The sequence below is a fragment of the Azolla caroliniana genome, unplaced genomic scaffold (assembly GCF_043228905.1).
Source record: "Azolla caroliniana isolate FFs.n. ecotype wild unplaced genomic scaffold, voAzoCaro1.0.p SCAF_17, whole genome shotgun sequence".
Lineage (NCBI taxonomy): Eukaryota > Viridiplantae > Streptophyta > Polypodiopsida > Salviniales > Salviniaceae > Azolla > Azolla caroliniana.
In genome coordinates, this window is record NW_028230452.1 from 7,773,800 (window position 1) to 7,845,888 (window position 72,089).

General features: G+C 39.0%; 4 protein-coding genes, 1 long non-coding RNA gene and 1 pseudogene across 6 annotated transcripts; 3 read left to right on the forward strand and 3 right to left on the reverse strand.

Annotated features, from left to right (window-relative positions):
• The first annotated feature begins 16,833 nt into the window (after positions 1-16,833).
• Positions 16,834-17,629, forward strand: LOC147853048 (calcium-binding protein KIC-like). The gene has a single exon (XM_087332774.1). The coding sequence runs from the start codon at positions 16,942-16,944 to the stop codon at positions 17,401-17,403; it is 462 nt and encodes a 153-aa protein (XP_087188900.1). The 5' UTR covers positions 16,834-16,941; the 3' UTR covers positions 17,404-17,629.
• A 4,137-nt stretch (positions 17,630-21,766) lies between these two features.
• On the reverse strand, positions 21,767-27,223 carry LOC147853049 (AP-2 complex subunit sigma-like). 2 transcript variants are annotated; one of them, XM_087333448.1, is made up of 7 exons: positions 27,089-27,223; positions 26,873-26,971; positions 26,084-26,134; positions 22,894-23,067; positions 22,752-22,811; positions 22,339-22,400; positions 21,767-22,018 (listed from the first exon to the last, which is right to left on the reverse strand). In XM_087333448.1, exons 1-6 carry the CDS (start codon positions 27,089-27,091, stop codon positions 22,359-22,361), a joined length of 429 nt encoding a protein of 142 aa, XP_087189574.1. In that variant the 5' UTR covers positions 27,092-27,223; the 3' UTR covers positions 21,767-22,018; positions 22,339-22,358. The 2 variants fall into 2 exon arrangements, with proteins under 2 accessions (XP_087189574.1, XP_087189573.1); XM_087333447.1 differs by having other exon boundaries at positions 22,003-22,400.
• Positions 27,224-29,968: 2,745 nt separating this feature from the next.
• Positions 29,969-39,092, reverse strand: LOC147853050 (Metallo-hydrolase/oxidoreductase superfamily protein). The gene is made up of 12 exons (XM_087333046.1): positions 38,928-39,092; positions 36,806-36,979; positions 34,736-34,848; positions 34,618-34,659; positions 34,411-34,466; positions 33,844-33,920; positions 32,973-33,092; positions 32,033-32,109; positions 31,882-31,945; positions 30,480-30,530; positions 30,347-30,395; positions 29,969-30,185 (listed from the first exon to the last, which is right to left on the reverse strand). The coding sequence occupies exons 1-12, from the start codon at positions 39,036-39,038 to the stop codon at positions 30,067-30,069; spliced, it is 1,053 nt and encodes a 350-aa protein (XP_087189172.1). The 5' UTR covers positions 39,039-39,092; the 3' UTR covers positions 29,969-30,066.
• Positions 36,506-36,979, forward strand: LOC147853051 (uncharacterized). The gene is made up of 2 exons (XR_015531274.1): positions 36,506-36,639; positions 36,779-36,979. It is a non-coding gene; the product is annotated as an uncharacterized LOC147853051 (long non-coding RNA).
• A 13,897-nt stretch (positions 39,093-52,989) lies between the features above and the next one.
• On the forward strand, positions 52,990-58,889 carry LOC147853052 (nudix hydrolase 15, mitochondrial-like). Its single transcript, XM_087332763.1, has 4 exons — positions 52,990-53,192; positions 58,060-58,202; positions 58,357-58,476; positions 58,623-58,889. The coding sequence occupies exons 1-4, from the start codon at positions 53,066-53,068 to the stop codon at positions 58,827-58,829; spliced, it is 597 nt and encodes a 198-aa protein (XP_087188889.1). The 5' UTR covers positions 52,990-53,065; the 3' UTR covers positions 58,830-58,889.
• A 6,735-nt stretch (positions 58,890-65,624) lies between these two features.
• Positions 65,625-66,443, reverse strand: LOC147853053 (flowering-promoting factor 1 pseudogene; annotated as a pseudogene).
• Positions 66,444-72,089: the final 5,646 nt, after the last annotated feature.

Consider the following 72,089-nt stretch of genomic DNA (forward strand, 5'->3'; position numbering starts at 1 on the left):
CAATTCTGTTCTGCTCCGAACTATAGGGTTCCTGACAAAATTTGACGAATGCTGTTTGATTCATGTGTTCAGCAATTCTGTTCTGCTCCGAACTATAGGGTGTCTTATATTCACGTCGAATGCCGCGTTCCTGACAAAATTTGACGAATTCTTCAGACTTCAATTCTCCTCCGTTGTCGGTTCGGAGACATTTTAGTTTCCGACCAGTCTTATTTTCGACCATTGCAAGCCATTCGAAGAAGATCGAGAACACCCGATCTTTGGTTCTGATGGGGTAAGCCCACACCTTCCGAGTCGAGTCGTCAATAAAACTGACTGATGTGGCATCGGGCCACAGACGTCCGAGTGGACCAAATCGAGGGGACTCGATTCTCTTGGTGCTGATATCGGGTGTGATGCGGGTACTTGTTTGCCGTACTGGCAATGTTCACAAAATTGGTGATCCGAGAAGGAGAGTTTGGGGATGTAACCGGCTCTAGATAGGTGCGTTATGTCGGCCTTGTTGAGGGTCCAAGTCGTCCGTGTCATAACGATGACACAGGGATATCAACCAGAAATAAGTCACCCTCTTTGAGTGTGACATATAAAGGGTACAAGGAATGTACCTTTGGTCCTCGGGCAAGTAGGAGGTTCCCTTTGTGGAGTGTCCACGCTCCTGATGAGAATCTGGCATGGATGCCGGTTTCGTCAAGCTGTCCAACTGATATCAAGGGTCTTGAGAGCTCAGGAACGTGTAGGACGTTGTGTAGTACAAGTGAAGAGCCACCCAGAAGGTTGAGCTCTACGGTGCCGATTCCGATTATAGCACAGTGCTGCGAGTTTCCGACTCGAACTGAGTCGGAGTGCCGGTCCAAGTATTGCCAAAACTGAGATCGGTGAGGTGTCACATGATACGATGCGCCCGAGTCCAAGAGCCATGTGCTCAATTCCTCAGTCATAAGCAAAACTTCTGATTCAACTAGGTTCTCTATGGACAATATGTTTGGGTTAGTCGTCAAAATTTCGGCTGAAGAGCCAATGTGGTTGACCTCCTCATGCCGGCTACTCTTGTGATCCACTCTCTGAGCTTTGTCTGTTTTTGCTTTGAGTGCCCGGCAGTCGGCTTTGATGTGTCTCGGTTTCTTGCAATAGTTGCAGATTCGGTTGTCCTAGGACTTGCTCCGGCTTCGTTGATTGTTTGGCGGTCGGGAAGAACTTCTTCCCCGGTTGTTCGATCGGTCGGTCGAACCTTGTACTACGTAAGCTTCATCTCTCGAGTCTTTGGCGAAAGACTTTCTCCGAGTTGCTTCAGTCAGGATTGTGCTCGTGACTTCGGAGTACTCAACGACAACTGTTGAAGCATTGCACACGGTTGTAACGAAAGTTTCCCATGAAGAGGGCAGACTACCCATGAGTATCATTGCTTTGAGTTCATCCTCGATTGCCGTCCCCTGAGACGAGATTTGGGAGCTTATGCTTTCGTACTCGTTGAGGTGTGCCTGAACCGAATCGGATTCCTTCATCCGCAAGTTGTAGAGGCGCCGGATCAGATACATCTTCATTGCATCGACCTTCTTTTCATAAGTTTCCGACAGTGTTTTCCATAGTTCAAAAGTTGTCAAGCACAATTGCACTGTGAAGTACACTCACTCCAATAAGTGCATTCGAATTGTGGCGCGGACGATTCTGTCCAGCTTTAGCCATTCGTTTGCCTTGTATGCTTCTGGAGGATTTTCATTCTCAATCGGGTCTATCTGACCCTTGACTATGAGATAGTCATGCATTTGTTCCTTCCTGAAGTTGAAGTTCGAACCGTCGAACCTCCTTAGACTCATCTCCGATGAGCCGGATGTTGATGCCATCTACTTCGGTTTTGGTTGGTAAGACTCGGTTCAGAGTTGACTATGAACCTTAGTGGGGTGTAGCTGGTCGGTCGGCTCACCGATATCGTTCTAGTCGGTTTTGAACCCGAGTCGGTTTGGTTTCGGATACTTGTTGCTGAACTTGCTCGGCGTGACTCCGGTAACTTGAGGGACAGAACCGGCTGGTCTTCTCGAATGTTGCCAAATCGGAGTGATCCCGGTTAGCTTCCGATTGTATGTCGAATACCGATTACAAGAAACCGATTATTTGGGCCGATTCTGCTTCGGGTGACTGCAACGATGAGAGGGGCAGATCCAACTGATCCTCCCGAATGTCGATCAGCCGAATGAAGCACGAATTTGGTTGTTGCCAGGAGACCAATCTGTAGCAGGTGGTTACAACAAGCGAGTGAATAGCGTCCGGTGACCTATTCGAATGTTGTTTAACCGAATGAAGCATGACTGGGTCGGGTGTTGCACAAGGAGTTCGCCTCAAGCAGTTACAATCACAGGAATAGAGTACCGCCAGCTAGCTTACTCCAATTAGTGATTTAACATAGTGAGATGCAAACTTCTTGTTTCTCTTCTCTCTCCTCTATTCTTCAAGGAGTTACCAAAAACATAATGTTGTGGTGTACCATGACGACCGACTGTGGGTTGAAGAACCTCCAACGCTCTGATACCAAATGTTGGGGACAAGGTCATCAGTGCGAAAGAACAAACAACATTTGTGATGTTGAAGGACCTGTGTATGAGAATGAAATAAGATACACAGAGAGAGAGAGAGAGATAGGCACAAACAACAGTTACAGGGAGTGGGGTGGGGGTAGTACACGTTGCATTTAATGGGGGGAGACAATTGTTGCGTATTCAGGAGTCACGACTGATTTGGGGGCTATTTCCCCCTCACTTTTAATTTAGCATGCCACATTAATTGAATTTGGCACTTCTCACCATTTTGGCATCTCCTCTTCCTCCTTCCAATCGAGCCCATCTCAGATTCACCATTTTTTGGTTCTTTGCATCTCAGGTATTCGCAACACGCGAATGTCCCCAAGATTTGGTTGTTCTTTGTGTCACACATCTTCCCCATCTTCGCCTTTTGTCGGTTTGTCTTCTCCTTCCCTCAGTATTTTTTCTCCTTCCCTCGTATGTCGTCTCCTTCCCTCGGTATCTCTTCTCCATCACTCGGTATGTCTTCTCCTTCCCTCGGTATATCTTCTCCTTCACTTGGTATTACTCTTACATTTCTGTAGCATAAGTTCTCTAGTGTTTATCAGAGTTATTATTTACGGTGTAGGTTATTTTAGAACTGTTTTTAGGCTTTAATATTTATAGTTTATCCTTTCAAAAGGAAACTTTAAGATTTATTATGCTGAAAAGATTATTTCTTCATCGTCATCATGATTATTATTGTCATTATCATCTCCATCTACTTGTTCATTGTTACCATATTACGTTGAGCATATTGTTATTTGTATTATTTCCCGATCTTAATAGAATGATAATCTTCTGCCAATGATGTCTAGCACATGTGGATAACACCTAAAACTTGACTTCTTCTTCTTTTTTCCAAAATGAAGCTACTTTCCCATTAGTTAGGCTTTTATATTAGCCTATTGCTATGGTTGTCTTTCTTAGTATTGTATTGTTTTGTTAAAGGAATATATGATTGTGGCATTATCGTACATGTTTATTCGAAAACTGGTTGATAATTATGTTATGACGTATTAAGTACGTTTATTCTACAATGTATTAAGCATTTATTTTGATTAATTAGGTATTGAAATAACAAGAAATTAGGTGTTGGAATACATGAGAGTGGCAATGGTAGATGTCAAGGAGAGTGAGTTGTCATGTAGCAATTCTATGTCTGAGTGGAGTAAGAGACGGGTGGTTCTTCACTTAGTCCGTTATTTACCAGAAGTAATTGAGAGATTTACCTAGGAAGATTGTAGGGATATTATCTCTAGAGTGTTACACCATCAACTTTTGAATGAGTGCATAGAGAATATTAAGTTTAGAGACCAATGTGTTTCAGAGGAGATTGTAGAGTCTATGAAGTCATCCGTACACTTAGTGAAAGGGGTAGAGAGCATAGATAAACTTGGTGCAAAGAGAGTAGCCCTTCACACGGTTGTAAATGGTACAAGAAAAAAAAAATTAGTGATACTAAAGTCGCCTTAGCCCTTGGTATTCAAAGAAGGAACTTGAGGAAGCATCGGACAAATATATAGTCAAATCAATTTAAGTGGTTGGGGTTAGGCCGTAGACGACGATGTGATGCCTTGTCTCATGAGATTATTGAGAAAGTGGATTCTCTTTGGACAAAAAACACACCTGTCTCACCGAATAAAAAAGATGTATGTAGACAAGTTACGTATAAGTCAGGGTAGGTACTAGATTCACCCAAGACACTTCTTGGAGATGACTGAGGTAATTCTTTTGTTTTTATCTATTTGGTTTTAAATATTTTCTTTTACTAAAGGATTCTATTAACATTAACTATTTATTAACTTAAGTAGGCTGAATTGTTCATGAACTTCAAAGACCAACATCCTAACATCAATCTTGGATTTCGCAAGTTCCAAGGTTTGAAACCGTTTTTTGTTAGAAAGTTAAAAGAGAGGAACACATGTTGTTGTGTGTACCACATTAAAATGGACATGTTAAGGCTTTGCCTAAACACTATGCGTACTGATTCTAAGGGTATACACGGGGATGGGTGTGTTTACACTTGTGAGGTATGTAGACCAAATGGGAGTGATAATAGATGTAATGCGCGAAACATGACTTATGCATCGGTTTTTGAGTTATGGAGGTCTTTTGTTTGTAAAAAACAACCATCATCTGAGTGGCATAATCGTACATGTCTTCTAAGAACGTGTAAGGTTTGCCCACAACTGCCATTTTGTAGATAGGAGCTTGATGTAGATTATTGTCATACTGTGAAATGGAAATATTTAGAGTATGTGACAGAAAATATAGGTAAGGGTTTCGTTAGTAAGTGTATCAAGGAAGTATATAAGGAGACATTTGTTGCTACCCTTGTCTCAGAGTTTAAGAACCAACTCAGGGAGTTCATTCCACATAACTTTAGGAGTTATTGGTAAAATTCGCAGTTCAAGGAATGTATAAATAACTTACCACCAGATGTTATAGTATTTGTTATTGACTTTGCAAAGAACTATACGTTTAAAGTTCAAAATGAGGTTCAATCACTGCATTGGTACAATGACCAATGTACAATACTTGTACATATTTGCTATTGGAGAGAAGACGGTGAGTTACATAAGAAATCAATATTCTACATTTCAGATGATAAAAAGCATGATACGCTATTTGTTCAACATTGTTTTAAGCTTCACAATGCAGATTTATTGTCCTTGGGTGTTAACTTTAATCGCCATTGGGTTTGGTTTGATGGTGCTACCTCACAATTTAAGGCGGCCCGGTCCTTCTACTTCATTGCAAGGTGAGGAAATAATCCATATGTTTGATACTTATAAATGGAAGTCTATTTTGGTAATACTCCATAGTACTTATAAATGTTTGTATAAAATACTGAATTAGTAACTCTCCAGCTACATGCACCAATACTGTCTTGAAATGTGAATCTGAACTAATTGGTCATTTAGTTCTCTCCTCCTAGATTCACTAGTACTAATTATGGTAATAACCATGTTAAGTAAACTTAACTTATAGCTTTGTACTGTCCTCCTACATGCACAAGTACGAATTAAGGTTTAGGCCTTGTAATGCATCCTTAATTTACAACATAGTATTGTCCTCTCTAGTGCACATGCACAAGTACTGACTATGCACTGTCGTCTCTTGTGCATTAGTACTAATGAATAACTTAGTACTATCCTCTTTCATTCATTAGTACTAATTTATAACTTTGGACCGCCATCCGGCAAGCACGAGCACTAATTAATACTTACATTATCCTCTCTCGGTAATGTTTGTACTAATTCATAACTTAGCTATATTCAACTTTGTTCGTTAGTTCTAATTTATAACTTAGGATTGTGCTCTCTCATTAATACTAATTATTAACTTAATACTATCCAACCATGTTCATTAGTACTAATTATTAACTTTGTATTGTCCAACTTTGTTCATTAAGACCAACTTATAAGTTAGGACTGTCCTCTCTCATGCATTAAGGTTAAGGGACAAATGTTTACCTACTGTTACATCTTCATCTTGATCTTTTGTGGATGAGTCTTTGCATATGACTGTGTTTGTCACGTGCTGCAAGACGTGGTTTGCATTGGCATCCCAATCGTCATTGTTGCTTGGGATGGTCCCAATTTCAAGTTGGGGCTCTTCATCATGTCAATATTTCACAACACTCTCTATATATTAATACACTTGTACATTATTGTCACGTGAAGTAATATGGTCAAAATTGTTGGGATTTCGGTCCCTCCAGAGGGGATCTTGAGAACCGGATGTAGAAGAACCGGTAAGAACCAGATGTAGAAGACATATCTGTAAATATGTTTCTGAGCGAGCCCATTAAGGCTATATTTGTAAATAGCCCTAAGTTCATATAAGTATAAATATGACTTAGGGTAATCACTTTAGTGTGGTTGTTATATTGATGTAATTGTTGTATAGAGAAAGTGGGAGAGAGAGAGATACAGAGCGATACTCTAATGTAACTGGCACTGTGTGAAGAAACAGAGCTTAAGGTCATTGCCTCCAAGTCTCTAATTGTACCCATTCTCTTCATAGTGATAGTTCGGAGTCTGTGGGCTCCCGTGGTTTTTTCCCTATCAGGGTTTTTCCACGTAAACATCCTGTGTCATTTTTCTTGTGTACTCTCCACTTGCCATTTCTGTGTTTGATTCTTATAGAAGTAATTTATTACTCAATTGTGGTCGAGCGATATTCCGTGCATTCCTCATCAAATTGGTATTAGAGCGAACAACACAGAAAATGGAAGAATCTTTCGACGGCATGTTCAAACTCACCGACTCCAACTACTTAGTGTGGAAGTCGAAGATGACGGGCATGCTGGTGGTTAAAGATCTTTGGTTGCCGGTTCAGTTCGAGGACAAGAGACCGGATAAGATCGAAGCCACGGTGTGGGAGGTGATGCACATGAAGACGACGGCATACATCCGGTGCTTCATCGACATGAGCCTGTACCACAACTTCAATGAAGAGAGAAAGGCTCATGAACTCTGGGAGAAGATCGACATCATGTTCCAGAACAAGAATGTCATTAATCGGGTTTCGGTATTTTCGAAAGCTAGTGAGGCTCAGATACCAAGACGGCTCCAGTATGGTAGAGCACATGAATGCCTTCCAGGGGCTGATACACCAAGAAACCTCGTTGGAAGTACCTCTTGCCGATGAGTTGTGGTACAAAAGACTGTGTCACATGAGTGAGAAGGGGATGAAGAGGCTTGTCGAAGACAACCTCATTCCGGTGAAGGACGTGCAACTTGAGAAGTGCACCAACTGCTTGGCCGGCAAGCAAAACCGCACCTCCTTCCGGTCAAGACCACCGATGAGACGGAATGCACCACTAGAGCTGGTACATACCGATGTGTGTCAAGTCAACACGAAGTCACATGTTGGATCGCAGTACTTCATGACGTTCATAGACGACCACAACCGAAAGTTGTGGGTCTCATCGTTGAAGACGAAGGACCCAGTGTTATCCGTCTTCAAGGAGTTCCACGCGAGAGTAGAAAGAGAAACCGGCCAGAAGCTGAAAGCGGTTCGAGCAGATAACGAAGGAGAATGCCGATGGCAGTTCGAGGAGTACTACTAGTCAAAGGGAATCCGGCTTGAGTTTACTGTGCCGAAGACGCCAGAACTAAACGGGTTGACCGAAAGGATGAACCGGACCATAATGGAGAGAGTCTGAAGCATGCTTGCACATACCAAGTTACCCAAGACGTTTTGGGCTGAGGCATTCACGACGGTGACCTATGTGATAAACAAATCACCCTCAGTACCCTTGGACGGAGACTCATTGCAGAAAGTATGGACCAGTAAGGATGTGTCTTACCGGCATCTGAAGGTGTTCAGGTGTCTCGCATACGTGCATGTGGCGAAGGACAAGAGAGCAAAGCTGGATCCGAAGTCCCGGCCATGCATATTCCTTGGATACGGCAATGATGAGTTTGGTTACCGGGTGTGGGATCTGGTCAATAGAAAGGTGTCCCGGAGTCAAGACATAGTCTTCATGGAAGACAGGACCATTGTCGATTGGGAGTTGGAGAAGAAGGTAACGAACTCCAGATCATCCATTGAAAACCGGTTTGAGGACAAAAGGATATACCCAGTTGAAAACCGGATGCTAGCCGATAACCGGATGACACTCGACGAACCAGCCGGATTCGGACTAGAAACCGAACCGACCGAAGAAGAAGAAGAAGACACCGGAACCGGACAAGACCCCGAATCGGATTTGGAACAAACGGAGGAACCGACAGTCAGAAACCAAGGATGGAGATATCCTCTCCGGGAGAGAAGAGCCCCCCGAAGATTTCCGAATGCAGAGCATGTGTTGCTAACCGATGAGGGGGAGCCGGAAAGCTTTGAAGAACAAGTGGGGACACCCACAACCGCAAGTGGTTGAGTGCCATGCAGGATGAGATGGATTCCCTGCATGAGAACCACATATACGAATTGGTGGAGTTGCCGAAAGGAAAGAGGGCACTCTGGAACAAGTGGGTGTACAAGCTGAAACCGGGAGACGCCGGAAATCAACCAAGGTATAAGGCCCGAATCATGGTGAAGGGTTTCCAACAGAAGAAAGGAGTGGACTTCGATGAGATCTTTGCCCCGGTAGTAAAGATGACATCCATCCAGACGGTATTGGGCATAGCGGCAAGTATGGACCTCGAGGTAGAGCAGTTGGACGTCAAGACGACATTCCTACACGGAGACCTCAAAGAAGAGATCTACATGCACCAACTGGAAGGATTTGAGAAGAAAGGGAAGGAGCACCTGGTGTGCAAGCTGAAGAAGAGCTTATACGGACTGAAGCAGGCTCCCCGACAATGGTACCGGAAGTTCGACTCCTTCATGACCGACCAAGGGTACCACAAGACGCAAGCCGATCACTACGTGTTTGTGAAGAAATTTGACGGAGGAGACTTCCTAATACTCCTCCTATATGTGGATGATATGTTGATCGTCGGACGAGACCAAGTCAAAATACAGATGCTGAAGAAGGCCCTGAACCGGACTTTCTCAATGAAAGACTTGGGTCCGACAAGACAGATATTGGGGATGCACATCATCCAGGACTGGTCGAAGAAGCTATTGTGGCTATCATAGGAAAAGTACATGAAGAAGGTGCTTCAGCGGTTCAACATGTCGGATGCGAAACCGGTCGGATTGACACTTCCGGCAAACTGCAAGCTATCCGGAAAGCAGAGCCTGAGGACAAAGGCAGAGAAGGCGAATATGATGAAGATACCATATGCCTCTGCCATCGGGAGTTTGATGTACACAATGGTGTGTACCCGAACGGATATTGAATATGCAGTCGAAGTGGTGAGCCGGTTCATGAGCAATCCCGGAAGAGAGCACTGGAACGTGGTCAAGTGGATACTCCGGTATTTGAAAGGCACCCCGAGCATGTGCCTCCGATTCGGCTCTGGTAAACCCCATTTTGACATATTCACGTATTCGGATATGTCAGCTGATGCGGATACCAACCGGTCTACATCCGGATATGTCATGACCTATGCAGGGGGAGCTGTTTCGTGGCAGTCGAGGCTACAGAAGACGGTTGCGTTGTCAACCACGGAAGCGGAGTATATGGTAGTTGTGAAAGCCGGCAAAGAAATAATCTGGATGAAGGACTTCATTGGTGAGCTAGGGATCCAACAAGAGGAATACCGGCTCTACTACGATAGTTAGAGCGCCATCCACCTTGCAAAGAACGTGGCCTACCATTCAAGAACAAAGCACATCCAGCGCAGGTACCACTGGATCCGGGAGAGAGTTGAAGATCGAGAGTTCGTGCTGACGAAGATCCACACGGAGGAGACGGGTCGGACATGCTGACCAAAGTGCTGACACCTGACAAGCTGGACGCATGTCGGACGCAGATTGGGCTGACGAAACATCCCATGCCAGAGTGAAGGGGAAGATTGTTGGGATTTCGGTCCCTCTGGAGGGGATCTTGAGAATCGGATGTAGAAGACCCGGTGAGAACCAGATGTAGAAGACCCGATAAGAACCAGATGTAGAAGACATATCTGTAAATATGTTTCTGAGTAAGCCCATTGAGGCTATATTTGTAAATAGCCCTAAGTTCATATAAGTATAAATATGACTTAGGGCAATCACTTTAGTGTGATTGTTATATTGTTGTAACTGTTGTACAAAGAGAGTGGGGGAGAGAGAGAGATACAGAGCAATACTCTGTTGTAACCGCCACTGTGCGAAGAAACAGAGCTTGAGGTCGTTGCATTTGAGTCTCTGATTGTACCCATTCTCTTCATAGTGATAGTTTGGAGTCTGTGGGCTTCCGTGGTTTTTTCCCTATCAGGGTTTTTCCATGTAAACATCCTGTGTCATTTTTCTTATGTACTCTCCACTTGCCATTTCTGTGTTTGATTCTTATAGAAGTGATTTAGTACTCGATTGTGGCCCAGCAATATTCTGTGCTCCCAACATGTACCTGGAAGTGAGATAAATTCTTCTTCATATTGTGGATCTGAATCTGTATCTCCATTTTCATTACTCTTTTCTTCCTTGTCGAAAAACAAAAGTACGTAGTATTAGTCTAACTCAATAACTTTACAACAGCCACAAGTTTGTGAGAATTTGTATTACCCACCACAACAATCAACTTTTCATTTCTTCCCCTTTCCATACAATTTCCTTGCAGCATTACGCTTCTTCGTAGGCTCTTTGATAGAAACATAATAAATTAGTAGTATACCAACATTTCAAAAATTAGAAGTGCAAACACAATTAGCATTACCATGCACACAGTCTGGGCGTGCAGAGCTAGGAGATTTTGTTTCAAGCAACACATCTTCAACTGTTCCAATGGCCCTTCTCATACATTCATCTTCATCATAAATTTCATCAGGTATCACTAAGGAACGACCGTGAACTTTGGAATTTGCAGCAGACTTTGTACGTAGTATCGTGGGGCCTAGTTTGTCAATTACCTTCCCTAGTGTGGTGTTGCTAGATACTACAACATTCATATTATAAGCATGCATATATTACAAGAGTACATATTATAACATGAGTCCAAAATTACAAATATTATTAGTACTTATTCAACTAATCACGAAGCAATACAATGTAATCAGTAATGTTGGTACTTAATCAACAACTTAGGAACTTAAAGGAATATAGTACCGATCCACCTGGACATGCATATTTCATCTGGTAATGAAAATGTTAGTACTAAAAAGCCAACACATTCATGTCTATTTGTTCGGTCATGCAAAGCCTAAGTCGAGTGGACACAAAAAGTACAATGTAATAAACAATGTTAGTACTAATACAAGTTATACAACTAAACATTTAAGACCCTTCGTACCAAATAATCAATACTGAATCAATTGATCACGAAGGAATACAATATAATCAGTATTGTTAGTACTTAATCAACAACTTAGGAACTTAAAGGAAGAGTATTGATCCACCTGGACATGCATATTTCCTCTGGTAATGAACATTGTTAGTACTAAAACGCCAAGACCTTCATGCCTATTTGTTAGGTCATGCAAAGCCTAAGTCAAGTGAACTCAAAAAGTACAATGCAATTAACCAATGTTAGTACTAATACAAGTTATACAACTAAACATTTAAGACCTTCCGTACTAAATAATTAGTATTGTTAGTACTTAATAACAGATTCTTAGGAACTTAAAGGAATAGTATTGAACCACCTGGACATGCATATTTCATCTGATAATGAACAATGTTAGTACTAAACAGCCAAGACCGACATGCCTATTTGTTCGATCATGCAAAGCCTAAGTCAAGTGGACACAAAAAGTACAATGCAATAAACAATGTTAGTACTAATACAAGTTATACAACTAAACATTTAAGACCTTTAGTACTAAATAATCCGCACTAAATCAACTAATCATCCTGGATTACAATGTAATCAGTAATGTTAGTATTGAATCATGAAAAACGGATCTTGAGGAAACAATACTCATAGGTATAAGAACAGAACCAAAAGTAAAATTATAAAATCATAGTATACAAACTGTATAATGCTTAATCACATACCATAGGAGTGTACTTTCAAACCCAAAGCTAGGTACCATTCGGCTTCAACTGTACGTTTACAGTCCAAACATATATTTTCTTTCTCTAAATGATAGTTAGCACATAAAAAATGATATTTGTGCAAGCATGGTGTAATGATAGCATCCATAGACTCAAGCTTGAATCCAAGGCCACAGAATAAACACCTTTAGTAACGAGACACAACATACACTATATTAGCACCAATGATATTTTATACCATAGAAGGTCAAAAAGGAGAAATATAAACCATTACCATGATATAATAATGTTTGTAATTGTACTTTCCATGCAAGCAGGGTGCTCAACTACATTTGGACACAAAGTATCTAAACCTTTTTCTTTTAGACCCTTCATCAAACATGTTAGGTTCTCTGAATGCAACTTTAAGGCTAATAATTACTCATCAATTTCAGAATGAGAAGACCTCCATGTCTCTAGATCTTTCTTTTGTGCTTCCAGATGAATACCCATAGTTGTGAGCTCCTTCTTCAACTCCTCTTTTAACACATCACTTTCAGAATTTTGGATTGTTGATGCAATCCATTCGTATGTATTCGACATAGATGTGAATTGTTTCTCTACTGCCATCTCACCAGATGAAACTTCTTCCAAATCAGCCAGCAATGCTTGCATTTTTGTTTGCATGGAAGCTATACAATGTAACAATCGCTCTTCATGTTTTTCTGTCAGTGTGGATTTTTTTTTTGCAATTTGTTGAGTCAACATAGATGTTCGAGTTGGGATTTCAATTTGAGAGGTACCCTCAAACTTCATGGTAGTGTTGGTACTTGAGGACCCTCTATAATGTGATGATCGATGATGAGCAAAATCTTCCCAATCAACTTCAATGCCACCATGGAGTTCACATGCAAATGCATGTGCAAAGACAGATCCTACCTCATTGTTTAGGATATGGTTCGTATCATAAACTTGTTCATATCGTGACTTTAGTTCAGTGATATAATCCTTCTTCAATTGAGTGAGGTGGAAACCTCTCCTTGTCTCGGGTTGTAATGAGCCCCAAGTTTTCATCATCCACATGTCTAGGTCTTCATAAGTGTTAGGTCGTGCACGAAGGAAATAACCCCATCCTAATTTTGTACCTCGAAGGATGTTTGTGTGAATCTTCTTGCCCTGAGTTGTTGAAAACTTCGACCTCCCTCTGGTGGGGGTCATCTTACTTTCTTTGATGGGGGTCCTTTTTCTTTCCTTGCATGGTGTGTTGACATTTTCTTTGACCATTTTCTTCTTCGTGGGTGTCTTCCTTGTCATTAGAATCTTGTCTCTCTTCTTCACCTCATATGCACAACAGTAGTAAATAACAGTAAATCATGCACAACAATAGTAAACAATATTAAATAATATACAATTCAAGGAGATGTTGGATATGAAACATAATGTTAACTCCCGATACACAACATATACACATGCATCATAACAGTTCTAAATCAGGTAGGAAAACAAGAATAATAAGGACGACAAGAACAACATGCACAAAAAAAAGGACACAAACAAGTACAAGATCAAGATCAAGATCATTTAACAAGAACCCTCTTCCAATATATCAACATGTACAAAATTCAAGAACCCTAAATGACAATAACACATAGAATCAAACATACAGTAGAACATGTACCAAATGTCATTAGGGTTGGGGCTATACAAAATTCAAGCACCTATAGAAAATGACATAAGCATGTTGATTGACTCACAAATTCAAGCATATGCATGTAAAAAGCTCTCAAATGATCAAGGGAGAACAACAACAACAAAACCCTAAACGATAGTAACATATAGAATCAAACATACAGATAAACATGTCCCAAATATTATTATGGTTACATATGTACAAAATTCAAGCACCTATAGAAAATGACATGAGCATGTACAAGACTCTCAAATTCAAGCATATGCATTTACAAAGCACTCAAATGATCAAGGGAGAACAACAACAACAACAACAAAACCCTAAATGACAAAAATAAATAGAATCAAACAACCATTAGAACATGTACCAAATGTCATTGTTGAAGTCTTTGAAGAGGGGACGCGTTTGAAACACGGGTTGCAAGCAAACGAACACACCAAGTAGAGGGAACGCACTAGGTAGAGAGAACACGACCAATAGAACACAAACCGATGTGAAGGGGACACGGTGAGCAGACCACACTTCAGAGAACGCGGTCAACAGAGGAAAGCTCGATGCAACGAGGACACAATACAACACTTGATAGAGAGAGGACGCGACGAGGACACAGTTGAACACCTGATGTTGATGTAGTGAGGACACAGTAGGAAACCTAAGCGTATTGGTGTTGCAAAGAGGACACAACGAGCAGGGAATGCTTGGAGTATGCAGGGTGAGCAGAGAACGTGGAGAAAGCTGTGCAGAAGTTGGAAGAGAGATAGATAGATAGATAGATAGATAGATTATATTATCGTCTTCGGAGGTCATATATGACCTATGAGACCAAAAAATATTACATTTCACGTGATACGTGTGAAAGTGAGTAGTGACTCTCGATGTTCAAGAACTTTACCAATGAATGTTGCAATCGAGAGTGCACATTGTGGTTGTGAGAGGAATTCATGCAAAGATTGGGCTCGGTCGAAGAGATGTGGAAAGCATGGTCGAATATGATCAAAGGCAGAGCATTGTATCAAAGTGTGATACTCAGACTCGCGAACTTGTTTAGGGCAAAGAGAGAGGGAGGGAGGGGGGTACGAACGTAGTGAATGTTATAACGAGTAGAAGGGGGGAGGAAAGAGAGAGAAAGAGGAGGTATGAACCTAGGGAATCACCGAGTGTAGAGAGAGACTGACTAACTATCTTCATGATTGACTGACTACTTGAGATCTTATATAGTTAAGACCTCCTTACAACATTACCTAGAATTTTAAAACAAGTGATGTTTTTCATATTTGAAATCTATTTTCATTGAATGTGACTTTTAATTTTAACACAAGTGATCAACTTTTTAAACCCAAATATTGGATTTATTTTTACATTTTTAAGCTTTTCGTCCACATGGAATTAGTACTAAAGTTTTGGCCAAACGTTGGTACACCGTAGCGTGCTCTGACCCATATATAAGAAGGCCTTATGCATTGATGTGGAGGAATAATGCAATGAATGTGGTAACGGAACATTGTAAATGGGAAGAGGTTGTCTTTCGAGGTCAAATATGACCTATGAGACAAAAAAATAGGGTTTGCACATAATGCATGCGAAAGTGAGTAAAGAATCTCAATGTTCAAGAACTTTACTAATGAATGTCATAATTTAGAGTGCATATTGTGATTGTGAGAGAAATTCGTGCAACGATTAGGTTGGATTGAAGATGTGTAGAAAGCGTAATCAAATGTGATCAAAGGCAAAGCATTGTGTCAAAGTTTGACACCCAGACTCTTGAACTTGTTTAGGAAAAATCTACATTATTCACCTAGTCTCATCAGTTTTGCCTCAATCTCCCATCTCACAGTAACGTGATTGTGAATAAGTCATATGGAAGTAATTGTTCAGATAGTAGTCAATAGGATGGGTTGTAACATGTATCAGTATATGCAGTTTCCCCATTCGATGAAGAATATGGAAGTTCAACATTGTATCGAAGTGTGATCTCACAAACTTGCCAAATCAAAATATGCATAATTAGTGTTATCTCCTCACCCGTGCTCCAATGTCGTGTCTTAATTTTAAACTTCTTATTTTGTCATTCTTGAAGTTGATGTGAGGGGTTCTTTTGATTGTTAAAGCATGTACTTCGCAACCCTTTATACACCCGTGATCTTAATGGGAAGTGATATGATGAAAAAATAGGAATAAATATGACATTTATGTATATCTTGACTTGAAGAAACTTCATAAGAAGAAGCATGAGGACATTTTCAAACTCTTTCTAATCTAGGGTTGAGGATATTGTTGCTCCATAATTCAATACAATAAAGAGATACTTATGTCACCTATGTGTCAAGGAGATGGTTCTTTATAACAAAACCTTTGATTTCTTTTTTGTTGCTTATTCTCAAATTCACACTTGAACAAAAGCTTTACCCACGCAATGCATTTATCTATTTCAAAGTGAATTTGACAACGAAACCATCAAAATGATATAGAATAGAATTCTCATTATGCCATTTGGGCGGTTACATGTGAATGGCTCGAATCCAATCTAAAGTCATCGCGAAAACCTTGACCCATATTTTCTCACGACTTCCAGTGCTTGTTGGCCCATGATTTTGAAAAATCTCGTTAACGTTAAGAATGTGCACTTAATAAAATACCGAGAACATGAACAAAAAACCCTCAGACGGGGATGAAAGGAGAGAGACATACGAGAGGCGAACACGAAATTGGCGGACGAGAGAGATGATATTCATATGATATGTATGTATGTGTATTGTATGTATGTATTGTATGTATGTATGTATGTATGTATGTATGTATGTATGTATGTATGTATGTATGTATGTATGTATGTGTATTATATGTATGTATGTATGTATGTATGGCATTGTCCTGTAAATTACCATATGTATGTATATATATGTTGTGGGTTCGATTCTCTGTGCATGTTCTTTTGTTTTATTTATTATGGATTCTTATATGGCCCCAACAAAAAGGAGTAAAAAAAGGAGGCGATGCTTTTCTGCTTTCAGTCCTTCGTAGAAGCTTCCTTCCGCCATGGAAGCTTCGGATGCCAAGACGAACAACTGCTCTCTCTACCCTAGCCATCGCCACATCCATAAATTCTGTGTCCTGTTCATCCCCTTCCTCTGTGATCATCATCGTCATCTTCTTCTTCTTCTTCTTCTTCTTCTTCTTCTTCTGGCTATGGAATTAGATATAAGTCTAGATGGACCCTTCCTTTTCCTCGATTTCTTGCCTTCCATGGCACAGAAACTCGGAGTGGAAGGCCTCATGCAGGAGCTCGCCAAAGGCTTCGACATGCTCGCAGATCCTTCCACTCACACCATTACTGTCTCTAGCCTGCGCAAAAATTGTCACGCCCATGGCTTCGTCCTTCCTTCCATGAGCGATGATGAGCTTCTTGACATGATTAGGATGGGAGATTCTCATGTAAATGGCCGTCAAGAGTTAGATCTATTTGGTTTCTGTGTTGCCATGATTCGTAGTAGCCCTGGCCTCATGGATCAAGCGCTTCACTGGATCTTTAATCATCAGGAAACCTCATTGTTTGAAGAAGAAGAAGAAGATAATGATGATGATGATGATAGTCATGCTGGTAGGGATGCAACTGTGGATGAAGGAGATTCAGGAAAAAGCTTTCTTTGAGGATGACCACATTTGGCATGATCAATAGAAGAAAGACGAAGAGGAAAATGATGTCTGCTGGATGATGATGTATGTAAAAGCTTCGTTTTCTTTATGCTAATTTATGAAGCACGGATGATCAGAAAAAACACATTTCCATAAATGCGTCTGATCATCCATGCTACATTGAAATTTCTTTGTCATACTAATATTTTAAGCGTCCACTCATATGGTTCATTTTCATCAATCCATGCCATCATCCGTTGTTGTCTTAACGAGATCTAATATTTGCTGATATCATTCACCAATTGTGTGATTTTACCTAGCTCATGCTTGGGAATACTATTTTACTAAAGTGCGCATGATCATAAGTCCTGATCGGGCTTATGGATGTCGACGTTCTGAACACAGCTTATTTACCCTGATCAGGTTATTGATCATCCATCCAAGTGCCAATATTATTATTGAATACATTTTAATATGCAATTCAGGAAGCAGACTTACAGTTCTGATCTACGTTTGCATTAGAGAATAATTTTTTAAAATTGGAAAAATGAAGTTAACATAATCAACAGGAATAATAAACAAATAAAACAAGTAAATAAATAACCATGAATTCAAAGTACTCTGAAGGTTCGAATGTATGAATGCAGTCCTCACTTCTTCATCATCTTCACACGCTTCCTCTAGCTTCAAGATTATTTAAGTCTCTTAGGGTTACATCATACATGTGCAGGAATAGAAAAGAAACTACTATATAAAGTGATTGCCAGGTACTAGGAGTAGGCAACGGCTCGGTTCAAGGTTAAACTGTTTTTAAACGGTAAAGGGTTTGTCCAAACCAGTTCCTAAACCCGTTCGGTTTGGTTCAAGTTTGGAGACTTCCAAACCGGTTAAGGCTTAAATGGTTTGGTTTGGACAAGGGCAAACCGGTTAAGCCGAAACCAAACCGTTGCTGATTCGTACCGACGGGTACCCATCATTGTGGGTTTTATACCTGAAATGCGTTAAGTGGAACGGCATACACAAGTGATGTGATAGGTGCATGGCACCTTAATACTATATGGAACACCACTAAACACACAGTGTTGTTGTTGCACGTGGCCACTTGATGGTATGTGGAAGGCCAATGGACATAAGTGATGCTTCGTCAAATGGCCTATTGGATAGTATGTGGAATGCCAACGGACACAACATCATTAAGCATGCATGTGGCTCTGTAATGATACATGACCACGACATGCTTAGCACTGAGATGCAACATCATCTCATCCTCAACGCTCGATGGTGTAACATCACTTGTTGCATTGCGCCTAGCTTGCCCAAGTATTCTTGATGGAAAGTGGCAACTCAATCTACAAAGTTCATGACGTTGATTGCATGCCTCCCATGTGCACTTTGAGTCAAGGTAGCTCAACCATTTGACAAGGTATTGTAGTTGGTTATGGTCGCAACTCATGTCCAATATTCACTTCACTTCGTACTCTTCATAATTGTCATCAACTTCCACAAATGGGGGTGGTGTTTTGCACTGACAAGAAAATTATGAGATGTGCATAGTTTCTCACAATGATAGTGCATGAAACACAAACCATGTTACAAACTAATCTCGTGGTAATCTTTACCATAATTTTCTTCAGACGAGGAAAAGAGTGACGATTAATTGAGAAATATAAAGAACGGACGATTACTTTTAATCCTAGGGACTGAGACGAACCCTTAAGGGCCAAGTGTGAACTTGTCAGGGGGTTTCGGGTCTGGTAAAAGTGAGGCTTAGGTAACCTTAACAATCAGCAACGGTTTGGTTCAGTTTGAGGGTGTCAAAACCAAACCACGAAACCGTTTAAAAAAATCTAAACTGTTAAAACCGCAATTTCGTGGTTTGGTTTCGGTTTTCAACTAAGGTCAAAATTCAATTTTTAATTTTAAAATTTTCATTATTTTAAAATTTTAAAATTCAAAATTTTAAAGCTTTTCCAAAAATGTGAGAATTAGGCTTAAAAATGAAAAGGTTATTTCAAAAAAAAATTAAAAATACATTAAATCATTTAAACTACGGTTTCTAACTGTTTGAAACCGAACCATTAAAAAAACTTAAACCTGAACTGAACCAAACCGAACCGTTTAAACTATTAAGTCGTTAAGCCACAGTTTCATGGTTCATTTCGGTTCAAACCGAACCATTGCCGACTGTTAGCTAACCTCATGATGGTGATCATTCAATTACGTTGAGACTATGATCTTGTGGTGAGCACATGCCAATCTAGGTATGACGCAAAGACCATACATGATGGTATGATGTTATGGAATGTAGTTAAGGGCTCGAGTCCATCTTGATCCCTTCACTAGGGGGTGATCACGTGGATCGACGCCCTTCTCTCTTGGTCTCTTTATTTTCTTATCTATTTTCTTATTTTCCATGCTCACATTAGATATATTCATAACAAGAGCGGTCCAATAAGTGTATCATCAAGCTTGTTGTATGGGTGTGTTCTCTTGGTGTTTTGCAATAAACTATACCTTATTGCAAGTTTTCAACATTGGTTCAAGGTGGTGATGTGCAATTGGCATGCGAGTTTTGTGGAATTGGTGGACACATGCTTCAACAATGGGATTACTACATGTTCAAGTTGGTCGTGCCATCAATGAGCATGGATGGAAACCATAATTGACCATGATAGTAACATGCCAACTAATTTGTGATGATTGTTGTTGCATGCAACTATTGCACAAGGAGGAAGTTGCATTGGGCTACTTGGCCTCGTTATTGTCTAAAAAGTAGCACATGTACAACTCCAACACTTGGATGTTGACACGAGAATACGTGCGTAAGTGTGAAACATGAGCGGAACCAAGGAAGATGGGATGGCCCGAGTTGATGACTTTGGAACTCTTGCAACTATTAGTTATGTTGGGTTTCAACTTCCTTCATATGATCCCGTTAGACCTTGAAAATGCTTTGTTTTTCTTTTAAGTGCGTGGTTCTATGTGCAAGTGAAAGTGTTTGAGAAATTTAGAGAAATTTAAGAATGTCTATGACATGCATTATTGTATTAATGTGATTGACTTGTATATGCTCACATATTTGTTTACATATGTGTTTATTTCTATGATAGTGTGCAAGGTATATATGTATAAATGAAGTTTGTTGTCGCTTCAAAAATAGGTTAAGTGTAGATATTTAACCAAAAGTAAATCTTTCATGTTACCTTTCCATTTATGGTACTTTGTGTCGTTCATGGAAATATCTGCCCCCATAAGAGATTGCTAGAACGTGGCTCTCATACCACTTGGATTCACAATGGCACTTTACAACTTATTACAAAATAAAGATTATCTTGTGCAAGTTATGCACATTACACGACCAAAATTTAATGTGGAAAGCCCTGCTAAAAAAACCATGGGACCAAATCCAAAAACAATTCACTATCAATGGGTAAAAATTGTACACCAAATTTCTACTTTAAATGGATTGGAGCACAATGTGAAGAGGAAATTAAAATTTTCCTTGTAAAACTTGAACTCAACCAAAAAAACACCACCAAAAACTCACAACCCGTGGATAGATTTACAACTTTTTTCTACAAAGTATTGAAGATATAAGACTGCCACATCCTACCTATCACAATAGTGCAACCTTCGCACATCAACACACTCATGGTTTTTCAATATTCATAAAGAGGAGAGACAAATGACTTGAATATTTATCATCTTTGCATCTATCTTGCACAAGGATTGCATCCTTTCACTCAATTGACATTTTTTAAGTTCAAAAATCAAGGATATTTAGATGTAGGATAACTATATTGAGTTCAAATATTTACAACCCATAAGGAATGTTTTGCATCCCTCAATCAAGTTTGGTATGTCATGAAAAGTTTCAATATTGTTGCAAGGTTCAAGCTAAGTAGTTTGATGAATCCAAAAAATGGCTTATTTTTTCTGGCTTCTATTAGAGCTGTTTTTGAAATAATTCAATGGTTTAAATAAGACCATCATTGCAATACAATTACATTTCTAATGACCGCTTTGAGCTAAATATAATAAAGCAACTCAGCCAACAAAAAAAAGTTAAAATCGTGTACTGATCCAATAGAGTTTTTGGGGTGCATTTATTTTGGATTTAGAGATTTTTTTTTCAAATCAGCTTACAATCATGTTACAACAGTAAAGAGAAACATTTTCGCATATGTGAACCCCCTTCACTTTGCTGTTTGTTGGTACCATGGATCACATAAACATAGCATGCGTTAAGTATCAGTATGTTGAAAAAGAAAACTGTGGCTTTCTGTAAAAAATTGCTTAGCACGAAGTAATCTTCAGAAACATTTGGATAACAAGTCAAGTGTCATACTCTAAAGCCAAGTATCATGCTACTGAAACAGATTATGTCATAAAATGAATTTCCACCGACATGGTATTACAAATTGATGTTCAAAGCTCAGAATACATTATATCCGTTTTTTCATGCTATTGAAAAAATTATTACATCATAAAGAGAATTTGCACCTTCACGTTTGACAATTTGACCCTGGTATGTTTGGGGGGAGAAATTCCTCAGCAAACTTGTACACAAATGATGCTTTAAGGAAAGCTGGACATAATGGCAATGCTCAATCATGCGTGAAACCCATTTCTGAGCAACAAAAACCTTCTTATTTCTTGATCTGATGACCAGCTATACAACTTTCTCAAACTGAAAGTAAAAGTAAAAGTGCAAAGTTTATTTTCGGTCAAGTCATATATGATCAAGGTTGGAAAAAATACTACGTATTTCTTCTAGTCCCAAAGATCAGATAGACAAAAAAACCTGGATTGCTTTATGTACAGCCCACCAATGGCTACACTTTTGACAAAATATCTCAAACCATCCTTTTTCTTAGACAGCTACCCCCAGGTACAAAGAGAAATTAAGGCAGCAGTCATGACAACATAAGGCAAGAAAGATGAGCTTACTGAAATTTCCTTGTATATAACTAATCTTGTCGTTCCAGCTCACCCATCCTTGCAATAATTGCCTATAAGAAAGAACCATAGCATAATAATCAAGTATCTCATGTTTTGACATTCTCCATTCTTCCACAAGTTGTACACAGATACAAACAAGAATCAAGGTGATGAATCATGAAGATTGACTTATATTAATAAGGTGCAAATCAATTGTACTGCACCTAAAAACTTATATTTGCTACAGTTCTTCAACTTCCCACATTCATTATTTCATACTTCTTGTGTTTCTTCTTTTGCAATGTATGCAGTAAAAGAACAATTTAGCACAAAGCACAAGAAACATACTTCAGAAATGCAAATACTGAGTAACTTAATAAAAAAGAAACAGAGTGATCCTAAAAGAGAGTACTTCTCAATACCTTCTTGCTAGTTTCTTGTAATTCACCAGCAAGGATGAACTCGTCTAGAATCAAATAAACCTGTTAATACAAAAGAAATTAAAGATCAAGTTGTCGTAAAATGGAAGACAAAGTCAAGTTCAAATTAGCATTATTTACTTGCCTTATGAAAATTGAAAACCAAATCAAGTTCACAAACATTGCTGAAGAAATGATCCAGAATCTCCACAAATAAATGAATGCTCTCCAAGTAAACTAGCTCATTATCAGTTATGTCCACACACATGGAGAAAAAAAGACCTGCATATCTCCGGTATATAACTTTGTGTGTTCGAAACTGCATTTCAAAATACTCTTATATTATAAACGGGTTTAAATACAAAAGTGGAACGCACTAGTCACATAAGCTCTGTTTGGAAAAAAGATATATTAACATCTTGTAAGAGGCCAAAAATAGCCTATGAGACTAATTAGGAGATTACATCTTAAAATGTCCCCATCTTGAAGAACAAACCAAAGTAAGTATAGCCAGATTAGTAAAACTGCCTAACGTGTTAGATATTCCCAGCCGCGAAGCACTTATGTGTTGAGTTTAGGTGGACTTGAACGTCTGCCTTGGAAAGAACTCAATGTGGGACGATCTAAGATGGACATGTCTCTGAAGAGAGGAAAACACCTTCAATGTTGGATGATAATGCCTTCATTTGCCAATAACAACGGTGGTGAGCTGTGGAGAACAGGGACATGGCTTGTATGCATGACAAATTGCTAATGCCAGATCTACTATAACCCCGTTCAAAAATTGTGATCAGAACCTTACTATGAAAAGGAACCAGGTTATGTGAAACCTGAAACAAAATAATGACCTATAATTAAAGATTCTGGAAATTTCAGAAATTATCTATAGTAAGCAGTCATATTCAAGAGTGAATCTTGTGAACCCATCTTTGTTTTTTTCAGTGTTATACTACACCCACAGCATTATTTATTTTCAACACTCACGTTAGGGAGAATAGCCCCCTATTACCAAACTAATCAAGTATTAACACAACCTTCAAAGTGTTGGGAACACCCTACACAACCAATCTTGGAGCTAGCATTATGAAGTTCATCGGGCCATGAACAACCATCCAATCTCATGCTCCCTAATCATCTTCATGAGCACAAGTTTACAATCTTAATTGTCAATGTTGAGATAAAAGGTCTAAACCTCAATCATTACCAAGTACATGGACTTCGACACCATGGTCAATCACTTGGTACTGTATTTGGTGCTGGAAAGGTGCAAGAGTGCATGCCCATTTGTATGCTAACCCGTTAGGTGTTTCCTGCCAGGTATTGAACATGGGACCTCATGGTGCTAATGTCGATATCTTGACCATTAGGCTAACCACCAAGGGGAATCCCTCTCTCTACAGTACACCATAGTATGTCCCACTATTGGAGATTCTGACGAGAACCCATAGATATGTGGCTAAAGTAAAGGACATGGAGGCAATCAAGCTTGGAATGCTAGCAATAAAACACAGAAGACAAATAATACCAAAATTCTCTCTTCTAGCTGGACACATGATGCACAAATGGTTTTAAGAGATGAAATGTGGCAACACTAACTGAGCTATATACTGATGATACATTCATGACAAATATTGAATATGCCTTATTGATACAGCCACAACTAAATAAACAGGCATGCCAAATTTGCAAGTTGCAATACTATTACAATCATATAGAACCAACATGTTGGGAAACCTACAAGGCAATGATTGGATGCACCAGCCACATCTTCTTCATCCCCATGCCATTTAACATAAGAGGGGCGGTCATCTTCCTTCCCACTTGTAGTTGCAAACTTGAAATTGAGAATGGAGCTTGGGCAGGACTCACAAGACCAAATCAAATTTGTGCACTTCCAATAATGAAACCAAGGATTTGGAGCAGTTCACATTACGATGTGAAGCATTTAAAGCCATCCAACTACACCTCCCACCATCAATTACCATATCCACCATCTTCACACAACTTCTAGGTTGGACACTCCAAACAACCCCTTCAGCATTTATTTATTTGTGCCCTCTACTTGACAGCAACAGTGCTCTACAAAAAATAAACAAGTCACATGTGGCTCCACCCGCTGCATCAGCAGAGGAGACTCTCTTATAACGCCATTTTTGGGACCCATAGACCATGTTTCTAGCATTCCGCGTACATTAGAATATCATCAGCATCTCTTATAGGGGGTATTGCATTGAAAAAAAGAGAAGGGTGCATAGCACAAGGTCACATAGAAAGGAACATCCAAGGAACGGTATGTAATTAAAACGGATCATAAACATATGAAAAATTGGCCCTGATTGGGGCCCTATAGGAGCCCTCACATTCTCACTTAAAAACAGATTTGGTATTTAATTTAGCTGAGATGCATTTTATTTCAGCATCAATACAGTGTATTTTTCAGTTTCTTCCATTATCATATCTTTGATATAGTCATATCTGACATATTTCAGGATAGGGAAGGGACAATCCCTTGTTATATGAGGAGGAGCTTTGCCATCCCATGTGGCATGGTTCCTATATGAATTGAATCTTCGGAGATCTATCCCTAGTAAACACGGTTCAATGTTCCGGCATGTATTCTGAAGAACCGGTTTACAATGTACATCAAATCTCTCATTGAGTACGTTCTCTGATGGAATTATATTCCCTGTGTTAGAACATGAGTAGAAAGGAAGAATCAGAATTCAAAACACCAACCATGAATATGGGGTCTATGGAATGAAAAGTTCAGTTGTGGCAAATGCTTTACATCATGAAACTTCAGTCTCACTTTCCATTCTCCGGCTATCATGTAACACACTTGTCCCATTGCTACAGATAGGCAATTTCTATTCCCATCATGAACCATGTCTGCCACAGAGACTAAAATGTAAGATCAACTATTACCACTCAATTTTATTCAGAAATCTGAGGTATCCCATATCTTTGTTTTATATATTAGCATGTGAATGCCCTTGATGTTTGCATACCAATTGCCTATATTCAAAGGTTGTAACAAAAAGCAGTTTTGTCGTGTTTGACTTTGGTTGCATATATTGAAAACGCCTTTGGTCTAACATGGTTAAACTGGAAAGATCTTTAAATATGTGCAACTAATCTCCCTAAAGTTCTAGCCCTTGATTCTAATGCTTCACATTAAGCTCTAAGTGATGCATAGTAATAAATGAATCAGCAATGATAACGACACTGCATCAATACAGGTCCGTATTAAGTTTATTGACAACAATACCTTGGAATCTAATCTGTAAGATAGCTGTATAAAATAAGAAAATTTCAATGATGAAAATTAGACTAACCTCCAGAAAGTTGGTAAATTTTGGATCTCTATTAACAATCAACCTGTGAACCTAAATAGGTCAAAGAAAGAGGAATCAGCATTCCCCAATCAACCATAAATGCAAATACAAAAAAGCAACTGATTTTGGAAAAAGACAGGTTCTTGGTAAGAATTGTCACAATTATGCATCATAATTCAAGTTTCCCAATGTATTGTGATACTATAATTCTTATGCTGATTTGATCATCTTTTTCCCATTTGCAATTCTGATCATTTTCAACTGCAGTACTTATATTATTATTTTCAACAAAGTTGTGAAAGGTGACTGCAGAAGTTGAAGCACCTTTTGCACAATTTTTACACTTCTGCCACTAACGTGAAATGAATGTATAACAGAGACTGAGTTTTGTAGTGATGAAAAAGTGTTCACTTATTCCTCAGTAAATAAATATTCTATTTTCATTACTGGAATGCTACTCTGCATTCTTTGAATGGAAAAATATGTACAGTTTTCTGATGCATTCCTTGGAAGGGAAAACTTTACAACATTTACTTGAAAGGAAAACACATAGAAATTTGTATGAAACTCAGACCCATTAGCCGAGAGGAAAATATATATAAAAAATTCTATCACTTCCTTTAAACTTAGGGAGAAAATGTATGTATTCTCGCACTGAAATCTAATATCAAACTTCAAATCTAATTCTTTTAAACAATTCTGAAATCACATCTAAGTTTCTTAAAAGCTTCTACAATCAAATCTAAATCTCTTAAACAAATGCTGGAATCAGATCTAATCAATTCTTACCTCATATTCAAGCTTATGCTTCTCAGAATCCTCAAGAGGGATATAGTATTTAGCCAGCCTCGTCTTTCCTTGTCTATTCTGAAGCAAGATGAATCGAATCTGGAACCAGATAAAAAAAAAGGTGGAGTCAAGATTTTGCATTCCTCTAGAATTCTGGAACCAGTTTAAAAAAGAAGACAAGGAAAAAAAGAGAGACAGAGTAGGAATTAGGTTTACCATGGCGACGAGAGCAGACAGAGAGAGGAATGGCGAGAAGAGCTTTCAAATTTCCAGTTCGCAATTTCTTTATGTCTACAGTCTAGCTACTTACCATGAACAGTGAACACACTACACTCCTTTCTAATTTTCCCATGGAAAGAAAGAACACACTACACGCCATGTCTGTAAGACGTGCACTCTGTGTTGTGATCTCATCTAGGAATCTCCAACGGCTCAGCTCAAGCCTCAACCGAACCGTTCAACCGTTTTGGCGGTTCGGTTTAGTCTGGAGCTCCCTTAACCGGTTTGGGATGGCTCAAGTCAAATTGAACCGATTTAGGTCAAACTGGTTACCAAGCTAGTTAAGGCTTAATCGGCTTGGCAAAATCGGTTTAGGAATCGGTCCGGTTCAGGTTTGGAAACTCCCAAACCGGTTAAGTCGAAACCATACCATTGTCGATTCCTAGATCTCTCATCGTGTCGAGTCAAGTCAAGTCAAGCCAAGTCAGGTCAAGTCAGGTTAAATCGGTTTGGGTCTGATCGCATGAAATCAGGTTAGGTATGATCGGTTGAAGTTGGGGCGATGATAGGATGTGGCAAAACCTCTGTAGATCGAAAGGACAAGGCAAAACCTCCTTGCAAATCATTTCCAAGCCTTTGCTTTGAGAAGAACTCTCCAATATTTTGTCTCTCCCATTCCTAGAGTTTGTCCATGAGTACATCCAATGTTTCAACTGGGTAGCTTTTGGAGATAATGGGTCAATGTGAGTATTAGGTAACCAGTGGATGCTCTTCTTTCAACTCGCTCTAAATGAGTTCTTCTTCTCCAAAGAATTCCTTGAGGTTGTCATTGCATGATCCTTTTTCCTTGACCATCCTCAAACTTTCGCTTGAGTGCTCTCAAGCATAGTTTTGTGCATCAATATTTCTATTAGGTTTGCACCTTGTCCAGAGGTTTCCCACCTATAATAGAATGCATGCAATCACTTCGTCTACACAATCAATCCCATGCATTTGGTTGGCCTCCCATATATGTTAACATATCAATTCTTGTCTACCTCTTTAGTGGCAAACCATGTTTTTTTCAATTGCATTAGAGTTTAAATCTCACTTCTTGTACTGAGTCACTAGGTTTACATTGTACAACCTTTTACTGTTTGACAAATTAACTTAACTTATTAGCTTCATTGCATTTTCACTTATTGCACGAAGTTATTCTATATACATTTCATGGCCTTTAGAGCTTTGTCAAACTACTTTTACTTTCCAAGTTAGCTACATCTATATTGATGGCCTTTTCTTTAATTGTAGGTCTTCGCATCTTTGTACTTGGAATTTTCTTTCTCTAATAATCTTGCATTTATTGCTCCAATAATCTGTTGTTTTCACAAAGAATTAAAATTTGCATATTCTCCTCTATCCCTCTCTCTTAACAAGTATTGTTATCTTTTGGAGGGCAATTCATTGTTTTCTCTCTTTACTAGCTTGCAAAGCCATTTTTTTTAAAGACAAACATGTAGTATGCATGATCTCAAAATAAAATAATGAAGGGGTTATATTATCAAAAATGTTTGCTCAAGTTTTGAACCCACCCACTTTAATATTGTGATGACTTTTGATATTAGACATTGTAATCTTATGAAATTCTTTAGGGACATATAACAACATATATAAAAGACAAAGGGAATACTTTCCATTGCATTTTAGCATATAAAGTCTTTTGCTATATACAAATAGTTACAAAGGACGCACAACCATTACATGTGTCACGAACCAATGAAACAAGGGGATTCATGCATATCTTATTTGCCCATGGATGAAATGATATGCAAAATTGTCCATGTTCTCTCCTTGCACAATGTAAATCCAATGTTCATGAACAACCTAAGAGAGTGCAAGAGCGAGCTAACCTACTCTCAAAGAGCTAACATGATAGACAAGTGGACAATGTCTCCAACGTTGTGTGGAAGTTAGCAAGAAACAAGGACAAAAGATGCCCATGTCTTCCAAATATCTATCTAAGTATAAGGGCTGAAGTGAAGAGACACAAATAAGAATAGTTGAATCCACGAGACACATTAGAAAAGCCATAAACTAAATGTCAAATCCACAATGTGGACTACAATGATTGGAGGCTCCTTCCATGCTTCTTGATTCAAGACATGATTCTTTTATTTGCATAGAAAGTGTTTCTCTTCTATAATAAGTTTAACTTATCATAACTTTGTTGGGAATTTAGAATCTTCTTCTCAAAAGTGAGTATTGATTTTGAGTTCCTTTCAACATGCTCGAAGAGTTGTAGATATTTTGATTATTATGATATTTGATACAAGAAAATACATGAAACAATTGCCAATTCATTTGAGACAGAATTCGATTCTACTCTAAAACATGAGTGTTGTTATTGCAAACATTTCTTTATGTTTATTGCAACCCTCTTTTGTTTCTGGTTGCTGGAGCAAAATGTAAAAAACTTGATATATGTAAGCAAAGTAGAAGATGTGTAGCGAAACAAAAGAGGTTCACTTTATTTACTAACTCTTGGATCTGGTGTAAGCTTGATTGTGAGTTCAACTACTTTTTTGCAGCAATACTAGAATCTTCACTTCATTATAATTGATAAATATAAATGTCTTGCAACATATGCATGAACTTAGTATTTCAAGAATACTAAATTGCATCAGATTGATTGATAATTTGCAAAGGTGTCCAATTCAATATGGATTTATTAATTGATAATGGGAACATGTGATTGAGTTTAGAAATTTTAGACTATTATTTTTACATTGAACGTTTTGGTTATCATTGGCTACGTGAATGCAGGCCTTGAATTGTTCCATTAATGTATCTGATAGGATATCATAACAATCACAAATATAAGTGTTACGGACTAACAGCAAAAAATCATGCGTTGACCTTGGATTATTGGATAAATGGGAATAGAAACGGCTGCCTTAAAACAGTTCATTAGGTTAGTTTTGCAAGTAAATGCTGAGTTATAAATCAATGGGTACTTGTAAACCATCATACCCCAACTGAACATCTAAACCTTCAGATGTTAAAAGCTTTGCAAGTTGCATGTTTACGGTGTCATGATCCATGGTATGCATCATCCCTGTAGATATAATCATTATATATTCAGTGCACTCTTTACTGATATGAACCTCGTCCATTGAACCAAAATAGAGTATTCATTTCGTGGCACTTTCTGAACACCCAAATATAATCAAACTAAACAAGCACTTCAGGTTTCTGAAGGAATGAAGTATGACTTACCAATGAACAGTGTCTTTTTGGGTCGAATCTTGCGAACTTCTTCCAGAGCCTTCAAGCCATATCAACAAATGTCAACAAAAACTTTTGGACTTTCATGGTAGCTAAAAACGAAAGTCATTGAGTTATCTCATACCTGAGGTAGGGCAAAGTGAGTTGCACTGGACTTCTCTGGTCTCAAAGCATCCTTCACGAAGTCAAGATAATGAACATTTATTACGGAAATTTAACCGCACCAAATATATTTCTTGCCTATATTATATTCTGCACAACAATTGGCATGGCACAAGACAAATCTAGACGTAAATGTTTTAAGCATAGCTAAAATGTCAGCTAAAAATATTGTAATGTAAGAAATATATTTGAGAGTGCGAACACATTTGACACAACTATCTAAACTGGACTCCTCCACAAAGTTCTTTATTACATATTTCCCTAGAAAAATCACAACATAAATACTCAGACTTCTTTCTTGTACCAATTTAATCATAAAGGAAAATATTTTATAGAGAAGCCATGATCTCCCCCATGGCCAGTCTATCAGATGATGATTAACTATCTAGTGTAAGTAAATGCTGATATCATGCTCAAGAAGGTGGAATGTATTGCTAAAAACATATAACCAGTTAATCATCACAAAGAAACCAGCATATATGTAGTTCTGAATGCCAGAAAACACATGTACAAAATGTTGGGCTAACCTTCCCCTGAGAACCTCCTCTACAATGTTTAACCTGGCACATGAGCTAATGCATAAATTATTTTCTACTTTGTGGTTACGTCGTGCCCGAGGCCATGCTATCCTCATGATGTCTGCGTTCAGTATAGTTGTGATAGCTTGAATAGGCAAGTCAATAATTTGACCGAATCTTCTCACAAAAAAGTGACATCAGCTAGCTGGTCTTTATGAAGGGTATCAAAATTTACCGTTTCTTGATATAACCAGGCTTTGAAACCTGAATTCTCCTGAAATTGCATAAACTAAAAACATAAAAAAACCTTTTGCACTGTTTGTCATAAGTAGGCACTATAATAATCATAACTTCCATCTCTCTTTCATCTTCCTGTTTTGACTGCCTTCAATATTATCTGGACAATTACAGGAAGCTCCCTCTGCAACTTTGGTATAGGCATGATTGAGTAACAAGAACCAATTGTTGTGACTGGGGCAGTTGCAGAGGCCATAATGGTCCCCAACAGTGAAGTTCTGCTATCTATCATGTAGCCAGAATGTATAGGTTTTCTGATAAAGAGCAAAGGGCCGTCCATTTTTCATTCCACTCTCTACTTGCGATGACTTTCATTTCTTTTACAGGAACTTGTGTCTAGCATCTAACAGTATCGTTTTCCAGAAAATTCGATTACGCACCCAGGAATATGAATTAATGCGAAATCTTGCATGCGCTAGTGCAATACAAAAAGAAACATAGAATACCAAAGGGTCTCAGAAACCTATTTTCAATGTCTGAAAACGTTCAATATATACTTTTTTAGCTTATGATCAGTCAACCTCAACAGTTTTTTATTCATGGAATTACCAATATAAGGAGGTCACAGTTCTCCAGCAGTTGGTATGTTTCCTTGGGAATTTCACTAACATCACTGCAATAATAGTAGGAAAAATAAGCATAATTCCATTTACAGCTATGCTACAGGCAAAAGTATGTTTCGTTCTGTTTAGCTACATACCTTATGTAGCAGGTGTTACCGAAGCGAAAACCAAGGGACCGGTATCCTACTCCATGCCACACTGGCAAGGGTATAATCTAGATAATAAATGAGCACAATGAGAACTGGCTTCCTCATTATGAACTGTTAAGTTGATACAAAATAAGTTATTTCAAACATGCAATTTAGAAATTCATCAAGGTACTATGAACTTAATTTTTCATCAATGATCAACAGTCTTATTTGTAGCTCTACAAGATCTGTAGAGTAATGAAGAAAAGGGAGCAAATCAGCTTACAAGGTCCAAGGTACTTTCACACCACACAGGACATGCCAGCCAAAACAATGAAAACTCCAGCATTCCAAATCTATCTGGCTAAGGTGGAATAGAAATTTTCACTTTACATGGTTTTCTGACCTATGATACATGTTGGATATATCTTGTTATAGATCTTACAGCTCACTTCCACTGAATATATACAGTTCCAGATTCTTATTGTCAAATCAATGAGAGTTGTATCTTGATTCTTATGATGAAAGAAGGAAAAGAGAAACAATCTGCAAAACAGAACTGAGAAAGGCTATGGAATTTAGATGAAAAAGTTGGTAAAAGCAAGAGAGATCAAGAATACTCAAAAAGGGGTTTAATCTCAAGAAAACAAGAATTAATCTCAAAAACAAAATGTATGTTTGGCATCCGCAAATGAATGTCAATAACAATAATGGATGTTGAAAGGCCATACAGGAGGATACAACGCTATTGTAATTGGTTTTCTATAATTCTGATCATTTTATAGCTTGCCTTTAACAATGATAACATTAGCAATGGAAAGTAAACAGACGTCTACATGCCTGTGCAAAACTTGGTGTAGGGAATATCTACTTTTGTTTGTAATAGAATATGTATAAAAAAAAGAGAACTGTTCAACAATGATGTACGCATAAATTAACATATTCATACATTAAGTCCCTGCACAACAAATGGATGCTCTTCAATAATGTGAAACTGAAGCTTTGAAACTGCTGCACCAACGGTAACTACAGATGTATCAATTAAGTAATAGTGAGTCTTTCTCATAACCTGCACATAACAAAGATGGTAAAACAGTGGCTTAACAGTTGCAATCAACTAAAAATTGGATATATAATGTCCATGTCATCACCTGCATAGCGTGAAGATAACATATATATATATATATATATATATATATATGTATGTATGTATGTATGTATGTATGTATATATATGTATATATATATATGTATGTATGTATATATATGTATATATATATCACATATAAATATCTTTCCTAACACTTTTTTATCCCTGTTAATTCACACAAATGACCATTTTATCCATGTCTATACACTGGAGCTAGTATCATTACGACTCAATACAGCTATTTTAAAATATCTCATTTATCACATGGACAATAGAGCAATTTCAATTTGCAGATTTAGTAATGTGATGAACTCATCTAATAGCTTCACAATTTTCAGTAATGAAATATGTTATATGCAAACAAGGGAGGCTGTTACAATCATATAAATACATGTTCCCAGTAGATAACATATAGTGAAAACAGTGGATTGTATGAACTTGCAAAGAAAACAATTGTACCTCCCCAGCCAGTAAACGTGGACCCTTCATATGCAAAGAAAAAACCATCCCATTTACTACAAAGAATATGCAAAATCACAAGTTTGCACTGTCTAAGAAACTAAATGGAGGGAGGTATAACTCCAGAAATGCAGCTAAGCATGGAACAAATAGGATATTCACCTAATTTCAAAGGCTAAATAGAATCCAAAAGTTCTAAGGTTGGTTCTTACATTGTAGTCTCGTTCAGCCACATATATAGGAACAACATCTTGAATATTATTTGTCCAATCTCGAAGATCATCAAGCCCTATACCCAAAAATAAAGAAAGGTTAAAGTTATATCAATGTTTTTTAAGAGGCCAAAATGACCTATGGGACCAAATGAGAGATTACATCTTAAAATGGTGTATCATCTTTGAGAACAACAAGAAATAAATATCACTAAAGGTTACAGGGCCTGGGTTCTAGGCTCAAGCAGAGAAAAATGGCCATGTAGCAGACTCGAGGATCTGTGGAGATGTTGCTGGAGTTGCGAGCTGGATTCATGCATGTGACTCGATTGCAGTTTGAAACCAGCACCATTCTGACATTTTCTGGACATCTTTATCCTAGTTTCAGGACCTTGTCTTCATGCATAATGCATTGGCTATGTTGGATTCTCAGAGACAATGTGTCAAACTCGACTATTCACATCGTGTTTAAAATAGTTTTGAATTGGAAGTATCTATCTATTTGTTTACTAATTTTCTTTTGTGATGCATAATCTGATTGAGTTAGAGGATCCAAGAATAACTTACCACCAATTGCATCAGCATGAGAATGTGTAAGTATAACTGCATCCAACTCTCGTATTCTGAAGCCAATAGGACAGATACGGATTTAAAAACAGTCAAAATGCATTAGCTACAAGAACAATGGCAATTAAATACAAGAGAATGACAAAACATAGTTTTAAAAAAAGAGAAAGAATCTAGAAATAAATAAAATGTAATTTGGAGACTTGCCCATAATATGGGAACCATTCGAGGGCACTATGATAAAAGAATCTGCAATAATTAGAATCTTGATCAAAGAACCATCAGCCAAAAACAAAACCATCAGCTAACAGGTGAATTAACATACTTGCCAGCATCTATAAGAATGTTGCGTACTCCATTTGGGGTTGAAGTTCGAACCACCACACTTGTGTTCCGACGTCTATTTTTGTTTCCACTCTGTACTGCTGACCAACAAACCTTGAAAAAGCCACATTTACAAATGAAGAACTTTCATGACCTTGATATTTCCCAACGAAACCTTTTTATCTCAATTACTTAAACATCCCCATAAGAATAAGTCTCCTAATCCAAAGCTTCTACGTGCATAGGTTATTTCAAAGATGAACTGATCAGACTTGTTGCTTGAAAAATGAGACCAATTTACAAGAAGAAGCTTCAAAAACAGATATAATGCAGGATTAGCATTGCATTTTTTCACATCTGCCCTTTTTGTCTTTCTATATCTCACAGCAACAATGCCAAGTGCAAACTTTTCAAAAATGCTCCATCAGCATAAATTAATAGCAATTTACTTTTTGTCCTGCTGCACTTCTGAAAATCATAAAGAATGTGATATTGCTCTCACGTTCAATCTCCTTTTCACAATCTGGTTACAATCCTTTTCCAGTTTGTAAACACGGTATGCCTCCTCACAATTCAAAATTCTCACCCTCTCTTTCTCAGCAAAGCTTTGATGTACATTAAAGTTGAAATTTCCACTATGTGCTTTAGAAGTGCATGGACCTTAACCAGCTAGAGACTTACCATGTCAAGTCAAGATGCTGAAGAAATTGAGCAATCCCCTGGATCAAAAAACTTAATTTACCACATACAAACCATCTGTTGACAGTGATGAGGAGATCTACCATCACCATATGATTCTTCGATATTTCATAGTAACATGTCAACATCTATGGTATCCTCATGCTTTGAGGTCTTCGTTTTCTTTGCCACATGCATCCAGATTCTAGGAAGTTCTCTATATGTTCCATCAAATGCATGTAGTTTCTTTAAATTTTGGCATTAACCACTACCTAGAATCCTTCAATTCTTTAAACGCATGTTCCAGGTTCTCCATCATATTCAGCCTACAAACTTTCTTCTCACACAACATATATAATATCTTTAAACTGTCAAAATAGGCTTTTAATAATCATTTTATATCATATTCCCTTAAAGTTATCCGATACGCTCATGTATGAAATATATACATGAAACGTTAAAGATTTTTGTTGGAGACGTACTTAGATGAGGCTGAATTTTCCAAATTTAGGCTTAAACTATGCTTTTGATAGCTTATACCACTTTAGCAGGTTCTCAACATCTTCATCTTCAAGCATATTACTAAAGCTCTAAATCTCTCAAGTTCCTTCCTCATTTTCTCATTCCACTCTTCATTATCTTTCACTGCATTTATTTTCATGCTGACAAGCCTCCTCATATGTAGCTGATTCTTCATCCTTAATCTTATCTGTGAGGGTACTTACAAGTTTGGGGCATTTCCCAAGTAAAATGATATATCCTATTTCCAAAAACAAAATTAAGAGAAAATAGCACTACATATGTCACACAAAATTTAACAGATCAACATGATATATAAACCCTCACTCACATAAAAAGAAGTGCAATTCAATATTCACAATTGCCTGAAAGGAATCTGAATATCAAATAGAGCATGGACCAAAGGGTTGCCTGAACATGCAAAGAAAAAAACTAACCATCAAACTTGTAAGACACTATTGCTGAATAACTATTTGGTCGTCTTGATTGGATGGGAAATCTTTGCATAAATGTAAAACAGGTCCCATTAAGGATACTTAATTGTTCACATTAGCCGCCTTGAGGAAAGTAAAGGGGTACATCATCATCTACTACACAACCATCACATCCAAGGATCAAGAACCCAAGGAGACATTGCACACAAATTAGGAATCCCTAATTTTGTTGATAGTTCTACTACAGACAGTGTATATATGCAATAACCTGATTGTCACGGTAAATAAAAAAACTACAGGAACAACTGTAAGGAACCGTAAACAGCTTACAACATGCTTCATTCCAAGTCAAACTCATATATTAAGGAAATAAAGAAGGTATTATGATAATGTTAATCTTACATAGTCACAAGGATGTAGATTTACAACATGAGGCATACCGGACACTTCTTTTGTGGATCTGTTAAGCAGCTAACCCTTGGAATACCTTCACTTGTACCTGTTCCAAGAAACAAGAGATACGATTTTCCTTGTTCCAAATCTGAAGTATTGTTTTCTTGTTTCCCCAGAAAACCATCAGGAAAACTTGAATAGTTTCTCAAATATGCCCGTTTCTGTATTCATCAACAAATAACCAAAGTAAGCATATTGTAGGACAGAATTGAAACAAATTCAAGTAGTGCAACATTATGAATAGATCAAGGATACATAGTGCCTTGAGTTTCTCCTCACAAGAAAGAAAGAAATATTAACGTCTTTTAAGAGGCCAAAATGGCCTATAAGACCAAACAAGAGATTACATCTTAAGTGTTGTCTCGTCTTTGAGAACAACAAATAAATAAATAAATAAAGTAAATAATACTCCATAATTAAGGGCAGCCTGACCAATAAGAATGACTACACAAAGCCCTAAAAAGGAATGGAAAGAGATAATTCAGAGAACACTTTTTTAGAAGTACTATTATGTTACTGGTCACAGAAAGAAAGAAAGATATATTAACGTCTTTTAAGAGGCCAAAATGGCCTATAAGACCAAACAGACAGAAAGAAAGATATATTAATGTTTCTAAAAGATGACAATGGCCTATGAAACCTGACAAATATTACAACTGTGTCTATTAAGTCATCAATGGGACTTGCAAGTAACATAAGCATGATAACTTTCTACACTAGATTACTAAGACTAAATGGCTTGAAAATCACGAAAAACCAATAATCAGGTTTGGTGCATGATCATTGGAATTTCGAACTGAAATGCTGCCCTCTAAAAATATACATCATGTGATGATGTAAGATTGAAAGTTTAGTGGGACGAGGAGAGTGTCTCCTTGCCATGTGATGATGGCTTTGACCATATGAGGATTTGAACATTGGGATCATGCCCTGGCATTGGCAATGTCCACATCAAAGAGCCACAACTCCAGCTCTTGCCCCTCCCACCAGTCCTGACTCCACCACTTTGGCATGGGATATTTGCTTGTTCATAATGTAGAGTGTCCCTAGCATTATCTGTGCAGAAACAAATCCATCAAAATTCTCTGCCTAGGTGGATTTGCAGGCAACAATCTCTCCCTCAATATCCCCTCTCTATGTCTCCTTATCTCTAGAAGGAAGAGCATTAAGAATCTAAGTGAGAAACCTCGATACATGTGAGAACCCCAGCATATGCATTTTAATTATAAGTAAATGACTTCATCGCTAGAAGCGAGTAAAGAAGTGATGACAATGGCGACGGATCTTAATCCATACAAACAAATAGTCAAAAGAACTTTCAAAACATGTGTAGGGAAATGTCGCTGTAGGCATTGACTGAATTGCTGCAAGCAAGGTGAATGTGTATGTGCAATTCGAGTTATCAATCTTAAATCTTTCATCAGAGAGGTTTGGCTAGCCTTGTAACGCTCCATGTTACTCTTTATGCCCTGTTCTGTCTAAAGTAATTACACTAATGTGGACTGAATGAGGTAGATTTGTTCAGAAGCTCTGTTCAAGTCACTATTTAAAGTTTCAATTGGTTAATAAATTTAACGTGGCTGTAAATGGATGGAGGCGATTTTATAAGGAAATCCTTCAAGTTTCAACATTGACTTTGAGATGTAACAAAAAATGCTTCAAAATTATTCTCGATTGTGAAACCTGTAGAGATTTGACAATCAGCAAGCCTGATGTATCTAAAGTACTTATAATAAATTGAAATGTAAATCCTTCAAAGGTCTTCTTAAGTGTGAAAATCGAGCTTGGGAAGTAAACTAAGCTTACGTGTGATGAGAAACCCTACAAGATCAAGGTCATGGACTTAAACACCAGATATTCAGCAAAGATCACTGAGAGAAGAAAGGGAAAAATGCACATTGGCGGTGAGATATATATCACAAAAAATCCTTCGAATACATAATTAATTGTGATATTTTCTTCACCTTAGAAAGCTCCGAAATCTCTTAGCAAGCTGAGAAACTCTAACAGATGAAGATCACATACTAAACCAAAAATATGCGATATTGAGGAAAGGCCGCAGAGAGAGAGAGAGAGAGAGAGAGAGAGAGAGAGAGAGAAGAGAAGTACCCGGTGAGTAAGTATGTGTTTATTGAGAAGGAAAGGAATGAAAGAGGAGGATTTGAAGGTTCCATGGAATGGGAGGAAGAAGCTCGAGGATTTCAGCAGAATTCCTGCCATATCTACGTACACGACGATTCCTTTTGCTGGTTCCTCCTCCTCCTCCTCCTCCTCCTCTTTCTGTTTCTTCTGATTGTAGGTGTTTTGTTTCTAGTACCATAGTTTTGGGAATTTATACATTTAGCCTCGAACAAAAAACCATCGCCACTTTTATGAGAGATCCTCATCATGAACCCTTTCTCTTAAATGGTTTGGTTTAAATGGCTTGAGAGTTCACAAACGGTTTGTTTTTGTTTTTGTTTTATATAAATGGTTCGGTTGAGTTCAACTCGGTTTCAAGGCAAAGAAGTTAAACCAAACTGAGCCCATTGCTGCCTCTAGGATCCATTGCTCATCATTGGTCTCCAGATCCCATGGACTCGAAACACTCACCTCTTCTTTCTAGTATCCCGATGGAAATGCCAACGCAAATGTGTTCGTAGTCGAATCTGAACATCGCATTTTTCTCCTGGCAATTTGTTATCATTTCCGGGTTCACGAGGATGTGCCTTCATTGCCACAAATGAATGCCTCTCATAATTGGGTTCCATGGCGCTTTTAAATGCCGATGTTCTTGTAATAATCACAACATTGGACTCCATTCGAATGCAACAAATTTCAATAACCTCACATTTGTTAACAACCCGACGATATATAAAGCTCACTGATGGGCTCCTGGACCAACGACTCGAACACTTTGTTTTCAGAGGACAAGCTTTACAACGAGACCATCATGCATACATATTTCAATAAAAAGTAGCCTCGTGAAATTATGATGCGATGGTTCATGCATAACCTAGTGAATTTATGATGCATAAAGGCAAACGTATTGCACGTCGTGATGTGGTTGGCAAATGAGAGCTTAGACTCTAGCACAAAAATATTTTCGAGTAATTATTGCCTCCCATGTTTATATTGCTAATTGTGGTCCTCGTTTTCGGATATTCTAAACTTAGCCCAAAGGCTTTCTAGCAAGTAAAACATATCAAATGCGCTATGGTTTCTCAACGTACAAAATTTGGCGTAAAACTTGGTTTGTTTTATCATAAACACGATGAATCAAACTGACCCCCAAAATCTTGATTACGTGGGTGAAGTTTACGAGTTCAATGTCAATGGCCTCGTACTATCTGAATGTGTATATGTTAGAGCTTAGCTAATAATGTAAGCATATGATAAGGATAAAAGATAGATAAATAAGAAAGGAGAGAGAGAAATAAGGGTGTTGATCCACCCGACCACCCCCGAGCGAAGGGATCAAGACGGACTCGAGCCTCGATCGACGTCCCATACCACCGTCGTGACGTCGAGTTGTACCTGGTGTTGGCGCGCTCACTACAATAGTTGACCCATCACAATGTCAGAGTCTCGACATAGTTGATAATGTGTCAAATGAGGGTAGCTAGGCCTCATATTTATAGCCAGACCTAAGGGCCCCAGGCAAGTTCACACTTGGCCAAATGGGTTGTCTCAATCCCGAGGATTAAAAGTAATCCTCCCCTTCTTTACACTCTCGTTTAACCCTCACACTTTATCCACGTGTATAGAATACTACGGTAAATTTTCACCACGGGATATTATATGGGCATGCTCGTAACATACTCCCCCTCTTTAAAACATTGCATTCTTGCAATGGAAAGTAAGGGAAATTAGTTCTAAGAGTATTTTCATGTTCCCATGTGGCATCTTTTATAGCCTTATCCATCAATTTTATTTTAAATTCTCAGATTATTTTAGAACGCAAATTTTTTGTTTTAACATCGAGAATTATTTTTGGTACATTTGGTTTAGAAGATAATTCTTCAGAAGTAACCAGAGTTTCAATTGTCACCGTATTGTCGCCAGAACTAAGAAGATTTTTTAGACGACTTACATGAAAAACTGGATGGATTTCAACACCATCAGGAAGAGCGAGACGATAGGCTAATGAACGAATGTGTTTGAGGACTGTAAAAGGTCCACAAAACCGTGGGGCTAACTTAGCGCACTTACCCGTAGACAATGTCTTAGAATTGTGAGGTACACGTAAAAATACCTTCTGTCCAGGGTTGAATAAACGAGGTTGCCTATTATGATCGACATAAAAATGTTGTAAAAGAATAGTGTGCGGAAGCAGTAGAAAACCGAAATACAAAAACGCAGGTTTAATGGAGAGCTTGAATATACGCAGTACGCGGGAGAGACAGAGAGAGAGAAAGAGCAGAACATAAAACTCTATTCGAAAATTAACTCTAAAACTCTGTACATACAACATGCTCAACAACACTATTTATACAAGTCCTAAGAGGACTGACAGAAGTACGGTGTACTTCAATGCTCACTCGAGCGTCTGACACTAATTATGAGACATTAACTACCTAGTAGTCTAGGCTGCTACAAGGCTTCTAGTTATTGCTAGATCCGGTTAACCGGCTCACCGATCCGGCTCAGGCTTATTCAGCCGATCCGGATCCGGTTGAGCTTGCCGCTCAACACTCCCCCTCAAGCTCAACTTGAGGTTGGATCATAGTGTCAGTCTCCATGGTAGCCAGTCCTTCCACCGGCTCCTTCTGGCGTCACTCCGCCTCGCTCGCACTCCTCGTCCGGTCCGGTCCCTTTTGCTGCGACCCTTCTGTTTCTGTGCACCTCGACCTCCTCGGTCGGCTTGTCTGCTCAACAGGCCCAAATCAACTCCCTCGTTGCTGTGACTTCGGCACTTGTCGATTCGTCGATTCCTTCGTGTTGGCATCGACTTTTGCTGCCTTCTCGTCCTCTTGGCCTTGAATTGATCCGGTTCTTCCGAATCCGTCTATTGAACCGAATCGACTGTCTTCGATTCCTTCCAATTCTTGTCTGAATCGGTCGCTCCCGATTCGTCTTCTGGTTCCAGGCCCTTCACCACATCGGACCATGTCCGGGTCTTGGTCTTCTTCTTCCAGTTGGCTCTGCCCTTCTTGACTCTACCACCGCTGCCGCTTGTTCCGACTTGTTCGGATGTGTCAACTTCCTTTGTCGACTTGGCTCCTTTCTTCTTCTTGTCTCTCCCTTTGTCGGTTCTTCCCTCACTGGCGCAATTGGCAGTTTCTTTGCCTTTGCCCGTTCTCCCCCTCAAGTGTGGCACGTCGAGATGCTGAACACCAAGCATTTCGGTGAAGTGTTGCAACTTGTCCGATTCGAGTGGTTTGGTGAAGATGTCGGCAACTTGCCGATCCGTATGAACATATCTAAGTTCGACTTCACCGCTCAGAACACGCTCACGCACAAAGTGGTAGTGCACTTCTATGTGCTTTGTGCGAGCATGGAATACGAGGTTCTTGGCGAGCTGCATGCTGCTTATGTTGTCGCAGTAGATCAGGATCGGGGTCGGCACCTCGATCTGCAGGTCTTGCAACAGTCACCGAAGCCAAATGGCTTCAGAGGTGGCAACGGTAGCGCCCCGATATTCAGCCTCAATGCTCGAAAGGGCCACTGTTGGCTGCTTTTTGCTGCTCCACGCAACAATCGTGCTACCAAGGGAAAACATATAGCCGGATGTGGATCAGTGATCCAATGCATCGCCAGCCTAGTCGGCATCGATGAAGCCGACTAGCTCTTCGATTATACCATGCCGGTATAACAATCCCCGGTCCTTCGTGCCGCTCACATATCGCAAAATTCGATGCGCGCACAGAAGGTGCTCCACGGTCGGCTTCTGCATATATTGGTTGATCACATCGACCGGATAACTAATGTCGGGTCGGGTGATTGTCAAATATATAAGGCCTCTGACGATTTGTCGGAACCTCTGCTCATCGTAGGCCGGTCCGGAGTCGGGACGAAGCTTTTGGTTCCGGTCCAGGGGTGTGGAGATCGGTCGGCATTCCGTCATGCCGAACTTGTACAACATATTCAACACATAGTGGCTTTGTGAGAGCAATATGCCGTCGAGGGTTCGGATACTGAAGGTCCCCTAGGTCCTTCATCTCAAATGCGTCCGACAATTGGGACTTGACTCGGTTGATTTCATCGAGTCCGGGTCCGGTGATGACTAGATCATCAACATACAACAAGATGCAAACCAGACCGTCCGGACCTTGCCGGATGAACAACGAAGAGTCCGACTTGGAGACCGGAAACCCAATCTTACACAACCAGTGCGTGATCTTCGCATTCCAGGCTCGGGGGGCTTGCTTCAGGCCATAAAGTGACTTCTTCTACCGGCATACCGTCGACTTGTTCATCGCTAACTGGAAACCGGGGGGGTTGGGTCATAAGGACCTCTTCTTCAAGATCGCCTTGAAGAAATGCATTCTTCATGTCCATCTGGTGAAGATGCCACCCCCTTGCCGCAACAACCGCCAGCACCACACGAACCGTCGTCATCTTCGCTACCGGAGTGAAGGTCTCGTCGTAGTCGATTCCGTGGGTCTGCGTGTATCCCTTCGCCACTAACCGGGCCTTGTACCGGTTAACCAAACCGTTGGCATTTACTTTACCTTGTACACCCACTTACATCCGATCGGTTTACAACGTCGGGGAGGGTCAACTAGGTCCAATGTGTCGTTGGCATCAAGTGCCCGCATTTCTTCCTCCATAGTGGCACGTCAATCTATGTCCCTTGCCACTTCTGCGTAGCTCTCCGGCTCACGCACTTCCACCACGTTGGTCATGTATGCATAGTGATGCGCCATGTACTCATTGTACTCGTACCGCATCACGGGGTTCTTCTAGCGGGAAGATCGGCGTAACTTATCGTTACCCGGTTTGAGGCCCTTCTTGGCCGGTTTAGACTTCATTCTCGAAGATCCACCTTCATCCTTTCCGGAGTCTGATCCGCTCCGATCCGACTCAACGTTGCCGGTTTCGTATTCCGGCATCTTCTTCTTCCCCTTCTCTTTGCGCATGAACCGTCTCCTCAATTCCTTGCGCGGGGAGAGCATGGCAGAGTCTCCATTACCTGTGGATTCCTCATCCGACTGGTCAACCCGACTCAGCCGCTCATTCGGTCCATTTAACCGAAATGAGATCGGACTCTCTTCTACAGTGCCGAGGTCTTCATCTTCTATCTGGACCGGTTCAGGCTCACTAACCTCATCCTCCGGTATCGGGTCGGGGTCGAAAGTTGGAGCCGGTAAGGCATACCATGATGCCGTCTCATCAAACTCAACATCCCGGCTAACTCAGACCTGCTTTGTCCGGGGGTTATAACACTTATACCCCTTTTGCTCATGCGAGTAACCGACCAGGATGCATTTCTCTGACTTTGCATCCAACTTCCTCCGCTTCTCATCCGACACATGCACATATGCAATGCTACCGAATATCCAAAGGTGTCTCAAATTCGGCTTGCATCCGAAATACAGCTCATGCTCGGACACCTTGTTACCGATCCGGTTTTGGATGTAGACGACCGTCTAGACCGCCTCTGCCCAGTAGAAATAGGGCATGCTCTTCTCCTCCAGCATTGCCATCGTCGCGTTGACAATCGACCGGTTCTTCCTTTCAGCCACACCGTTTTGCTCCGATGTGTATCTACAACTGAACTCTCTCCGAATTCCTTTTTGCTGCAGATAACTGTTGAATTGGCCGGAAAAATATTCTTTTCCGCCATCCGACCGCAGGCACTTGATCTTCCTCTCCGTTTCCCGTTCAACCAGGCTTTGCAGGTTCCGGAAACAGTCAAAACTTCGCTCTTCTGCTCAATGAGGTAGATCCATGTGTGTCGGTTGTAGTCGTCGATGAAGGAGACAAAATACCGACTCCCGCCAAGACTAACTATCTATGTCGGTCCCCATACATCCGAATGAATAAGTTCAAGCTTATTACGGCTACGGTTTCGTTCGGTGGGGAATGGAAGCTGTTGTTGCTTCCCGAGTTGGCAGGCTTCACATATTTGGGCCTTCCGGTCACTGAACTTCGGCAAACCGAAAACAACTTGTTTTGTTTGCAGGTCTTGAAGCCTCCGGTAATTGACGTGGCCGATCCGCTTGTTGCATAGGTCGATGACCGATTCAACCTTTTGTCCTTTGGCGAACAAAGCGGTGCCTACGTCATTGGTGTCGAGGATGAACATCCTCCCGTCTCGACGCCCTTGCGCAATAATCTGGCCCTCTTCCTTGATGAAGCACCCAAGGTGCATAAACCGCACTTGCATCCCCTGGTCAACAATCTGTCCGACTAACACCAGGTTCTTCGTGATAGTCGGAACATGTAATATGTTCATCAGCTTCCCCTTCTGTCTGACATGGCTCAAAGGGACTTCTCCAACATGCACGATTGGGTGAGGAGTGTCATCTCCGGTTTCAATGACTCCTGGTTGTTCCGGTTTCTCCAAGAAGGAGAACGACTCTTTGTGGCTCGTCATGTGATTCGACGCACCGGAATCAACATACCACACTTCCTCTGATTTGGAAGTGGTCTTCTTCATCAAGTTAGCCTCGTGTTTCACCACCAAGGTTGGCCCTTTACCGGCTTTTCAGGTTTTGGATCCTCCCGATCCTTCTGCGTAGTGCGAGTATTGTCGGTTCTCTCTGTCAACCTTGCCGGATCCGGATCTGTCCGAATCGGCGCGCTTCTTCCAGCACTCGCTTTCTCTGTGGCCCTTTTTACCACAATACCAACATTTCGTGTCGGCCTTTGCTTGCCGGCCTCCGGCGCCGCCTTGACTCCCCCTGCTTGTGGAAGGTCTGGAACTATTGTCGGCACTGTTCTCTATGCCTTCGGTCCTGCTCTTGCCGGCCGCTACCATTGCGAGCCGACCCGCCTCGTCCACAACGCCCACGGGGCCGATCCGCCTTCGTGTACAACATCCGGTTGTCGGTGGGTGCACTTGTTGACACACCAGTGTGGTTCTCCTCTACAAGGAGCATCGACTGTAAGTCGAAAAATGACAACGTATTCTCCCTTGTACACACAGTAGTTCGGAACGCTTCGAACTTTGACGCCAAACCTCTGACATAGATTTGCACCATATCGGCTTCTTCGATATTCACATCGATGGAGGCCAGAGAGTCGCAAATGTCCTTGATTTTGGAGGTGTAGTCTGCCACCGACAAGTCGCGTTGTCGTAGGTTGCTCAGCTCCTGTCAAAGTTGAAGCTTCCTGGCTGTAGTGCTTGCGGCGAAAATCTTCTTCAGATTTCCCCAAGCATCTTTCGGCGTTTTTGCATCCCAAATGTAGCTTAGGAGTTGTTCGCCCACACAAGACGCGAAGCAGTACAGTACTCTGCTCGCCGACTGTTCCCACACCGGGAAATCTCTGTGTGTCGATTAGGGTGCTGTGTCATTTGCTCCGTTGACATAGCTCGAGTAACTGTGCCCGAGTAGGTATTGGTGCATCTTGTAGGACCAAGATGCATAGTTGTTTCTGTCGAGCTTCTCCGTCGGGAGCGAGCTAGCCATTCCTTTGTCCATCACTTCTCTTTTTGTTCTTAGGGTTTGTCTTCAAATGCTGATGTCGGTTTGCAGAGGTTCTCAACCCTTGCACTTTGATACCATGTAAAAGAATAATGTGCGGAAGCAATAGAAAACTGAAACGCAGGTTTAATGGAGAGCTTGAATATACGCAGTACGCGGGAGAAACAGAGAGAGAGAAAGAGTGGAACATAAAACTCTATTCGAAAATTAACTCTAAAACTTTGTACATACAACGTGCTCAACAACACTATTTATACAAGTCCTAAGAGGACTGACAGAAGTATGGTGTACTTCAATGCTCACTCGAGCGTCTGACACTAACTATGAGACATTAACTACCTAGTAGTCTAGGATGTTACTAGGCTTTTGGTTATTGCTGGATCTGGCTAACCAGCTCCCAGCTCACTTGCTCACCGGTTCACTGATCCAGCTCATCCTTCCGGATGCCGATCCGGATCCGGTTGAGCTTGCCGCTCAACAAATGCGCTCTATCTTGAGTTGTTTTTATATTATCTTGTGTAATATGCAACATATCTTGCATATCCTGAAGAAAGTTTTGCGTACTTCGCAACTCATCATGATGTATATTAACATCAATCGGGGCTCGTAGCTGACTATATCTCATTGATGTATGCTTGGAGCTGTTATAAGCAAACTCCAAATTTGGGAGATAATGTTCCCATTTTGTTTGTTTTGTACCAACATATGCATGGAGCATGTCCTTGATAATTTGATTTATTCATTTTGTCTGTCCATCGGATTAAGGACGATCCGTGGAGCTCATGCTCAATGTAGTTTCTAACTTCTTAAAGAATTGCGTCCAAAAGTCGTCAATAAACTTTCGATCTCGATCACTCACGATATCCATCGGTAACCCATAAAAATGAAATAACTCGTCAACGAATTGGTAAGCCAATTTAGGAGTTATTACCGTGGTTTTAGTAGCAATAAATCTAGCCATTTTAGTTAGTTGATCAACCACAACCTAGATGGCATCATGACCTTTTTGGGTATGAGGAAGGCTAACAATAAAATCCCACTGATTATTGGGAATGTCCAAGGGATGTAAAAGTCTAGCGGCTTTAAGTCACTCAACTTTGTTAACCTAAAACTGGTGACATTTAGTCACATAACTATGTATGTCAAAACGCATCTTAGGCCAATAGAATTGAGTGGAGATGAGAACAAGTGTATGATGTATTCCAAGGTGCCCTGTTGAGGGTGCATCATGGCATTAAAAAAGAATTCTCTTTTTGACCTCAAGCAAATTTGGAACACAAACCTTCCCATTAGGGTATAGCAGACTGTTAGCAATGTGGAAGGATTCCTTCGAGGATGTGATGGTGTTTGTTCCAGACTCAACTCTTACCCAATATTTCATAAAATAATTGTCATCAGATCAAGATACTTTCCTCAAAGGTGATCATAAAGATCTGATGTTATTTCAGTGAAGGTAAGCATGTTAACTTCACGGATGCGAGTTAGTGCATCAATGACAGTGTTCATGGAACCTTTACTATATCGTATGGAAAAATCAAAGTCCTTGATGAGATCTATCCATCGTGCCTTACGACCTTTAAGGTCTTATTGGTCACAAAATATTTCAAGGACTCGTGGTCTGTAGTTACCACAAAACGATTTCCATAAAGATAATGACGCCATGTCTTGAGCGTATGAATAACTGCAAATAATTCTTTTTCTTGCACGGTATACCGACATTGAGCAGAATCAAGTTTCTTACTCTCAAATGTTATTGCTTTGCCATCTTGATATAGGACAACACCTATAACATAATTGCATGCATCGGTTTCAACCTGAAAAGGTTTTGAAGGATCTGGTAAAAGAAGCAAAGCAGCCTTGCAGACTAGCTCCTTGAGTTCCTTAAAGGCGAGGTCTAGTGTAGCATTCCACACAATAGGTTTTGTAGACTTACGTGTTTGACCTTTGAGAAGATTAGTAAACGGTGTCGTCAATTGGGAGTAATTACTAAGAGATTTTCGCAAAAACCCGACAAAACCAAGGAATGATCGAACTTCTCGAATATTCCGAAGAGTGGACCAAAGTTTGACTTTCTCTATGTGAGAAGGATCAATTTCACCTCCTTGTTCGGTTATGAGATGTCCAAGATAAGTAATTGATTTCTTGAAGAACTCGCATTTTGAGATCTTCGCGTAGAATTTCTTGTCTCGCAATGTTTGTAAAACAAAGCGGACATGTTTAGCATGTTCTTCTAACGTATGACTATAAACTAGAATATCATCCAAGAAAATGACGACAAATTTTCCAAGTTGTTCTCGGAAAATGTCATTCACTTCTTGTTGAAATGTGGTCGGAGCATTGGTCAAACCGAAAGGCATCACCAAAAACTCATAATGGCCATAGCGTGTATGAAATGCCGTTTTAGGAACATCTTCCTCACTTATACGAATTTGATGGTAGCCCGTACGGAGATCAAGTTTCATAAAATACCAAGCTCCCTAGAGATGGTCAATTAGATTGTTAGCCCGGGGCAATGGATATGAATTATTTATCGTCACTTTATTCAAGCGTCGGTAATTAATATAGATACGCCGTGTGCCATCGTTTTTTTTACCAAGAGAACAGGTGCACCCCATTGAGATTTACTATAACGTATATAACCCATTCGTAAATAGTCCTTGAGGTGCTTAGATACCTCATCCTATTCGGATCAACTTAAGCGATAAGGAGGTATACTTATTAGTGCAACACCAGGTACAATATCTATACGATGGTCTATATTACATTTAGGAGGTATCCCATGTGGTAGTTCACTCGAAAAAACATCACGAAAATCATTTAAGATTTCATCGAGTTGTTGTTGTTCAAAATATGATAATTGACCCGAGACATTATCGATATTATAAATGCGAATGTTTGGATGAAGTACACAATAAAATAAAGAAGAACAAGACAACTCGGATATTGATGGAGAGGAAACTATCGAAAGAGATTGTTTATTTACACATTGAATAAAATGAGTACAATCGTTCAGTACAAAGGAAATGGAATGGCAAACCCAATCAATAGACAAAGAAGAGTTTTTATTATAAAACCAGGGATAACCAAGTATTACGTCAATGGTACAAAGATTCATTACATGGAAGTCCACTTCCTCTATATAAGTATCAATAGGAATTCCTAATGAATGAATCGCCTCGTTGATGTATTGTACTCCTCCATCATCCAAGTGCACCTTATAGGCGTGATCACTTACGATGGGTTGGATTCCCCATATCTGAACTAAACGATCATTTACAAAGTTGTGTGAGCTTCCCGAATCAAATAAAAATTGTACAGGAGATCCATTGATATACCCGTTTGCACATAGTAAATCATTGGGTCCCAATACATAGTGAGGGAAAGAACATTTACAATTACTTAAATGATGTGTATAGACCTCAAGGACATCATGAATTTGACCTTTATGGTCTGCAACTTTTGTTTTGTTATCGTGCTCTTTTCGTTGGAGCTTTCGACATTGTTCTTTTGTATGGCCCTTCTTTTTGCAGAATACACAAAAAGGATGTTGTCACTTGCAATCGTGATCCATGAATTCATTGGTGTGTCTTGCGTTTCCTAGTGAATTGCGACTGCTTAGTCTCGGGCACTTCATTGGGTTTGTTATGGTCCTTCTTCGAAGTGTGTTGATAACGAAGAACTATTTCAACGGCCTCTTCGAAGGATTTGGGATCCTTATCATGCATTATCCAGTGATAGTCCGAATTGGGGATGTCATTGACAAAACAAGCTATCAACCAATTGTCCCCTTCTAGACCCGATTTTTGGATTTGGGTTCTAGCATGGTGAACATAGTCTTCTAGCGAGGAAAACTTCCTGCTACAGAGGTTCATTAAAGCTTGTGTTGCCTCAGTTCGAGATGGAGGTTGCATAAATTGGCCCTTGAAAATTGTGACAAATTCTATCTAGGTATCGGGCAAATTCCCCAAAGTGCGGAGCCCACGCCACCAGGCGGCGACCTTACCCCCTAGTTCTCGGCCGACATATGCAATCTTCGTACTACCTGGTTTGGGATAGAGCTCAAAATGAGACTCCCTTCGACCCAACCACGTGCAGATTGCTTCTTCGGTTCTTTCCTTTTTTTCTCCTGTAAATGGCTTTACGACAAATGATGGTTCACGTTCATCGGGTATATTAGTATCACGTTGTAAACTAATGGCACGTGCCTCGAGAGCACTATGAGATTGCCAAAGTTTGAACATCTGATGCGCGGTTGAATTAAGGAAATTTTGTATTTATATCAAATACGACTCAATGGGGATTGGCCCAAGAGGATTTCCTTGAATTCCTTTTGCTTGAGCGGATGACATCGGGTCATTATTATGAGCCATTGAATGATCATTTTTGGCAAAGAAATAGGATATGGTCAGACAAATAGTCATAACATTATGCCGTGATGTAAACATATCATGGGCAAACATTCATCGATATCGTGATGTCACGTCAATACCCCTCTAGACGTATGAGATGAGGTTCAAGATCAGGTTACTATAGTAACACAAAGGTGTTTTAAAAACCATGGGGGTGACAAATGAATGTCTTTCCCTGATCTCTATATCGATTTTTTCATGGTGGCTCCCCAAGTGCAACCTAATGGTCAAACCGCACGAGCCCTCTTTTCGTAGTAGGCCCACGTGGCCCATCACATGGTTACATCATTACGAATGCCTTTCGTAATGATGATCTCATGGTGGCATCGTAACCATGTAACGAGGGAGGGATGTTGGATGTGTGTGTCATAGGGGCGACCTCACTTAAAGTGGGTGAAGCCCTACGCTCTCAACATCATTGTGGCTATGATTGTTTCATTATAACGCATAGTAAGATCAAAGTGACCAACGGGGATGACAACAAAAAAAAATTGTTGAAAAAAAAAGGATGGTGACTACGACATTCTCACAAAAATGTGAGGACAGCCATCAATATCCTTTCCCCAAAAAGGACAACGTTCGACATACACAATCACGTAATAAAAGCTAATATATATTTATGTTTATCACATGTATATGATTAAATACGTATACACGTGATTACATATGCATATATTTAAAAAAATCGTAACATTACATAACCAACGAATGATGTAAATCGAGATACGAAATCAAGGCATATAGCCTCCACGCACACGGACATCCAAATATAAGGGTGAACGTAATATGCAATTGAGGTATTGACCTCTTACGCATACGACACCAATCACATATCCTTTACATAGAAACCAAGATATTGCCTCATATGCATATGTAACATATGTATGTGAACGTAATACACAATTGAGGTATTAACCTCGTACGCATAAGACACGAATCATATATCAAATATATGTCACATGAGGTATTGACCTCATACACATATGTAAACATTTTATACAACCAATTTATTACCACTACAACATCATTGAATCAATGAAAGAAAATACATTTTAACTATACATGATTAGATTGGGAGAAGAAAGAATAGAGAAAAGAAAGAAAGAAAGAAAGAGTTACCAAAGTTCCTTTGTTGATAGCTATTTGGATCAAACTCGATTGTACATCAATTGATCGCCATCCAACAAGTAAAAAAAAATCAACAAAAGAAACATTAGAAACATGGCTCGAATACCAATTGTTAGAGCTTAGCTACTAATGTAAGCATATGGTAAGGATAAAAGATAGATAAATAAGAAAGGAGAGAGAGAAAGAAGGGTGTTGATCCACCCGACCACCCCCGAGCGAAGGGATCAAGACAAACTTGAGCCTTGATTGGCGTCCCATACCACCGCCGTGGTGTTGAGTTGTACCTGGTGCTGGTGCGCTCGCTACAAGAGTTGACCCACCACAATGTTAGAGTCTCGACGTAGTCGATAATGTGTCAAATGAGGGTAGCTAGGTCTCATATTTATAGCCAGACCTAAGGGCCCCAGGCAAGTTCACACTTGGCCTAATGGGTTGTTTCAATCTCGAGGATTAAAAGTAATCCTCCCCTTCTTTACACTCTTGTTTAACCCTCACACTTTATTCACGACGGCAAATTCTTACCACGGGATATTATATGGGCATGCCCGTAAGAGTGTAAGTGTTTTACAATTGGGTTTGGAGCTAAATATAACTAACTAACTTACTAACTAATAGTGCTCTCCATGTGTTTATGAACATATAATATGTATAGTGGAGGCATCATCCACAAACACACTCACTCCATACATACATACATACATACATAGAAAAGTGTAATGGAATTTGGAATTAGGTGGGGGGGGGGACCCATTTTAAGTTTTCAATTAGTGAAGAAAAATGAATGAATGAATGAATGGAATAGAATAGAAAGAAATTAGAAATTAGAATAGAAGAAGCCCACCATGAATGAATCTGTCTGTCTGTTGTTGTTCCTTGCTTTTCTCGCTTTCTATTTTGCTGCGCAGATACACCCATCCCCTGCTTCGATCCTCTGCAGAAGAAGAAGAAGAAGAAGAAGAAGCAACCCTACTGTTGATGGATGGAGAACCCTAGAGTCGTGGAAGAAAGAAGAAGAAGAAGAAGAAGACGTAATTTGCGAAATATCCACCTTGTTACGACACCAGCGATCCTCCTCCTAAATCTAGCAGAAAATAAGCACGCGGTTTAGAGTAAGGATACCATCGGTTGGTTTGCTTCTATGGCTAACTTCAGGATTCCCTTTGCCAAAGGCCATGCTGCTGTCCTTGTCTGCCTCTTCCGAGATGAAGCTGAACAAATTCGAGTTCTTCTCACCAAACGAGCACAATCCCTTTCCTCACACTCTGGTATGGTTTTTCTTCTGTATCTCTGAGTCTCTATTCCCAAACAAACAAACAAATAAATAAATAACGCTTTTTCAACCTATCTACCTGTCCGTGATTATAGATTAGTATGTACATATACTCGCTCTTGCTATTAGCTTAGGATTACTCCTTGGTTGGCTGGCTCTGCTGCTTAGGCGATGGCAGTGAATGCAACCCATGGAATGCTTTTTCAATATGTCGCACTGGCCATGATTATACACACACACACTCTCTCTCTCTCTCTCTCTCTTGTTATTAACATAGGATTATTTGTTAGTTTTGTTTGGTCTGCCACTTTGCCGAAAGTTATGTAAGCACTTTGGAGCCAGCGTAACATCATGAAGTTGCTGTATCTGTGTAATTTTGGTCAGGCCTTCATCCTGCTATTTAGTACTTGCCATCGATGAATGCATTCGAGTACAAAAGGAAAAGAGGGACATTATGCGACCTTGCTATGGAAAAGCTATTCTATATGGAAATTAGGTTGAGAGTTATGTCATGAACTTCTACCCTGGTAAAGATGTGAAAATAAATCGGGAGCAATTGGCAGATGTCATTCTCAAGTTATGGTATCAATATTTTTGTGGACGTGTTGATGGACATCAAATGCATAGTTTCCCATACGAAGCTTGGTTTGATGATGAATGCAAGACTCATCTCAAAATGTTCAAGCTTGCAAAAGATAAAAATGAGGAGCCCTAACATTGTATCAATATGGAAGAATGATGAGGAAGAAGATGAGGCAACGCTGTCAAATGCAAGAGAAGAAAACAAAAATGTTTGAACTCCAACCAAAGTTGACATGGAGACAACTCAAGGGCAAAAAGGAAGATATTATTGGTGAATTCACCATTGAAGAGATGAAACAATATGTACGTAAGCTTTATATGCATGATGGGAAAATGCCTATGACAACGAGTATGGACACACCATATAAGGTATGTGTGTCTATTGAAGACATTGATAGTGGGGCAAAAAAGATGCCGGGAAATGCAACTTTAATGAAAAGTGAGGACTTGAAATTGACAAGACCACAAACTTGTCAATGGACAGCAACTATAATGGATCAAGGTATCAAGCAAGGTTTCCAAGAAGATTGGCTCATGAGTTTGGCTAAACCAATCCATAAAGGACGAGAATTTTTTTTGGTATCCAGCTACCGAAATATAATGGTTAGCTCAGTTATGGCAAAGTTATATAGCACTGTTATGTAACAAAAGATTAGCTCATGGGCTGAACATCATCACAAGCAAGCTCTTGGTGAAGCAGGCTTTAGACCGAAACTTTCAACTATCATTCATTTGGTTATACTAAGAGTTAGTGAAAGAAAGTTGACTTCAAGGGAAAACGCTATATTGTTGTTTTGTGGACTCCATGAAATCCTTTGACATTGTACCACAGAGTGAGCTCTGAAAAAGAATGATAGAGATTAGAATGCCATTAGAGTATAGAGTAGTTGTAGCATGATTGTATGAGCCAGTTAGGTGCCAATTGGGATAGTGGTTTCGCGAAGTGCTATTTAACATGAGGGTCAAACAAGGGTGTCCACTCTCTCCGACATGCTTTGGTGTATGCATTGATAAACTTGAAGAAATATCAAATAAGGCTACAAAAGAAGAAGAATTGGATGGGCCAAAACTGATGCATGAGCTTCTTTTTATACTCCTATATGTTGATGATATTATCTTACTCTCATATAAATTTGGATGGTATGCAACACTTGATGTAATGGACATGGAGAAAACAAAAATCATATAAATTTGGATGGTATTGCAACACTTGATTCAGTCAAATCATGTCAACATGGAGAAAACAAAAATGATGGCGATAAAGGCAATAAAACCAAGACACTACCCCACTTTTACATACAACGGAGAACCAATACAAGTGGTGCAAAGCTTCAAATACCTTGGTACTAATGTCCCATTGACAAATAGGTGGAATCTATGCTATTAGTCTAGACTTCAGGCAAGTTGGAAGAGTTATTATATATTCGAGAATCAATGCAATCAAAGTGGTACTAGAGGATGGGAAGTTGGATTGATGCTATTCAGTGGTATAGTGGTCCAAGTGTTGCTTCATGGAGTGGAAGTGTGGGGTGGCGCTATTGCACTTAGTGCATGGAATGAAATAGAGAAAATCCAAAAATGTTCTTACGTAGACAATTGGGGGTAAAATCCTCAATATCCTACCCTATAATACTATTAGAAATAGGTCCTCGACCCATAGAGCCTCCAGCCATGCAAAGAGTATACAAATATATCACTAAAGTCAAGGATATACCTGAAGAAGCATGGAACAAAGGATGCAAGGGGCAAAAAACTAATAAGAACAAAATCCTCCCATGTGTCTGGTTGCTTGACATTATGAAATGATTTAAGAGATGGGGAGTAAAACGTCTATTGGAACTCTTAGATGACGTGATGAAGTATATGATCATTGAGGGTAGATTACTAGAGGCACTAAGGATGAAGTGCAAGATTTAAAAAAATGTCAAAACTGGAATATTACATTGCAAATATCAACCCCCCATTATGCCCCCAGTACAAGGAAAAAAAATGTCAAAACTTATGTGATCGCATCTCACTACCCCCATGAGCCTTGGCTTTGGGATAACATTAACACTTCTTTGAACTCGCTCACACATGTTAGGTGTGGAGGTAGCATCATGGCATCATCACCCAAATATGAAGATATGCAATGAAAACCTAGTAGAGGGTGAATATCAGTTATTACATGCTTAGCAAATGTGGGAGAAGTATGATGACTTGTTAGACAGGCATGAAATTGTGAGTGTCATACTCAAATTTCCACTAAGACGGGGGAACACACATAGCGTGCATTGTTTTTACATCGAGAGCTTTTACTACAGAGTAGTATTCCCCCTTCTTTGGAAGGAGTCACATACAAGATGATATGTTGATTTGGTCCCATAGGTCAAAATTGGCCTCATCATGGGCAATAAAAGATCTATTCTATTCAAGAAGGGCATTCCACTTGAGCCAAATTGAGTTGCTCAGGGCTGATCGAATCCGTAATGATTGCCTCATAACCAGCATGTGCCAACCTCGACACCGGCAGATTTGGGGAACCACAAGTGCATCTTCGAGGCACTTAGTTCAACCCTCTTGGGTCTTCACATCTACGACCCACTTCTCTCATTGGTCTCCATCATGATGTACACATCTTTGATGCCAATCATGTTCTGGAGACTTGTCATGTGTCTGCTTGCACCACTATCTAGGAGTCATGTGTCTTGTGATGCATCTGCACTAGAGCCATAGTTATAGAATACTTAGAATACCATACATGTAGAGTATGATGCTACATATTCTAAAATTATTCCTGTTTTTTAAATACTTAGAATACACATTCTAAAGATAAAATATGTTAAGTACGTAGAATATGCTAAATATGTCTTATATTTAATTGCATCTAACACTTGTTTTTTGGCCAACTTTTATTTTTTATATTTTTTTGGAAACACTAAATATTTGTTCTATATGTAAAAAACGTGAAACATTTTGAAATAGCAGTTATAAAACATAGAATACGTGGTCTTCTAAAATGTACTGTGGACATAAAATACGTGTCTTTTAATAACTATGACGAGAGCACACTTCCGTGAGGCCCGAGGACCAGCCACTATCTATTTCCACTACTAGCCACAAATTTACTCTCTTACCCTCATTCGAATGACTTGAAGCTTACTGGAAGACCCTCATCTAGCAGCAACTCTTGGCTTTTGACTTTGCAGTCTCAAGCCACATACCCCTTTTGACCATACTTGTGGTATCTTTAGAGAATGCAGAATCTGTATCTGGCTATGGATGTGTCCCATCCACAGCTTTTGTTCTTGAAGTAATGCTATAAACATCTCGAAAGGATATCTGTCATTTGGTTGTGAAGAGGACTCTACCCTTGTGATTAACACCTCTGATTTCTCACTTTCCACTATCTCATATAGGCTTACTAAGTCTTACCTTGGATTCTAGTCTCTCTCTCATGTGCTGAATGAACGCCAATAGAAAATCTGCTCTCCCACGAAAATTGCATACCATGCATCTGTATTATGCCTTTTCCATGCTAACAATCACGTTGGGCTTGGAGCAATCAGGACTGTCGAATTATTTGATTTCACAAACCTTGAATGATTTAATTTTGCGAGATGCCAATATGGAAGTTTATTATTGCCCTCTATGAGTGTCATAAGAACAATAGGTAAAAATCCTATGATAGTAGAAACATCATTATATATCCTGAAAAATGCTCTTAGGCATTTACACGTGCACTTATTTGCTCTTCAGTAACAAATTAGTGTGAGATTTACATGTGTACATGCATACTTATACTGTGAGAAAAGCTGTTAATAGCAGTAGCGGATTGGTTGTTAGAACAAAATAGACACAGCCAAGCTGTGAGAAGGCTGTTAGACAGCAGTAGCAAACATAGTTGCAAAGAGGAGACAGCCAAAGAATAGAGCTTGTTTGCAAGTAGCAGCAAAAATAAAGTCCTTACGAAAGAGGCTGGTATAGCCTATTTATACAAAATTGGGGGTGAAATGGTTGTTTGGTAGTTAAGTGACTCTTGTACACCAAACAGGTACAATAAACTAGGAATAAGAGGGAATATCTTGGAAAAAGTGGAAAAGATAAAAGGCATTTAAAGAGTTGCAGACTCTAGAGAGAAGAATCTAGGAAGAGAGAGAATGTAGAAGAGAGATAATAAAGATGAAAGAGAGTGTAGGTCTGGAGCTGCCACCCTCTAACATATACATGTGTATATGTATGAAAGGAAAGGAAATTCGATAGTTAAGGTTCCAAAATTTGATGGAAACTTTCAATTGCAGGTGAAGTTGCCCTTCCAGGAGGGAAAAGAGACAAGGAAGATAAAGATGATATTGCAACTGCTCTCAGGGAAGCCAAAGAAGAAATTGGGTTAGATCCTTCCCTTGTTAAAATTGTGACAACAGTCAAGCCCTTCATTTCAAAGGTTGGCCTATAATAATCTCTCATTTCTTTTGGTTGATCGCATTAATGGTCTTTATGGAAAATATTAATGAAGCACTTCTGTCTATTGATATCAAAACTTGTATAGTTTATAATGATTATTTGAATTAATTTTCTTTATGCAAAATATGTGACAGAATCTTTTGAGAGTTACTCCAGTTATAGCGTTGCTATCTGAGAGAAACAAGTTTACACCTATTCCCAATCTTGGAGAGGTTGATGCTGTTTTTGATGCACCATTGGATATGTTTCTTAAGGTGTCTTCATCACTTTAATTACTGAGCTCATTGCAAATCTACATATTATTTTATTTCCCCACATCATAAGGAATCGAATGCTCTATGAACAATTGATTTGTTAATTTTAGACAAACATTTTTATATAAATTTTTATTTATTTGTAGGACAAGCAACATCGATTGGAGCAACGAAAATGGCTCGATTATATATATCCCATACATTATTTTGATTATGAGGTTGCCAATCAGAAGTTTGTAATATGGGGTCTAACTGCTGCAATCTTGATAAAATGTGCTTCAGTAGTCTATGAGCGGCCACCAATATTTGATGAGTTGCAATCAGAGAGAACTTCATCAGCTCCAAAACTATGATACTGTTTTTTTAAAATTTAATTGTATTATTTTGCTCTAAATTAATTTCTTGATTCATCATGTAGATTACAATCACCATTAACGGATGATGTGGTAAACATGCTCATGTATGAAAAAACCGCAAGACTTTGTCCCTGTTAATAAATAAATTCGAATCAAGGCATTAAGTGTTCTCATGAGTGCCATTGTGTTATTTTTCTCTAAATTAAAGGATTGATTCATCATGCAGATTACACTCACCATCAAGGGATAAGGTAAGCAACAGGCTTGCTTATGAAAAAACCACAAGACTGTCCCCATTAATAAACAAATTTGAATCAAGGCATTCTCATAGAGTAATAGAAGATAAAATGAAGTAGGTAGGTTCAAAATATCTACAGCTCCAATGGTGATTAAGTACAATGACACATCTAGAAGTAGATATTGACAAATCACATACGTTAAACAAAAAAGTAGTCTTTCAAAGAGAAACAAATGTGTAGATTTTCTTAGGATGCATATTCAGGTAGGAGACTCAAGAGTAAGCACAATTTATGAAGGTACAAGTGGCCAAAGGAAAAAGGCACCCCATTGGTTTAGCTATTCAAAAATTTCCATACAACTCGAGAAATAGAAAAAGAGGATCTATTTACCATGTAATTGCTGAAATTGTGTATAATCATATAGGATTAAATACGAAGGGAATTTTTGGAATGAGAAAGTTGAGCCCTCTTGGTTATCAATCTAGGCACTTTTAATCAAGGATCATTTAGTGCAAGACCCATTTCATGGGTTGTTTTTAGGGTCTGTGTTAGCAGGAAAAGAACTTGCCTTAATGATAGCCCTCCCATTCTTGTTGGTAAAGCCAAGAGAGGCGAGACATATATTTTAAAAGAGCAATGTTGGTACAACCCCTTGTGTTTCTCCATTATTTTGTTTTATGTATCTATCAAATAAGTATTTAATTGCTTATTGTTGAGTGCTCTAAGCCTTTCTATGGCTATATCCTAAGTATTATGGAGCTACACTTCACAGTGGGGGTGAACTTTAATTAAGGTATTAGTGCATCTTAGTTAACCCATGTGATTCACATCAACAATTCAGCTAATTGTTCCCCATTGATCCGAGTTCTATCGAGTTTTTTACAATTGAGCTCAACATCCTCGTTGACAAATGCCAATCCTTATTGTTCCATGAGTGGAAGGCCTAACTTCCATCTTCCTAGCTCAAATTAGTTGGGCCTAATAATTTCCCTTACTTACCCCGTGCTCAAAAAGCAACACCCTATGATTCTTAACCAACCCTAAGTTAAACCTATGATGTTAACACTAGTGACCACAATGAAGGACTCAACTTGTAGCCGATGAGCATAATAAAATGGCACCATTTCATTGCAATGTTTCCAACTTGATCTTTGACAACAATTACATACCTAACACATGGACCTAATTCAAATACTTGGTGCATGTAGGGAACATCTCATCTACCATAGGTAGCATGTGAACCGAATTCATCATAGAGTTATGGCGAACAAAAGAAGATAGTTGTTTTGGACTTAGATTTTCTCCATGAAATCTCATATATTGTTGTAAAATACCCAATTGTACGCAATGTCTCCTGTCAATGCATTGCCTTCTTGCTAGTGATTGTTTTGTGTAGACTTGAATTTGGTAGGTCTTATCACCCATATGGAAAATGGTCCATCGGATATAGTTGATGGGTTAGGGGTAGGGCTAACAACCTTATTGTGTGAGTGAAATTTAGAAGTATTCTAGGGTTAGCCCTTAGTTTAGCTACTCACTTGTATCACTTGTGGCTTAGGAGTAGGGCAATACATGAGCTTGTAGTTAACCCTTTAGCTATAATTGCCCCTAGTGAATGCTCCTGATAATAATAACATAATTGTTTGTTTTCCCCATCTTGTACTCCTCTGTCAAATTTTCTTATCTGTCCTATCCACTTATTTCTCCATTGTATTTAAAAAAGTCTAGAGAATGAAATGGATTAATTTTCATCCTTTGGTTCTTTTACGTAAGGATTAACTAGATTAAAATTCATATATTTCTTTTGAATTGAGGATTAACTTGATTCATGTTTTAATTAGACTACAAGGCATAGCTAGAATTTCCTCTTTTTCTTTGTAGTTAGAATTAGTGGGATGAATTAAAAGATAATTGGATTCGTGGGTTTTCCATTTTCCATCATAATTATGGATTAATGATATTAACTGTTAATTTTATGATTAATTATGCTCACTAATTGAGTATTAGAACAACCAATCATCATTAAAAGGAAGGTGGAAATAGTTTGAATTGAGGAAGTCTTAATGTGGTATTATGTGGGAAGAATGCCAAACTCCAGGGGCATTTCGAGAATTATGACAAACCCAAACTGCATTTAGATTTATCTATTTGGGAGGAGTTTCGGTTCGGAAGGAGACATGTGCTTCTCTCGGTACGAAACTTGGCATAAACATTTTGTAGGAACCGTGTAATGGCATAGCAAGGTGTTCAAAAAGACTTCAAAAGTTGAAATACTTATTACTAAGCAATGCATTCGATGCTCTTTGTGCCACATTACAAAATAGATCCACAAACACGACATACAAAGAAGATAGGGAGGGGCAAGGTGCTCGAAAAAAGCAAAAGATAGGGAAATCCCCCTCCCCTGCTTTCCCAAAAAAAGAAACCCCACATTTTGCTTTATTTTCTCAAATGCCCTCGAGTTCTCATAGTTTCCCCAAAGGGGAAGTGTCTTCATTCAATTGCCAAATGAATGGTGACTACATGAAAATCACTTTGCACACGTTAATGTTAGTACTTGATCTTGCGTTAGTTGGTTGGGTGAATGTAACGTTCAACTTGTTGAAATAGATTCACAAGTTGCTTCTGAAATGGAGCGTGCAACACATCGGAGTTTTTGACATGGAGCTTGATTTTCCATAGAGCCTTTTGGTTCCTTGACTCTAGGACATGAAAAATGTTGTGAACCTTAACATGGCCTTCCAATGTAATGTGCACTAACGTAGAGGTTAGATGAACAAATGACAAATTTCTTCAACTAATTTAATGTTCACATGATCACATGTCGATTTACTTGCGGTGTATATATACACAACCAATCAAACATGTAAATTTGGACCCATCATAATAACAATGTGGGACATTCCGGCATACCCTTCGAAATCTCGATTTTAGTGACCCTACCAATGATCACATTTGTATTAAAAGCCATAATTGCGATTCTAATGGACAATTTTGGCCTCCTTGTTGTAATTATTATATAAAGGACGTATGTGTAATTAGTTAATTTCCAAGCTTCACAATGATTAAGTAAAGGACATTGGCATAATATTTAGTTAATTTTCAAGCTTCAAGAATTATACTCCTCATTTCTTAATAATTATAATCTAGAGATTATTTTATTGATCTTGCATCCATAGTTCAATATAGGGATTCTTCAAATAATATAGTTACTAAGGATCATTGTACAACGAAATATGTTGATACACGGTTTCCAAATTACATCTTCGATGGAAGCGAGCATCCGCATTTACATAAGCACGTGTGACAATAATTTATGGTTAGTAAATATAAGGACGATGAAATTGAAGTTAGAAGCTAATAAATAAAAATACCTTTTATTGTCCATTTGAGCTCAGTTCGACCTAGTGGACAAACCCCTTAATGAACTCGGCCATCTTGTGTAAAGATAAGTAGACCCTCAATGTTGATCTTCTTCTTGGAATGTGAATTGTCCATAGTATTTACCAGTGGGACATTTGTGAAACATTGTTTTGAGTGTCTGAATCAACCTTCGCATTGTTAGTCATAACTAGGATGTTTGAGTCACATTTTTTATTTTCATAAACACATGGGAAACCTAAATGAGAAGCGTTGTGTGATGCCCACAAAGAAGTGATATTATTGGATAGCAAAATAGAGGTCACATATACCCAAGAGACTAAAAGCATTGGAAGAATTAAAGGGCATGGAGATACTAAACTAAGATACTTAGGTGAAACATAGCAAGCACAAAAAGATAAATGGTGTGCTTGCTTGAATGTAGTAGTGATGGATAATTGGTAATTTGATCATTATTGACTAGGTTGCCAGGCAAGCAAAATGTCCATATGTAGAAGCACACAAATTAGGCTCGAAGTCACCAGGGGGAGCACCTCCCTTTGTGCTACTTGTGCCATCTAGTTTAGTTAGAGAGATTGCCATATGTGTTCCTACAATCTGGATTCTGGATTTTCTAGAGTGCTTCATGGATGTATCAATTTCTTGATGTCACTAGTACTAAGTTACGATTACATTAGGCTTTAAGATACATTGAAGTTATACACAAGGACAATCAATGTGCCCCCAATCATGAGATTATCAAAACATAGAATAAGTTAAAGATTATATGAGAAAGGTACTGGAGCCCCCAAGAACATAAATCAATTGGTTTGGGGTGATTGGAGCCCATGAACTAGAGGTATTTTGTTTGAATCCTAAAAGGGTTGTATTAGTGAGGATCTTGTCCAGGCGCTAGGAATTAAAATATAAAGACTACAATATTGTTGTCAATGTGTCGACCAACATGTATGGAGACATCATCATGCCATCAACTACATTGATTTGTCATAATAATGAGAACATCCATCGCACACCAATAGGAACTAATCAAGTTGGTGCAATAAACGTAGGTGTCCATGTGTGACAATCACTAGAATTGTAAATTTGAGCATTTTCATAGGGTTGATGATCATGAATGGGGTGTCAAATCCTTCCATGACCAATTGCACATCATACAAGCAAGTTATCGACAATGAGCTTAACATATCTCACATTGCACTATTAACGTTTGGTTGTTTCCATCCCAAATTGTAGTCTCTTGCTAGAGACAAAATGTCAATGTTGCCTTCTACACCTAACATTTATGTTTGGAAAGGGAATCCCCTTTGTTGTGGACTCGAACATGTAAATACCATAGGGTCATGGTGCTACTTAAGGTATTGAACTTAGTACCATGAGCACAATACTTGTCAAGGGACATCTATAATATTGCATACATAGCGGATATGCAAAACATACTACTACCACGTGGTTTTTTTCATTGTATTTCATGTGATTCTTAATGTTGTCCCCATAAATTATGTATCACACTTGCATGGTTTTCTTGGTGTCCATGGCACCTATTGTGGCTACAAACATCTAGTCTTGCCGTGATCTTATCTTGAATGGTGTCCATGGCACTTATTGTGGCTACAAATCTCTAGTCTTGCTCTAATCTTATCTCGGATTCTCAAACCACTTACATGCTTTCACAATTGTTATCCACTCCCGACGACTTGGTTACCCAAAATTTACCGCGGGCGTGGTAGATGGTGCATCCTTCATGTTCCCCTCCCTAGTTAGTACCAAGGATAGGTCCCCTCAATGCTCTACACACCCACACCCGATACTCAATGGCACATTCCAACCCTCGAATTGTTAATATATCTATGTTGTAATCTGTATGTATGTATGTATGTATGTATGTATGTATGTGTGTGTATGGATTCTGCATGGTGTTGACATAAAACAAACCTCATGCTTGTGCTAACATTTCATCAAGTTTAATGGCTCAAAGATACCTTAGGATAAGAGGTAGCACAACCCTATGGCTTAATGTGGGGGGGTGTACAGGATATTAATTGATCTCCTGAACAGATAATCACGGGTATATTGAGAATACTCGTGCTAACACTAGTTAAGGTTGTTAATGTCCCTGCAAGATGACCCTTGCTACGGTTAATGTCTTGAGTGAGTGGCCAGGTGTGCAATTAGGTGCTCTCTGCATAAACATGTAGATTAGATTCACAGATGGTTGTGTGCTGAAACTTGATTTGTTAATGTCTTGAGGATTAAGGCAACTTGTAGGAAATGGAGTAAGATTAACACATTTTCCAAGCTGCTCAAAGGCATACCTAAAATATAAGAAAATCATCAGAAATGGAAAAAGATGAGCAACTATCGATCAATCGATTGTTGAGGCCGAGCCGAATAAGGATTGAAAACATATTAAGGTATGAGTTGTTTTCTAGTGCAAGAAAACTTGTGGAGTCTAACATGATCCATTCATTCATATTATTCAATAATATGGGGTGGACCTGCACCCTAAATGATAATGCTAATGGTAATGTCCGTTTTTAATGGTAATGATGGATTCTCATGAAACCATTCTTCTTTATGAATGTGGTTTGAGTACATACAGTAAGTGCATGTTATTATGGTATGTTAGACATGATTTCAGTAAGCATTAAATTGGAGATTGCAGATTGGCATTCTAGTTACAATAATCACATATATGTACAAAGAAGATAGATGTGGAGCTATTTAATATATATTATATTGTAGCCAGAAACAGTAACTGTCTAATTTAATAGCAAAACCCTCCTAACGAATTAATCAATTCAATTCTCGATCGGTAAATTATAATCAGAATGTGCATAGATCAAACTACTGGAGTTATAACCATGTAGAGGAGTGAACTTAATATGGTTACTTACCCTGGGGAACAAAAATTATGGATGAAATAGTGGTCCAAAATCGGCTTCCAATAGTCTGTTGGAAATCAAAACAGTCTTTCCAGACTCAGGAAGCAAGAGTATATATGTATTGAGTGTTTCTTTTCATTTGCCTTGAATGCATAAAAATTCATGTGACTGGAGGGATCATAATTGATTTTCCAAATCAGTTGTCTTCTCTTAACAAGAATGATTGTAGATTAGGATGTCCTTGTATATATATATAAGTTATAACTGTATGTGAAGAAGATTTGGAAGTTTTTATTGTATTCAACTCACAAACCGCTTTGAATGTCAGCATTAGCAACACAAAAGTATGATTCCATTGATTTAATTGACTCACTTAAGAGGAAGAAAGAGAAAAACAAAGCAAGCAGAAAAACAGAGCATTATGTGGAGATTCTGCAACAGGAAGAGGAGGAGGAGGAATAAGAAGAAGAAGAAGAAGAAGAAGAAGAAGAAGAAGAAGAAGAAGAAGAAGAAGAAGGGGAAGGAGCAGGAGGCTATTGGTAATTGCAATCTCTAACCTCGAAGTATTGCCTGTTCTTGAGGACAATGTCATACATGTGCATGGTCTTGAACTTGGAGAAGTCTCTGGGGAGGGAGATGAGGAGGGAGCTAGAGAAGCATCGATGGAACTGTACAAGCTGCTTGGACTCATCCTCTTGATCTTGGTGATGGTGATTCTGATGCCTGTGAGAGTGATGATGCTTTATACTCCGATGATGATGATGATGATGATGATCTTCGGAGAATGCTGCGGAGCGATTGTCGATATGAATGAGATCATCATTATAGACATGGTCGGTAGCGGATTGATGATGGGGATTGCAGCAGCCAGCAATGGTGGAGGAGGAGGAGGAGGAGGAGGGATCGGTGTAGGGGAGCCAGCCGAGTCCGAGGAGCTTCTCTTCGAGGTGGGGGTAGGAGCAGATGATCTCCATGGTGGGCAAGTAGACAAGGGCCTTCCTCCTCTGGGTGGACATGGCGCCCGAAAGCTCGTGGCCGTCGATCGGCTCCACCATGGGGTTCTGCACGAGCTTCGCCACGCCATTCCGGAACACCCACACCCCCGCCATTGTTGCGAGAAAGAGATATTAAGAGGGAAAGGAAGAAAAAAATGATCACACACCAATTTTTACAGAAGAATTGGGGGGGGGGGGGGGGGGGGGGAGGTTAATGTAGGCTAGGCTCTCAGATTGTTTAATGGATCAATCAACCATTCATTCAGGTGGATTTGGGGGGGTTAATTTGTAGTGAATGAATAATGGTAATGAATGTAATTTGGCATTCTCTTGAGTCTGTATGTATGGGTGTATATGTATATGTATATATATATATATATATATATATATAGATGAGATGGGTAAGGGAGTGTTGAGGCGTGTGGGGGTGGCAAAGTTATGTATATATGGTGGGGAGGGGGCTATAATAATAATAATAACAAACCATGCTAATAGCAATCATAATAATGGGGGTGTGTGTGAGTGTGTATTTGGGAAGGGGGTAATGATTGAAGATTTTGGTGGTTTGAGAAACAGGGGAAGGCAGAGACAGACTGAGAGAGAGAGAGAGAGAGAAGAAGAGCAAAAATGGTGTTTTGTAAGGTAATGAACATTTTTAGTTTATGCAAAAAAAATAAAAAATAAAAAAGGCTGACAAGGAAAAAAGAAGAAGAAGAAAAACAGCATGAGAGAGATAGAGAGATGATATATATATGTGTGTGTGTGTGTGTGTGTGTATGTATAGAGAGAGAGAGAGAGAGAGAAAGAGAGAGGGAGGGAACAGCCTAAGCACGTGCCACATTGCTCGTGAGAAAAAATGCATGATTGAATATATAAGATTTACATAGGTGTTCTATGCACACCCACACCCACACCCACACCCACATGTGTGTGTGTGTGTATGTTGTGCATAGAGATTGTGTATAGAGAGAGAGAGAGAGAGGATAAAGACACCTAACATGCACTTCACTCACAATTATGTGTGTGTGTGTGAAATGCAAGTTGCAATTTCAAATGTGTAGGTTGCCAACAACAACGGCGTCGGAGATATCGAATTTATCTTCTATATACGTATATGTATACATATACATATATATGGATATGGATGTTTCCATATGGGTGTGACACTCCAAAGACAACACCACCCTTGCACGAGTTTGTTTGTAAGAGCTCCCTCTCCCCCCTGTGTGAGATGAAGGAATGCACATGAAGCAGCGAGTGACAATGAACGCATATGTCCCTTCGAGTAACATTGAGGGGCTGCCACTTACGTACAAGTTGAGGGGATCTCGCCCTATTGTCTCATATAAAAACCAAGGAACGTTTCAGCCTAAAACAACGGAGGATACATGTATTTGTGACACTTAACGACCCCCAAGTTCTTTGATATGACCAGTGACAATGCTCTCTTTGTGTACTCCTTGTTAGTATGCTTGCATCTTGAGAATTTGCATATATGATCATTTTAAAGTTTCATTAACTACTTGCATAAACCAAGAATTTGCATATATGATCATTCTAAAGTTTCATTAACTACTTGCCTAAACCAAGGTACGTACAACTTGGATGCCTCTTTCTATGTCCCCTTCTTAGTTAAGGCTCTTTATTATAGAAAATCTGCAAATGAAATAATAGTGTGATTGGGAGATTTCTCGTATCCTAATATGTTTGCACCGCATTCTTTTGTTCATAAACTATGTTTTGTATCAATGCATCTAATAAAGCATTTGATTGTGCTCGTTAAAACTTTCAATATCATTTTGCCCCTTCTACGTTCGATACATATAGGATATATCGCAACAAGTGGAGAAAGATCTAGGACACATTCTCTTTTGATCTCTTATCCCCGACAACATCCCGTAATGTTCCCTTGCTATAGTAATGTTATCTCGTTGCACATAATAGTGCCTCCTACAAGTTACATGTAATTGTTGGATCACCGCCCATGCGGCACACATTTATTCAATCATGCTATCCATTTGATCATTGGAAATGTGACAAAAAACTCAAGAATGATTACTTGATGCAACTAAGATTTAGAACGGAACCTAAATATTCAAGCATAGAATCTAAACATTCTTGAAATGTCGAGTTTGGTTGGAGAAAAACATAAGAATCAATCCCAAACATCGACTTGTAGCAATATATAGCATGTATCTACCCCATGCATTGTGGAGCGCAACAACTTGGATTGATCTTTTTGTTGATCGCTAGACGAATGCCTCCAATGCAGATAGTTGGTGCTGTGAGTGAAGGGCCGATTTGAGAGAGGCTTGAAGACAACATCCCCTCAATTTTGGGAGATTTGGATGTTGATTGCAGGCTTCCACTTGTGGTATGTATGGAAAGCACGCTACCTAAAGGTCTTCCAAGATCTAGTACGCCCTCCGGAGGAATTGATCATGGATATATGGTTTGCGATTATCAGCTGTCTACGAGGACAAATGGACAAGGTTTGCGGCCACTCCAATGATGTGGTCACTGCTCATTTGCACTTCCGGCAGAAATGGCGGAACACGCCGATGGTGATGGAAGGAGGAAACAACCCTAGGTGGAACTACTAGCCCCCACGTAGATTATTTCTTACTCACCTCCCACCCTCCCTTAGTTGTAGGCCGCAGGATCCGGCTCGTACTGGCCAATGATGAAGGGCACTAGTTTATAGCTATAGGTACCTACTTACATTAAGTAGTCAGTTTGAAAGGATATGTACATAGTCTCATATTCTTGAACTCGGTTGGAGGGTGATTCCCTGATTTATGTATAACCAACCTTGTATAGACTTTCTGTAATAATCTCTCCTAACTAATGGGAAAGTAGCTTCTTTTTTGAAAGAAAAAATCCTACCAAAGCCAAGTAAGAAAAACAAAATTTCTAAACTTATCTAAAGGAAAACAATACACTAGAAATCATTGAAAATGTTCAGATTGCAAGGAATAAGGGCATTGTTGGGCATCAATATCTAACAAGATTTTTTAGCCCTAGTTAATCATGAGAGGAAATATAATATCTTAAATCTTGTGATGCAATAATATAAAGTTTGTACCTGTTCTAAAGAGGTCCCCAAGAGAGTATGTATTGTGTTGGCAATAAACAATATGATTGTTTTCTTTTAACATTTGGTTATTGTCCAATAAAGGTTCGAGGTAAGCTCCTCCTCCTCGACCCACTTTGACCCACTTTATCTTGATGTGTGTCATATGCATACCTCCTATGTTAGTTAAGAAAAACTCCTTTTACCTATAAATTTGTATGTCTCTTGACAGAATCGTTGCGAAAACAAGCAATGAGTTGCATATAACAAGTCTTGTAAGAAAACACTTTTAGAGAAAGAACAAATAAAGGTGGCAACCTCGAGAAAGGACACATGAGAGCTGTGACATTAAAAAGGTTACCATACTATCTAGAATCTATAATAGAATGAATGAGTTCTCAAGACTTTTATAAATCTGAATACAAAGAGCGCATGTGTGTTACAAATTACAATGTTATGGATTGAAGGTTCAGGTCAAAGTCTAGGAACTTGATAATGTTATCTATCATCCTTCATTAGGTCCTATGTGCCTATTTATTTACAAACCTATGTTGTAGAAAATGTGTTTTCATGTAGTTAAATTAGTTGTGAATTGAGGTCATTGCTTTAAATTACCACATCATAGATAATAAAGAGAATGATGATCTTATAAAGGAATAAGTCACCTATAACTAAGGACAATTGTTTTTAGGACTATTTGTACAAACATATGATAACAAATCCATTGGATTCTGTGCATTTGATTGGAATTGATGGCCAAGAGTTGATGTCTGATAAACCGTGAATGTATTTAGTAGATTATCTAGAACCTAATTAAACAAAATTCACCAAATGTGTGTTAGGACAATAGTTTTATATCATGATACAACCACAACACTTTTTTTCTTAATGGGCATTCATAGTGTTGCACATAATATGCTACTAATATACTTAATATTCTATGGAGGCAAGTTATGCATATGAAATTGAACAAACTCTATCTTTGATTACATAGTGGTCAAACAATGTGACTTCATATGAAGGAAACATATTAAAAGGAATTCACGACAAAAAAGAGTTTAGGATACAATGATGTCAAATTAGCATCATCTATGTTCCAAACAAAGAATATATTTTAAGCTTCCAATTATGGTGGATGTTATGGATGGAAAAGGTTGTCAGAGGATCAACCTCATGATGTGACCAATGTGGATATAAAATACCTTGACGATGTCTCGTCCATTCATGGAAATGACTAATGCAAAGAATGGATCCTCTCTTGCGTTTATGAATATGAACTATATTTCTATCACTTTGGAATTGTTGTACCGTATTGCAATGATCATATCATGAAAATCTTACAAAGAAAAAATCGTAGCAATATATTGATCCTAGTTGTAAACTTGTAAAACGTTATTGTTTCTATGGTCTTATTGACGCCTTATGAATCCATATTGAAATTTAATACTTTGAAATTGGAGACAAACAACATGTTTGCAAATCCAATGTTTTATTGTTTGAACTATATTTGTGTGGATACATTGAATCTAATATATTTGGACACTCATTATTGAATGCTTGAGGCTTCGCCAGGTTTATAAACAACATAGCTAAGATTACAAAACATGTGATTTCATATGAAATTGGGTGATTACTCATGTTTCTCACTTTGCCAAAATCATAGGTACTAAGTAATTGTAATTCCTACCCAAGTTGGTGTAAAGAACACTTCACATATCCTTAAGGGAAATTCCCAAATTGAATTGTAAATGTTTTACAAGTAGAACGAACCACATTGTGGATATCTATTTTAAATACCCTTTTCATGTAACCATACCTATCTTTAGAGAAAGGAATATTGTGATGAACTCATGTATTAATAATTATACACATAAATCAAGTGACATGGTTGCTAATGCCACTATTACTATCTCTTGGGAGTTCACATATGACATATGGGACCAAAGAAGAAATATTCTAGCATAATGCAAATGCTGGCGTTGATGTGACTATCAATTTCCATGAATTTGCTAATGAACATTGCAATTGAGTTTGTAGTCTTTTGGAAAAAAAAATGTTGTTGTAATGTAGTAGAGTGTGATATTCAAACTCGTGAAATTGTCAAAGGGGGAAATATGCATAATCAACGAATCTCCTCTTTGTTGTCCCGGTGCTCTCTATAACATCTAAGGTAATGGGGGTTATGTCATATGGAAACAATGGTATTGATCATGAAGAAGGGAATGGGCATTAACCTGTTTCTAGGAAACACATAATTTGATTACTCCATTGCACATGTTTTCAAATGGATAGCATGTTGAACTCTTTCCTACTTCCAATAGATAAGTAATGCATTTATTCCACCTATAATTAGAGGGAGCATAAAACCATGGTATTTGAAGCTTTCTAATTCAAAGTGTTGAAGACGACAAATCTACATCTTAACTCATCAAGTATTTTTGAGCTTCTTGACATTCTTTATTAAATCAATATTTTTTCTGACCAATGTTGTTCGCAAATCTACAAGACAAATGGATAAATGATTTGCTTGAAATGTTTTTTCTTACATTTTGATGGGACATCATTTGTAACATTTCATCACCCATTTTGATCTATAGAGGTCATTTAGGTTTTTTCATATATATGGTTGTCTTGCAATTTGGTTGAGCTCTACGTATGTTAGTCATTCCATACATATGAGCTCAATA

Bases quoted from the DNA above. Each gene is read 5' to 3' on its own strand.
- LOC147853049 (XM_087333448.1), bottom strand. The intron at 26,135-26,872 runs GTAAGAATTGAT...TGACCTATTTAG, and splicing joins AGCATAAGCTTGAATATGAG to GTTCACAGGTTGATTGTTAA. The intron at 22,401-22,751 runs GTATTGAGAAGT...TCTTTCTTATAG, and splicing joins TACAAGAAACTAGCAAGAAG to GCAATTATTGCAAGGATGGG.
- LOC147853052 (XM_087332763.1), top strand. From the start codon at position 53,066: ATGGCTAACTTCAGGATTCCCTTTGCCAAAGGCCATGCTGCTGTCCTT. The intron at 58,203-58,356 runs GTTGGCCTATAA...AATATGTGACAG, and splicing joins TCAAGCCCTTCATTTCAAAG to AATCTTTTGAGAGTTACTCC. The intron at 58,477-58,622 runs GTGTCTTCATCA...ATTTATTTGTAG, and splicing joins CATTGGATATGTTTCTTAAG to GACAAGCAACATCGATTGGA.
- LOC147853048 (XM_087332774.1), top strand. From the start codon at position 16,942: ATGGAATTAGATATAAGTCTAGATGGACCCTTCCTTTTCCTCGATTTC.
- LOC147853050 (XM_087333046.1), bottom strand. From the start codon at position 39,038: ATGGCAGGAATTCTGCTGAAATCCTCGAGCTTCTTCCTCCCATTCCAT. The intron at 33,093-33,843 runs GTAAGAACCAAC...TGTTATGTGCAG, and splicing joins TGGCTGAACGAGACTACAAT to GTTATGAGAAAGACTCACTA. The intron at 30,531-31,881 runs GTAATTCCATGA...GACTTCGTGAAG, and splicing joins ACTGTGACCTCCTTATATTG to GATGCTTTGAGACCAGAGAA.